At 41.8% G+C, this 72089-nt stretch overlaps 1 protein-coding gene across 1 annotated transcript; it reads left to right on the forward strand.

Annotated features, from left to right (window-relative positions):
* The first annotated feature begins 41490 nt into the window (after nucleotides 1-41490).
* On the forward strand, nucleotides 41491-42822 carry LOC122665597. The gene has a single exon (XM_043861750.1). The coding sequence runs from the start codon at nucleotides 41491-41493 to the stop codon at nucleotides 42820-42822; it is 1332 nt and encodes a 443-aa protein (XP_043717685.1).
* The last annotated feature ends 29267 nt before the right edge of the window (nucleotides 42823-72089 follow it).

The following is a 72089-nucleotide window of genomic DNA, read 5'->3' on the forward strand; positions in this document are numbered from 1 at the left end:
TGCCTCATAAGCGGGTAAGTCAGAAAACTGAGTGTTAAAGCCCTCAAAACCACCTTGACCTATGCCCTGCTCCTCTACATGTATGCCTTGGGTGTCCTCCTGAATGTCTCCCTACTCTCCTATATCCTGGATATCCTCACCCTCCACATCCTGCTGCATCCCCATCTGTCCCTCATCCTCTGGTGGTTCCTCTCTTGGAACTTTCATTTTCAAAATGGAAGTCTTATCTATGGGCCTGGATCTAGCCTTGTTAATAAACTCACCCTCCAATGGCACCCCAAAATACCGAAAGACCGAGGTCAGGAATTTCCTATAGGGAAGGTTACCATCAACTGGGTTTCGTGCGTGACAGAGCATCACATGATGTAACAGCTATGGGAGGTTGATCACTGGACCCCCCTGACCAGCTCCTAAGAGGCAGTAAGTAATGTATGCTCTCATCATGGGAATACTGCCCTTGTTCCCACCCTTAGGGTAAATATTGTAGGTTACACACCTACTGATCACCCTGGCACTAGGTCTATATGAAGTCTCAGACTTAGGTGTGTCCCCTGAACTTGTCAAGCTTCGAAGACCATCCTCCTAGTCTCCAAAGAAAACATATCTGAGTTATCCATGCAGGGCTGATAGTAAACCCTCTCTCCTGTGTCTGGTAAACCCAGGATCTCTGCTAGAAGGGTAGTGGTCAATCTGATATCCACTCCCTTTAGCCTACTCAGAAGTGTGAAGTCTTATGCCCCAGATGGCATCAAGTTACAATAGAAATACCAAACCAAGTTGGGATAACAAGGCTTGGTAGGGGATAGCATCGATGCCCAACCTAGGGCATTAAACCTGGCCAAGAGGTTGTATTGGTGGAAGTCCTCCACTTGCACCACCCGGCCATTCACTATCTTTACGGATGCAAAATTTTTCCACTCCTTAGCGTGCTCATACCTGGAGAAAAGATGGTGGTCAAAATCTGGTTCCTCTGAAGACGAATCATCTCTAAAGGATGATGATGGAACCGAAGAATAGGAAGATTCCTCGGATTTGACTCGTAGCCTCTTTTGGGCTATCAATTTCCATGTAGTACGACGACTAGTAGACATTTGCTACAAGGAATAATAAGATAAACTAGGTTAAGACAAGGAAACCCTGTTCCTGACTGGCTAGAATTTTGGTTCAAGGACAGGAACCCCTGATCAAGCAGCTAGGATCACTGTGGAGCATCACTCTAGTGACATGGATCAATGAGGAAACCCTATGCATGTCCTCCTTTATGCCTGTGAGAAGATGGACAATGGACCCCTGCTGTTGCACAGCTCACAGCCTGAAGTATGGCTTGAACCCCAGGTAATCTCTCTCCTCCCTATAATGGTGGGACCCACCTCTAAAAAATCATGTAAAAGTCCCTAGGTGGCATGTGGGGACCACACCCTGACCAAGGGTCAAACCCCTGTGCAAGCCCCTTTGAGTTTCAGTTGCTGAAACTCTCTGGGCGATGCAGCAAGGCCCTGAGACTTTGCCCAGTGACTAATTTTGATTATTTAATTGGATTTTATTTATGGGGACCACCCAATGTGAACATGGGTACCCTCCACTGATAAAGGGAAGTCTGAGGGACCACCTCATGACCTAAGTTTACTTTGGACCCCAGCGGAGAGCCCAGAATTAGTCAGAACCAGTTCAAAAACTAATTTTTAAAAGGAGCCTTAGAGGCCAAACAGACTTTAGTTGGTCTTGGGCCTATAAATAGGTAGGCTTGAGCTCATTTAGAGCTCTTATGTCCTACTGAAACCGAGAGTAGAGAAAGAGAGGGAAAAGAAGAAAAAGAGAAGAAGAAGGAGAAGGAAGAAGGAAGAAGAAGAGGGGGGGAACCTGCTGCAGCCCTGCACCTAGCCTGGAACCGAGCTCTCCTAGCCTTGTGCAGGTATACTACCATGCTCAGACCTGCTGTCCCTATTTCTTCCTTGTTCTTATTGTGTTTTTGCTCCTTGGGCAGCCCAAAACAGCTAGGGTTTGCCCAGATTTGGTCCAGATCTGCCATGCAGACCATGTGCATGGAAGATCTGGAATATTTGTGCATTTTAAAACATTTAGTTATGCTGTTCCTTGGGCCGAAATCTGTTTGTGCCCACCAGCATTGCCAGATGGCCCTGGTGATCTATGATTTAGAACCCTGGGTATGAGCCAAGGCTGCAGAGACCAAACCCTAGATGGTTGCAGCCTTGAAGCCATATTTTCATGTTTTTCCAGCCATGTATGTGGCTGAAACCAACTCCCAAGCCTGGCCAAAACCCTGTGATACTATTCATCTAGACTGTTTGGGCAGCTCTGGCAACCTGATGATAGATCTGATGGAGGATCTAATTGGACCAATGGGTAGGCCATCTCAGGGGCTACCTGATACCCTAATCATGCAAAGGATCAAGTGTAAGCCTAGTCTGAAAACCCAGCCTAGGAAACTCAGCCCAATGTCGATTTGGGGCGATGCAGACATCCCCCAGAGCCAACGCCCAGTGTGTGGAAATCTGCTATATTGTTGAACAGACTTGGGGGAAACCCACCCTTTGACACCTGGACACTGTGGGAAGGCTGGAAAATTACCAAAATGCCCTTCCTCACATCTATCCTTTGTTAGGAAATGTTTTGGAACCTTAGTGGGCCCCGCAGGTAGAAAAAACCCTGCTGTGCTTGGTCCTACAGCACAGACAAGCTGTGGACAACACTATAATCATATGTTGACCTAGGGGCAGGTACAACCATTAAAATGACCATTTTTCCCTTTGAGCCATTAATGCTGGTTGAGACACCGGGGCATGACCTAAGGCCCAGTGCAAGGCCCAGTGATTCCAAGTGAGAACCAACTGAACCCTGGGTCAACCCAGTAAGTTTTGGTTAACCCTAGGATACCCACTGATAGACTAAAAATTTAACAAAATAGTATTTGATTGTATCTAGGATTTGATCCCATGCTCGAGGCCAACAACCAAACTGCTTTTGAAACTGAGTTTGCCACTAAGGGCTTAGAACCCAACTCAGGTGAGTGAATAATTCTGTCATATGTGTATATGTAATTATGATCTGATGCCGGCTAATAAGAATTGAATATAATTGCTGTGTTATTTATTCCTGTTTAAACTACTCCAATCACAGCATAATGATTGACTGTTGTTCAACACTGTGATTTCTTCTATGGTGATTGTGAATGTTAGACTAGATGCCGTAGTCGGCTTGGAAATGAGGCCAGTGGTAGCTCGTAGTATGGGATGCAGTTGACACCACCTGACTCATAGGATGCCATATAGACATGGGGCTAGAGTTTCATCACCCGTGCTATGCACCCTTGCCAACAGGGGTTAAGGTGTTGGATACCTGTGGGGGCAACCGTCAAAAAATGAGAGAAGAGAAAAAGAAATGAAGAGAACACCGGAATGGTGCATGAATGAAAGAACACCGGAATGGTGCATATGGGCTATAAGCCAGAAAAGAAAAGAAAAGAGAAAAGAAATGGATTGTCCCACGGGTTAATCACAGAGGGCTGGTCGAGCTGACCTTGGTGAACGAATGCGGGAGCTGACTGGTCCTCTCCGACAACTCAATGGGTGTATCGCAGGAAGGGGTTAGAAGCCCGCACCAGGGATACATGTATTGGGGATTGTAGTAGCACAGACCCAACTTTGTTGTATTATTAGGTGGCTAATAATAAAACTTGACTTGCATATCATGTAGGATCATATGAATTGTGAATTGTGATTGCATGTGCATGCATAACTGATGTTATTTGCTCACGAGCTCGGTGTGGCTCACACTCTATTATACAATGTTTTCTTAGATGATTTTGTAGGTGGATGCCGCTGTGGCATGGTGGGCCATCTCTAGGAGGAGAGTCCTGGCTGTTACGATGATGTTGGTATGAACCCGACGGAGGTCATACCGATCCTGCGTACTTTCTCGATGGTCGTGGATGAAGACCGTTGGGAAGTGCTTCTGATGTTTTGCTGTGGGAACTCCTTTTTGTTTTGTTAGGAGTTATCCTGGTCTGACTGCTGACCAGTTGTAGTTTCTTTTTACTTTTCTTTTTGGGGTTGAGTATTCTCACCCTGTATATGTCTATGTATGTAGTACTGTACTTATCAGCTTTGTTTCTTGTTTGTGGATTAGGGAAAAATGTTCAAACTTTCTGATGTATATATTATCACCATTTTCCCCGTATCGCTATGCTTCCTTTATTATTGAATTGTAGTTTTTGCTGCTGCACTCTGATCTTGCCTATGGTATAGAGATGGTTGTGGTTCCATGATCGTAAGCACTGCTTCTAGATCCGTGGGATTTGGGCTGATTGCCGATGCGCAATTCGGGTCACCTACCCAACCCTCCTAGGGAGTGGTTTGGGGTGTGACAGAGCTTGGTATCAGAGCGTGAGGCTTTTCTTACGATTATGGATTGCAGACTAGGACTAATAAGCTTCAAATAGTAAAGCATGTAAAAATTAAAAGTTTATAAGGGGGGTAGCGGTAAATAATCAAAAGTGCATAATTTCCATTAACTAAAAGATAATTGCAACTGAGCCATTACATAAGCTTTAATTACATGGGCTAAAATGCCATAATTATATAGTTGATAAAAAGAAAAGAAAAGTACATAAGCATAATAGAAAACAACAAAGTAACCAGAACCATGTAGCGAGAATATCAGAAACTGCTAGAGCGACTCAGTCGGAGGCAGATCACTAGCAGGAGGATGAGTCTGGCGAGAGTCAACTCTATAGAACCTATCCCAGAAGTCCAGACTCTGCTCCATAGACCCCACTCTCATCTCTAAAGAAGTAAAGCCTTTATCCACCCCAGTCGCCAAGCTAGAGAGCTGAGTGCCAAGACTCTAGAAATGTGACATCATCTGCGCCCACTCTGGAGGTCCCAAAACCTGGGAGCTAGTAGTGCCTATCGCCTCATAAGCGGGTAAGTTAGAAAACTGAGTGTCAAAGCCCTTAAAACCACCCTGACCTGTGCCCTGCTCCCCTATATGTATGCCCTGGGTGTCTTCCTGATTGTCTGCCTGCTCTCCTATATTCTAGATATCCTTACCCTCCACATCCTGCTACATCCCGATCTGTCCCTCATCCTCTGGTGGTTCCTCTCTTGGAACTTTCATTTTCAAAATGGAAGTCTTATCTATGGGCCTAGATCTGGCCTTGCCAATAAACTCACCCTCCAATGGCACCCCAAAATTCCGAAAGACCGAGGTAAGGAATTTCCTATAGGGAAGGTTCCCATCAGTTGGGTTTCGTACATGATAGAGCATCACCTAAAGTAATAGATATGGGAGGTTGATGACTGGACCCCCCTGACCAGCTCCCAAGAGGCAGTAAGTAATGTATGCTCTCATCATAGAAATACTACCCTTATTCCCACCCTTAGGGTAAATATTATAGGTTACACACCTACTGATCACCCTGGCACTAGGTTTGTAGGCAGTCTCAAACTTAGGTGTGTCCCCTGAACCTGTCAAAGCTTCAAAGACCATCCTCTTGGTCTCCAAAGAAAACATATCTGAGATATCCATGCAGGGCTGATAGTAAACCCTCTCTCCTGTGTCTGGTAAACCTAGGATCTCTGCTAGAAGGGTAGTGGTCAATCTGATATCCACTCCCTTTACCCCTACTCAGAAGTGTGAAGTCTTGTGCCCCAAATGGCATCCAGTTACAATAGAAATACCGAACCAAGTTGGGATAACAAGGCTCGGTAGGGCATAGCATCGATGCCCAACCTAGGGCATTAAACTTGGCCAAGAGGTTGTATTGGTGGAAGTCCTCTACTTGCACCACCCGGCCATTCACTATCTTTATGGATGCAAAAAATTTTCCACTCCTTAGCGTACTCATACCTGGAGAAAAGATGGTGGTCGAAATCTGGTTCCTCCGAAGACGAATCATCTCGAGAGGATGATGGTGGAATCGAAAAATAGGAAGATTCCTCGGATTCGACCCGTAGCCTCTTTTGGGCTACCAATTTCCGTGTAATACGACATCTAGTAGACATTTCCTACAAGGAATAACAAGAACAACTAAGTTAAGACAAGGAAAGTAGTAAAAATCCTAACCAAAATAATAAGAAACAAAAGGAAGAGCTAAAATAGGGTAAATATTAGGAAATCTTACCTAGGCACTTGTCGCTTCGCGAAAACCTCAATAAATCACTAGGATTTGGTGTGGAACAAGTCACCCAACCTTCCAAGGACTTCTCCCAAGTGTTTAGAGAAGTTTAGAATGAAATAGGAGTCAAATGGGGCCCTCGTGAACTTAAAAAGCCTGCGCCCGATTCTTTGGGCGATGGCACTAGGCAATGTGGCAACGCCCAGAGACATCGCCCAATGAGGGAATCTTGCCGATTTTTGAGTTTTGACCTATGGAAATTTGGGAATTTCCTAGAGTGACCTTAGACAACACTAAAATACAAGATTTTTTTTAATGTAAAAATAAATAAATAAATAATAATATTTAAAAGACCTAAGAGTTCAACCAACCTAGTCTTCTTAAGGTAAAAAAGGGATGAAATTTCTATATGTGGTTTTAGTAGAACACATAGGGACTAGGAGCATTTTGTGGATATAATTAATCTAAGAAATTAATATACTTATATAAATATGAATGTACATGTATGCATAATTATTGGATTATGGTGAATACTACCTAACTACTACATGCTTGAATATTGTAATGTATGAAATAGCTGGAGTGTTGTAATGCAAACAGAACTTAGATATGTAGGTATGTTGTAATAAGGGATTAGTAAGTTCGAGGAGCGTAGATCTCCTCCTAACCAAGGCCTAGGATAGCTGAGAATAGGACCTAATAGGGTTCATAGTAAATCAAACACCTAGACGCTGAGGTACCTTGAGCCAACCCAAGGATTTGTTACATTGGTTTTTGGTTATTTAAGTTTCAGTAGTCGTGTACTTAATTCTTTTAATTAAGTATGCCCTCATGCCTAGAACCATTTTATGTGACAGGACCTATTACCTTGCCTGAGGCTGGAGACCCCAGCATCATGATCTATCTTAGACATCTACGAGAGAGACTGAGATGGACACGGTTAGTGTTACCTTGAGCTGAGAATAGACTGGACTTTTATTTAGCCATCGCTGCCATTACTGGACCCAAGGATCGAGAGCATTTTATGAGATTAGCTAGAGAGCTAAAAGCTAACATAGAATTTCTTCTGGCAATGGAGTTTGTGACCGGGAAGAAGCTGGAGATGCTTGCCTGCTAGATCAGGTAAATAATTAAAAGTCTTTATTTAAAAATTTGAAAATTTTCATTAGTGCCATGCATAGCATACTGACTCATAAAACACATAAGAAAGAGAAACGTAAAGTATTCAATGAGACACATCACCTAATAAACCAAGATAATGAATCTAACAATCCACCTTACTGGTATGACTCATGATTACTCATTGGAACTGTGGACTGGATTTGTACCTGCTTAGCTAGGAAACAGCTATTGATCCATATAGATGAGAATGAAATATTGAACACACTCCTCTCTCCAGAGAAGCAACAATGGTCAACACTAGAAGTTCTCATGGGGGTCGTAAAGGTAAACAACCTAGAGTTGTACTGGAGGTTGAACTGCCTAATAGAACTGAGGCTAAAAACTCTGAGGCATCGGCTGCTTCATCAGAAGCACCAGTGGTTGCACAAGCTACTGCTGTAGCACCTCAGCCAAGTGTGGCAGCCGGCGACATGACTGCGTTCATGACCACAATGATGTGGACCATGCAACAACAACAAGAGTTGCTTGGTCAGATGTCCACACAGTTTGCAACCATGATGCATAAGCGCACTGCACCACCACCACCACCCCATCGACCAATGCTATTTCCACCACCTATGCCTCAGCATTTAGCGGAAAATTCCACAGCTAAGGTTATAGAGAGATTCAAGAAACTCCAACCGCCTACATTTTCAAAAATAACCTCTGAGGCAATGTAGCCCGAATGATGGATCAGTGCACTAGAAAAGGCATTTGAAGTACTTGAGTGCACGGACGCACAAAAGATTATATGTGCGGGTTATCAATTGTAGAATGAAGCTGAAGCTTGGTGGAAAGCAACTAGGCCTAATTTGGAAGCTGCTTACCCAAATCCCACGTGGGCACAATTCAAAAAGATTTTCTTCAAGAACTACTTCCCTGAGAGTTTTAAGGACAGGAAAGAAGAAGAATTTATTGCCCTGGTTTAAGGAACTAAATTAGTACTAGATTATCAACAGCGATTTAAGGATCTATTCCATTTTGCTCCAGAGCACCTGAAAGGGGAAGTTGGTAAGGCTAAGAAATTTGAGAAGGGACTCAAAACTAAAATAGGATTAGTGTTGTCAATTATGGACATTCGGGATTATGCTCAAATGGTTGATAAGGCGAAGACAATGGAGGATAGGTTCAAGGAAAAGGAGAAAGAAAATACTATGACGTCGTCTGGATTGAACAAAAGGCCAAACAATTTTCAAACCTTTGGATGGCCGAATAAAGTTTATCAAGGAACAAGTTCAAGCCCTACTTCGACTCTGTACCATAGACCGACCATGGGACAGACCCCTTTCCGCCCCACATTCAATCGACCTGCTCAACCTACTTCGAGTCAGGTGACGACAGCAGCCTCGCCAGCTCAACCAGCAACAAGTCAAGCAAGCAAAGCCTCAACACCTGCTGCTCCACCTTTTAAGTGCTATCTATGCAACAAGGGGATATGGCCAGAGATTGTAGATCACGTGGATACGGCAACAACTTGCCAAATCATCCCTACGCTAGGCCATTACAGCCACGGGACAATCGGATGCAAGGGAAGGTGTATGCTTTAACAAATGAAGAAGCTGAGGCAAACCCCGACGTATTGACAGGTAAATTGCTGAACACTACTTAACTATAGGGAATAATTGGTTTACTTCATGTAACCTAAATTACCTACAAACCCTAGGTAACCTGAATGTCTCGACCATACACGCACGAGTATTATTCGACTTGGGCATAACCCACTCTTTCGTATCCTCAACCTCTATGAGTAAGATGAAAGATCAACCAAATGACATTGGGCATGAGCTAGTAGTTAGGATGCCGACAGGGAGTGTCGTGAGTTTGAAGGAGGTCTACGACCCTTGTCAGATTGAAATTTACGGGAGAAAACTAACCGTATGATTGATAAAGATGGATATAAATGATTTTGACGTAATACTAGGCATGGATTGGCTATCCGCCTATGGTGCACACGTCTTATGTGCAGAGAAAAAGATAAAATTTAAACTGAAAGATGGGTCAGACATCACCGATCAAAGTGAACCAAGGAGGAAATCCAGAATGATAACATTATCCGCACTCCAGGCGCGAAAGTTACTAGAAGAAGGATGCCAAGGCTTTTTGGCCACTGTGATAGACATGGAGGCAAAGAAAAAACCCTTGGAGGAACTCCACGTAGTCAGAGAATTTCCTGATGTATTTCCAGAAGATCTGACTCAGCTGCCGCTGGACCGCGACATAGAGTTCGCGATTAATTTGATTCCTGGTTCAACACCTGTATCCAAGACACCATACCGGATGATGCCAATCGAGTTGAAAGAATTACAGGCACAACTTCAAGACCTGCTGAAGAAGGGATTCATTCAACCCAGTGTATCACCCTACGGAGCACCCGTGCTGTTTGTAAAGAAGAAGGATGGTAGTATGCGGCTGTGTATTGACTACCGCGAGTTGAATAAACTGATGATCAAGAATTGATATCCGTTGCCGTGTATCGACGACCTATTTGATCAGCTACAAGGAGTGAGAATTTTCTCCAAGATTGATCTTAGGTCGGGATACCATCAACTCAAGATCAAAAGAGGTGACATTCATAAAGCAGCGTTCCAAACTCGATACAGACATTATGAATTCTTAGTTCTATCGTTCGGGTTAACCAACGCCCTGGCAGCATTCATGGATATGATGAAAAGAGTATTTCATGATGTGCTAGATAAGTTCATCATAGTATTTATTGACGACATCCTGGTGTACTCTAAGAGTGAGGAAGAGCACGCGTGACACCTTACTTTCGTGTTGCAGCGGTTGCGGGAACACCAGCTCTTTGTCAAGTTCAGTAAATGTGAATTTTGGCTTCACCAAATTGGTTTCCTGGGGCATATTGTCACCAAGGATGGCATCAAAGTAGACCCCGGCAAGGTGAAAGCGGTTCTCGAGTGGGAGACTCCGAAGAATACCACTGAGATCCAAAGTTTCTTAGGATTGGCTGATTACTACTGCCGATTCATTGAGAATTTCTAGCACATCTCGGCGCCCATGATAAAATTCACAAAGAAGGGTGCTAAGTTTGAATGGAATGAAGCTTGCGAGAAAAGGTTTTATTAATTGAAAAACCGGTTAGTATCGACTCCAGTTTTGACCATTCCAGACGGAACCGGAGGAATGATGGTGTATACCAACGCATCTAAGATAGGATTAGGTGGCATCCTAATGCAGAGAGGTAAAGTAGTCCCCTATGCCTCTAGGCAGTTAAAGGAACACAAGAAGAATTACCCCACTCATGACCTGGAGTTGGCAGCGGTAGTCTTCGCATTGAAAATTTGGTGACATTACCTATATGATGAAAAGAGTGAAATCTTCAGCGATCACAAAAGCCTGAAGTATTTTTTCACCCAAAAGGAGCTAAACATGAGACAGAGACGGTGGTTGGAATTAGTAAAGGATTATGATTGTGACCAGTACCACCCCAGGAAGGCCAATGTTGTGGCGGATGCATTAAGCCAGAAAATCTCAAATTACGTCTCTCACATCTTTGGTCGTAACTGAGCAATTAATAGAAGAAGCTCAGAAATTTGATTTGGAACTCGTAATCGAGGGAGTGACTATGCAATTAGTAGCATGGACCTACAACCGTCAATATGAGAGGAGATAATTGTGAAGCAACCATTGGATCCCGAGCTGGCCAAGATAATTTAGGAAGTGCAACAAGGAGTCCATAAGGACCTAGATTTTTCCTTGGCCCAAGATGGCGCATTAAAATTTTGAGATAGGTTATGCGTGCCTGACGACTATGATATCCAAGACCGAATTCTTAAAGAGGTGCACAGCTCACCCTATACTATCCACCCTGAAAGTACAAAGATGTATAAAGATTTGAAGAAGTATTACTAGTGGATTGGAATGAAGCAGACCATAGCGATCTACGTGTCCAAGTGCCTTACTTGTCAGCAGATAAAGGCAGAGAGACACCTACCATATGGTTTATTGCAGCCACTTCTTATACCTGAGTGGAAGTGGGAAAGAGTCACTATGGATTTCGTGATAAATCTGCCCAACACTAGGAAGGGCATGAATGCAATTTGGGTGATCGTAGACGGACTGACAAAGGCAGCTCACTTCACACCAATTAAAATAAGTTATCTAATGGAGAAGCTTGCCCAAATATACATTGAAAACATAGTCCGCTTACATGGCATGCCTATCAGTATTTTGTCTGACAGAGATCCTCGATTTACTTCAAGGTTTTGGAGAAGTTTACAACAAGCATTGGAGTCTTAACTAAATCTTAGCACAACTTTCCATCCACAAATGGACAGACAGTCAGAGAGAACCATCCAAACCTTAGAAGATATGCTCCGAGCCTATACTCTGGAAATGAATGACAGTTGGGATGCTCACATAGCATTGGTGGGATTTTCATACAACAATAGTTATCACTCCACCATTGGCATGGCACCGTTCGAAGCACTCTATGGCAGGAAGGGCCGAACTCAAATTTATTGGGATGAAGTTGGTGAACAAAAATATCTCGAACCTGAGATGATATAAGCTACCTGCGACAAGGTCGACGTTATAAGAGAGAAGATCAAGGCAGCCCAGTCAAGACAGAAGAGTTATGTGGATAATCGAAGGAAGGATATTGAGTTTGAGGTCGGAGAAAAAGTGTTCCTTCGAGTATCTCCAACTAAAGGATTGCTACGTTTCAACAAGAAGGGCAAGTTGAGCCCAAGATTCATTAGTCCATACGAAATTCTTAATAAAATGGGACCCAAAGCATACCGGCTAGCTTTACCACCATCTTTGTCAGGCGTCCACGATATTTTTCATGTGTCAATGCTATGAAAGTACTTAAACAATCCGACACATGTATTATCAGCTGAACCTGAACAGTTGGACGTTGATATGACCTACGAAGAACACCCTACAGAGATACTGGACAGAAAGGAGCATAACCTCTGTAACCATACTATTGCTTTTGTGAAAGTTCGATGGGGAAATAACCCAATAGAAGAAGCTTCATAGGAACGTGAGGAAGAAATGAAGGAGAAGTATCCTCAACATCTTGGATTACGAGGTAAGCAAATTTTGAGGATAAAATTTTTGTAAGGTGGGGAGAAATGTCAAACCCTGCTCCTGACTGGCTAGAATTTTGGTTCAAGGACAGGAACCCCTGATCAGGCAACCAGGATCACTGTGGAGCATCACTCTAGTGACATGGATCAATGAGGAAACCCTATGCATGTCCTCCTTTATGCCTGTGAGAAGATGGCCAGTGGACCCCTGCTCTTGCACAGCTCACAGCCTGATGTATGGCTTCAACCCCAGGTAATCTCTCTCCTCCCTATAATGGTGGGACCCGCCTTTGAAAAATCATATAAAAGTCCCTAGGTGGCATGTGGGGACCACACCCTAACCAAGGGTCAAACCCCTATGCAAGCCCCTTTGAGTTTCAGTTGCTGGAATTCTATGGGGGATGGCACTGGGCGATGCAGCAAGGCCCAGAGACATCGCCTAGTGATTGATTTTGATTATTTAATTGGATTTTATTTATGGGGACCACCCAATGTAAACAGGGGTACCCTCCATTGATAAAGGGAAGTCCGAGGGACCAGAATCAGTCAGAATTAGTTCACTGTGGACCCCACCGGAGAGCCCAGAATCAGTCAGAATTAGTTCAAAAACTGATTTTTAAAAGGAGCCTTAGTGGCCAAACAGACCTTAGTTGGTCTTAGGCCTATAAATAGGTAGGCCTGAGCTCATTTAGAGCTCTTATTTCCTGCTGAAACCGAGAGGAAAGAAAGAGAAGAAGAAGGGGAAGGAAGAAGGAAGAAGAAGAGGGGGGAACCTGCTACAGCCCTGCACCCAGCCTGGAACCGAGCTCTCCTAGCCTTGTGCAGGTATATAGCCATGCTTAGACCTATTGTTCCCTATTTCTTCCTTGTTCTTACTATGGTTTTGCTCCTTGGGCTGCCCAAAATAGCTAGGGTTTGCCCAGATTTGGTCCAGATCTGCCATACAGACCTTGTGCATGGAAGATCTAGAATATTTGTGCACTTAAAACATTTAGTTATGCTGTTCCTTGGGCCAAAATCTGTTTGTGCCCACCTACACTGCTAGATGGCCCTGGTGATCTATGATTTGGAACCTTGGGTATGACCCAAGGCTGTAGAGACCAAACCCTAGATGGTTGCAGCCTTGAACCCTTATTTTCATGTTTTTCCAGCCCTGCATGTGGCTGAAACCAACTCCCAAGCCTAGCCAAAACCCTGTGATATTATTCATCTGGACTGCTTGGGCAGCTCTGGCAGCCTGATGATAGATCTGATGGAGGATCCAATTGGACCAATGGATAGGCCATCTCAGGGGCTACCTGATCCCCTAAACATGCAAAGGATCAAGTGTAAGCCTAGTCTAAAAAGCCCAACCTAGGAAACTCAGCCCAATGTTGATTTGGGGCAACTGGGCGATGCAGACATTGCCTAGAGCCAACGCCCAGTGTGTGGAAATCTGCTGTATTGTTGAACAGACTTGGGGGAAACCCACCCTTTGACCCCTGGACATTGTGGGAAGGCTAGAAATTACCAAAATGCCCTTCCTCACATCTGTCCTTTGTTGGGAAATGTTTTGGAACCCTAGTGGGCCCCGCAGGTAAAAGAAACCCTACTGTGCTTGGTCCTACAGCACAGACAAGCCGTGGACAGCACTGTAAGCATATGTTGACCTAGGGTAAGGTACAACCATGGAAATGACCATTTTTCCCTTTGAGCCACTGATACTGGTTGAGGGACCGAGACATGACCTAAGGCCCAGTGATTCCAAGTGAGAACCAACTGAACCCCGGGTCAACTCAGTAAGTTTAGGTTAACCCTAGGATACCCAGAGATAGACTGAAAAGTTAACAAAACATTATTTGATTGTATCTAGGATTTGATCCCGTGCTCAAGGCCAACAACCAAACTGCTTTTGAAACTGAGTTTGCAACTGAGGGCTTAGAACCCAACTCAGGTGAGTGAATAATTCTGTCATATGTGTATATGTAATTATGATCTGATGCCGACTAATAAGAATTGAATATAATTGCTACGTTATTTATTCCTATTTAAACTACTCAAATCACTGCATAATGATTGACTGTTGTTCAACTTTGTGATTTCTTCTATGGTGATTGTGAATGTTAGACTAGATGCCGTAGTCGGCTTGGAAATGAAGCCCATGGTAGCCCGTAGTATGGGATGCGGTTGACACCACCTGACTCATACGATGCCATATAGACATGGGGCTAGAGTTTCATCACCCATGCTATGCACCCTTGCCTATAGGGGTTAAGGTGTTGGATGCCTGTGGGGGCAACCATCAAAAAATGAGAAAAGAGAAAAAGAAATAAATAGAACACCGGAATGGTGCATGAATAAAAGAACACTGGAATGGTGCATATGGGCGATAAGCCAGAAAAGAAACAAAAAGAGAAAAGAAATGGATTGTCCCACGGGTTAATCACAGAGGGCTGGTCAGGCTGACCTTGGTGAAAGAATGCGGGAGCTGACTGGTCCTCTCTGATAAATCAATGGGTGTATCGCTGAAAGGGGTTAGAAGCCCGCACTAGGGATACATGTATTGGGGATTGTAGTAGCACAGACCTGACTTAGTTGTATTGTTAGGTGGCTAATAATAAAACTGGACTTGCACATCATGTAGGATTATATGAATTGTGAATTGTGATTGCATGTGCATGCATGACTGATGTAATTTTCTCACGAGCTCGGTGGGGCTCACACTCTATTATACAATGTTTCCTTAGATGATTTTGCAGGTGGATGCCGCTGTGGCAAGGTGGGCCAACTCGAGGAGGAGAGTCCTGGTTGTTACGATGATGTTGGTATGGACCTAGACAGAGGTCATACCGATCATGCATACTTTCTCGGTGGTCGTGTATGAAGACCGTTGAGAAGTGCTTCTGATGTTTTGCTATGGGAACTCCTTTTTGTTTTGTTAGGAGTTATCCCATTCTGACTGCTGACCAGTTGTAGTTTCTTTTTACTTTTCTTTTTGGGGTTGAGTATGCTCACCCTGTATATGTCTATGTATGTAGTACTATACTTATCAGCTTTGTTTCTTGTTTGTGGGTTGGGATTTGGGTGGATTGCTGATGCGCAATTCGGGTCACCGACCCAATCCTCCTAGGGGTTGGTTTGGGGTGTGACAAATCCAAATAGTGCAAAGGCCCTAAACATGCCATTGCAGAAAGTTAGGGAAGGTTACAAGAGGCCTAAACCACAAACCAACCCAAACAAGGCCAAAAATGATACTCAACAAGGGGCGGATCCTTAAGCCCCAGCCTAGACCCTATTGACCTCCCTTGAAGATCTGGGTCCAGTAATAGAACCCGTTTTTGCAAGTTTTGACTAGTTTGGTCTGCAAACTCAGTGAATTCAGTCCAGGGCTTTGGGGAAGGTGACGCATACCTAATTGTAGGTAACTAGGACCAATTGCATGAATAATCAAGAAATTACACATGCAATAGCAATTCAAAAACAGACTTTACAAGAATTGAAATGGAAAATGGGTAATTGAGTTGAAGAACTAAATATCAGTGGTATGGGGTTTAGATTGGGGTCTAAAATAGAATTTGAAACTATTACAAGGAACTAGAGTTTACCTATGATAAGGATGAACACCAAAGAGAGGAATTGGGTAACATGCATTCAATCAAGAGGTCTCCAAGCAATCTCACCAAGCTTTCTCTTCTTCTTCTAAGACCGATTTTAACACTTAGCCTTTGAGAAATGAATTCTCAAGGCTAAGTATGGTTTATATAGATAGCCCTTAGGGCTTGTTTTGCTAAAGGCATAGGGGTTCAAATGGGTTTTTTATAAGAAATTCTATTCCTAGTGGATTCCAATGTCGTAAATTGGCATATAAGACTCTGGTAATTAATGAGATCATATCGGTATACGGCACGGGGTTTTAATGAAATTGGAAAGTGCAGGACTCACAAGGTAAAACTAGGTATCGATCCAGCATGGCAAGTGCCTAATGGCAGACTCATAAAACATGGCTGGTCGATATGAACCCAAAATAAGAAATCTGAATTAGAGTAAAAGGCGAGTGTTATTACCTATTGTTCGGCACCTGATATGGATAGACATTGCATGTGGTCTATCCAATATTTCTCGCATGCAAAGCCTATGTGTAAGGATCCATCGGGTTCCTCAGATTCCGTCAGGGCTATGTTGGATGGTTCTTCGGCAGTCGGTGCAATGGGAAATGGGTTCGTCTCAATGATGGGCAATGCCCACAATGTAGAGACGGACATACCATTTAAGTCCGAATCTGACATTCCATAAGTTCAAGTTAGGCTTGATTTAGAGGTGGGCTTCATGCTCCCCCCACTATATAAAAATTTCATCCACAAAATTGGCATACCTGGTAGACCGAAAAGTCTAGGATATTTTTCCTGCATGGATTCTTGTCTTTCCCAGGAGGCTTCTTCAGGGGGTGGTTACTCCATTTAACTTTAACATAGGAGATGGTACAATTTTGCATGTTGTGCTCTTTGCGATCTAGAATTTCTTTAGGCATCTCCTCATAAGTTAAGTCAAAAGTGAGCTCATTGGGTTGATGCATTAGATGATGAGCTGAATCATATACATACTGCCTTAACATGGATACATGGAAGACATCATAGATGCTAGCTAGTTATTTTGGCAGTGATAGTTTACAGGCTACTAGTCCCACTTTATTTAAAATTTCAAAGGTAACTATAAATTTTGGGCTCAACTTCCCTTTCTTTCTAAACCAAATCACTCCCTTAGTCGGCGATACTTTAAGGAAAACTTTCTCTCCAACATTAAATTCCATATGTTGTCTTCTTTCATCGGTGTTACTCTTCTATCAGGACTAAGCAGCTTTAATCTTCTCCTTGATGAGATCTACTTTCTCACAAGTACTTTGAATCGATTCCGGTCCTAGTATACGCCGCTCCCCAACTTCATCACAGTACAAGGGAGTGCGATACGTTCTGCCATACAATGCCTTGAAGGGTGTCATTTCGATGGCTGCTTGGTAGCTCTTGTTATAACCAAATTCTATTAAGGATATATGGTCGTTCCAACTACCACCCATTTCCATCACACACGCACTGAGCATGTCTTCTAAGGTTTGTATTGTTCTCTCAGATTGACTGTCAGTCTAAGGGTGATACACTAAACTAAGTTTTAGATCTATACCCATCGTTTTCTTTAAACTCTCCTAGAATCTAGATGTAAATTTGGGATCCTTGTCCGAAACAATACTCACTGGTACTCCATGCAAACAAACAATGTTGATGATATATAGCTTTAATATTTAGTCCATGGAGTAGGTGGGCTTCATTTGAATGAAATGGGCTATTTTAGTTAACCGATAAACAATAACCCAAATAGTATCCATCCCTTTCTTGGTGCAGGGTAAACCCGATGACAAAATCTATAGTTATATGTTCCCACTTCCATTCTGGTATGAGTAGTGGCTGCAATAGTCCTTATGGTCATTGTCTAATAGCTTTGACCTATTGACAAGTCAAACACTTAGACATATAGGTTGCCACGTCAGTTTTCATTCCATTCCACCAAAAGTATTGCTTCGGGCCCCTATACATTTTTGTACTACCTAGGTGTACAGAGAATGGGGATTGGTGTGCTTCTTCCAAGATTAAATCTTTCCAGTTACCCTCTGCAGGTATACGCAACCGGTTTTTGAACATAAGAACCTCCATCAATAGTCAAAGTAAAATGTGCATCCTTTTATGTTCCCTCATGGACTTTATTTATTATCTTTTGGAGTTCTGCATCAAAAGGCTGTGCTGATATGATCTGTGCTCTGAGCGATGGTTACACTGTCAGTACTGAGAGGAATCCATTGGTATCACCAATTAAGAATCCCAAATCAAACTCTTTAATTTCCTTCATCAGTTGCTTCTCAACAAATATTTTGTATTCTGTTAGTGACCAATCTGGTGACTTTCTACTGAGGACATCGGTCACCACATTAGCTTTATCTGGATGGCATTGAATTTTATAGTCATAGTCCTTCACAAGTTTAAGCCATCTTCTCTGCTTCATGTTTAATTCATTCTGAGTGAAGAAGTACTTGAGACTTTATGATCTGTAAATATTTCTATCTTGTCCCCACATAAGTAGTGCCGCCAAATTTTTAATGCAAATACTACACCTACCAATTCTAGGTCATGTGTAGGGTAGTTCTTCTCATATTCTTTTAGTTGTCGAGAAGCATATGCAACTACTTTCCCATGTTGCATTAACACATAGCCCAACCCTATCTTCGAGGCATCAACATACACTACCATTCCTCCTGTGGTATCTGGAGTAGTTAACACTGGGCTGTTACAAGTCTCTATTTGAGTTCCTGGAAGCTTTTCTCACATGCTCCAGACCATTCATATTTAACACCCTTCCGTATGAGTCAGGTCATAGGAGTTGATATTCTGGAGAAATTTTTAATAATTCATCTACAATAACCAGCCAATCCCAGAAAACTTCTTATCTCCGTTATAGTCTTGGGGCTTTCCCAATTCACTACTACTTTTACCTTACTAGGATCAACTTCAATCCCCTTGGCTGAAACTACGTGACAATGGAATACTACCTGAGGTAGCCAGAATTTGCATTTGCTGAATATGGCGAATAGTCATTTTCTTCTCAACCTTTACAACACAAACATCAGGTGCTCCGCATGTTCTTCTTCGCTCAAGGAGCAGATGCGGATATCATTGATAAACAAAATCACGAACTTGTCTAACACATCATGAAAAAACTCTGTTCATGAGATCCATAAATGCTGCTAGAGCATTCATGAGACCGAAGGACATCACCAGAAATTCATAGTGTCTGTATCGAGTTCAAAAGGTTATTTTGCTAATGTCGTATTCTCTAACCCTCAACTGATGATATCCGGACCTCAAATCTATCTTTGAAAATACTTTTACATTTTAAAGTTAATCAAAGAGATCATCAATTCTTGGTAGAGGGTACCATTTCTTGATTGTCAATTTATTCAACTCTAGATAATCGATACACATCCGCATGCTACCATCCTTCTTTTTGACGAATAGTACCGGAGCACCCCAAGGTGAAACACATGGTCTTATGAACTCTTTCTTTAATAAGTCTTACAACTGAATTTGCAACTCTTTCAATTCACTTGGTACCATTCTATAAGGTACCTTCGACACCAGTGCAGTTCGGGGGAGTAAGGCGATTATAAATTCTGTTTCCCTAACTGCTAGTAAACCTGATAAGTCGTCAAGGAAAACATCAAGAAATTCTTTCACAATTGGAATTTCTGACATAGGCCTAACCTCCTTCTCAGTGTCCATTACTGAGACAAGGTATCCCTGGCATCCCTTATCAAGCATCTTTTTCATCTGAAGTGCCGATATATTCGTCCTTCTAGGTTTCTTCTTCTTGTCATCAATACAAGTGAATTCGCTTATACCTCTAGGCTTAAACAAGATCTCTCTCTTATAACAAATTACATTTTCCTTGTGTTGATAACCAATCCATACCCAAGATGACATCAAAATCAATCATATTGAGTTGGATCAAATGTGCAATCATATTCCAGTCAGCAATCTGTACGTGGCACAATTCGCAAACTGTGTCAAGTTTAATCACAACCCCGGTGGATGTACTAATAACCCCTTGGCTAATTTCTTAGGTAAAATGCCCATTTTCATTACAATGGAAGGAGATGCAAATGAATGTGTAACACCCGTTTCAAATAATGTAAATGTTGGTGACGAACAGATAGGAACAATACCTGTTACTACATCTTGATTTGCTTCGGCTTCTCCTGCCATCATAGAATACGCTCGACCTTGAATCTTATTACCTTGGTGTAGTCGTGAATATAAAGGGGGCTTCTGACTGACACAATCTCTTGCAAAATGGCCGATCTGACCACATTCGAAACACTTGTGGCCTTGACCATCTGATGCTGCTGAGGCTCCTACAGCATTAGAGTTTTCATAAGCCAGCTTAGAACCTTATCCAACTGATTCAGTATCTCTATTTCGAAATTGTGAAGACGATGATTTGTAGTATGGGGTTTTTGAGAATTTGTTGTATCTTCGATCAAAGAATGGCATAGACCTTTTCTCGGTACCCCGTTGTCTAATGAAGTTCTCCCTTTGTTTGTCTTCAATTGCCTTGGCCATTTGGACTACTTCAGAGTAACCCTATGCCTTGTGGGCTACCATCACGTGGCCGAGGGAAGGTCTCAACCCGTCCTCGAACTTCCTTGCTTTGGCCTCATCAGTCTTCAAATGCTCAGTAGCGAAAAAAAGTTCCTCGAACTTCTACTGGTAATCTAGGACTGATTTGGGTCCCTAATTCAGTTCTGTGAATTCCACTTCTTTCTTTCTTCTAACACAACTGGGGAAATAATTTCCAAAAAATGCTTCTTTGATTATTTCCCACGTAAACTCAGGGTGGGCAGTAATAAGAATAGGTTTGGTTGTCTGCCAACAAGCTTCGACTTCATGTTGGAGTTCATACCTAGCACACTGTAACTTTTGTGCCTCGATACAACCTAAAAATTCAAAGGCGTTCTCCATCTCCTTCACCCACTTCATTGGTTGGAGCGGATCCTTGGAAATCCCACCAATTAACAAGTTGAATTTTAAGAAACCTCTCCATTAAACGGGATGTAGCATAATTTATGATCGCCAGAGGAGCCATTGCTGCCCTTGGTGGTACATTTGCAGTGGGATTTAGAGGCGGAGGCTGCATGTTCCACGTGGTCACTTGCATTTGAGCTGTAATTGTGCCCATGAATTGTTGCTGTTGTCATTGCATCTCTTGTAGCAATCCACCCATTTACTATTGTTGCTGATCCATCATACCCAGTAACATCTTGGGCAAAGAGAAAAGGTGGTGCATTGGGTGCACCCATTGCTGGTTGACCCTCTCCATTAGGTCCAGACGTAGAGGCCATATTGGAGTGTGATCGAGTTCCCATATGAGGTCGAGGATCACAAGGAGGTAGCACCATAATTTTGAAGAAGTAAGATGGAAATGACCGTAGGAAAACTTATCTATACTTGATCCTTCCTGATGGATTTAGACACAGTATTACCAATTAACATAGGACATTCTAAGATTGATACAACAATTCAAAAAATGGAGAGGCAATTCAGTTTATAGAAAGAGTGATCACAGTTAAACATTGTAATATATGTAAGCCTTTCAGAAGAATGAAAGTAACATCTATTCGAGCCTACACATATATGTAGTAATGAGGAATACCTGATTGTTCTCAAAAGGCTAGAAGTTGTAGGTCGCATTCAAGATTGTACTTCACCCATTCAGTCACAATGGGCATCAATAGGTTCTAAACTTCGGGGACTTTTTTTTTTTTTTTTTTTTTTTTTTGTGAATCTACAGGATTCTAATCATCTTCAAGGCTCTTCTACTTCAAGTTTCAAGGATCATATTTCCATTGGTAAGATCTTACTACTCAATTCCATTTAAAAAAAAATCATACTTGCTCTAAATATCAACTTCATTTCTCTTTTGAAACTTCCATTCTCTTGTTAGCTTGCTTACTGTCTTAGTGCAATGCCCCATGCACTGGCTTGATCTGTTCTCTGTTTTATAGTAGCTCATGTCCTAAACACTACTAAAAGGAAGATATTTTTGTACTTTGAGTTTTTCCATCTCTGTACATGCCCATAAGTTGTTTGACAAAATACCTCATCCAACCTAAGAGACATTTTATCAAACTATTTTCAAAGATTGTGATATGCTAATTGTAGGTCTAGTCCAAGTATCCTCATGTAGCATTTTTTGCCTAGTAGTTCATCTTCCTTCACCCATTAGTTTGCATTACATTAACTTTGGGTTATGTAATTCCAAAATTATTTTTTTAATCAATGTAATGCTCTATATTGGTAATCATTTCATCTCATATTTGGTCAATTTTATATCCCATTTGGATTGGTTTATTGAGATCTACGAACAGTTAGGTTCATAGATGAAATATTAAAATCTTGGGTAATGTACCCAAGATTACTGATCTTGGTTGGGGCTTTTACTTAGAGTTTTATTGCTGAAATTTCTTTCTTGTAACCCTTTACATACGGAATTTGTTCTTCTATCTCTCTTCTTGTAGATCGTACAAGATGAATGCGAATGAGGTGAATATTGATGAACTTTTTCTACCATATGACGGATACTGGTATACTTCTGTTGCAGAAGAAGTTTGGTTTGCAAAATACTATGGAGGTAAACCAATCGAGTTAGAGCGGAAGGTTGTAACCTAAGACTTTGAACAGTTTAGGGTTCGGTAGAGGTTTGAGAAGTTGGGATGGGGTCCCATGTTAGAGCTCTACAAACTATGTTGCCCTAAACTAGTGAGGATCTTTTACAATAATCTGAGCTGTGCAAACAAAGATGGAGAATTTGTTCTCAGAAGTTATATGCAAGGGTCTCACTTTTCCTTCAACACAAGCCAGCTGGTGGCCATATTAGGAGTGTCTAATGGCGGAGATTGGAGGTTTTGTGCATTAATGACTGAAGAGGATGAGTTCTTGGAAGGGGATGTGTACGAATGGACCTTCTTAAATATAACCAATGGAAGATCTTTGACTAAGGTGAAATCAGAGTTAGAGTTGGTACGCTCAGCCTGCATTATCTCCCAAGGATTGTTAGCTATAACGTCCTTCCCAAGGCAGGTCATTTTACTGAGGTCTCTGTCTTCCAAGCCTTTATTACTTCTTATCTTTACTGTAACCATAATATCAATCTTTCATATCTAATTATGAGGAATATGGCCATACACAGGGATGACCCAGATGCTGGTAATCTTCCTTATGGAAGGGTACTCAATAAGGTCTTTAAACACTTCGACATGACCTTCTTGGAACAAGAAGTTCTGAGAAAAAGGATAGTGAACTTTACCAAAACTTCACTATCAAAGATGCGTATTAAAGTGAATGAATTATCTCCTGTAGCATCACCAGACGAGTCAGATAGGGTCCCAGTAGATGTAGAGGAAGAAAGGGAGGAAGGACATGAAACTAGTCAAAGGGTTGATGAACCTCAGGTGGAGACACACAGGGGCTTTCACATAGGAGTTCAGCCCCGCGTATTTACTTCTCACGCAGGTCCATCCTCATCCTCGGTACTTCCTACTGATGAGAACTAGAGATGAAACTGGCTTGTGGACCACTTTGACACCATAGAGGGGCTGATGAAACAGGGATTGGAAGAGAACAAAGGCCTCAATACCCGGATGACAGCCATAGAGAAGCGAATGGAATGTGGAGTTCATACCTTCAACAGCATCCACCACCACCACCACAGTAGAGGCAGCCCAGCATGCCAACTTTTGTTCTTCCTTTTTCTTTTATTTTTTTTCTGAAAGGTTTATGTAATCAACAGTATGTAGTACTCTACTGAATTTTATTTTATATTCTAAACTTTGTTAACTTTCGAGCATTCGTTGCTAAATTTTGCATCTAAATTTATCAGCTTATATACTAATATGCATTTCTCTTTGTTAATTCCTATGATTGTCTAAATTTTATTCTTGCTGTTACAGTTCTCACTGCCACTAAGCAGTTTACTACACAGTTTCTATTACCTATACAAACTTTTAGTTTAGATATTTATCTTAACTTAAATATAGGTTCACATTTGGGTTTGTGAACCAAAAATACCATTACATTGGTATTTCAAATGTTGGTAAGAGCGGAGCATGAACGTTCTAATACCAAGTTGTCACACCCTGCCTTGGATTATCCAGGCATGGCAAGAATAGATGCAGTCATGTACCCAACCTAGCTAGAATCTCAATGCAGCACAATTACCAAGCATATACTACTAAAGAACTAAAACAGCGGAAGATTTTAAGAAGTTAAATATCTACAAAGGAGTCCATTAAGGACCATGTGGTAACCTTATATACATAGTGTTTTAGCATTATCCCGAATAACCTATAATTACAGTTATCCAAAAAGGAATATCTACATATATTAAAGTTCTATACACACAAAAAGAGAAGCAATAAAAGAACAGCCTAAACAATTAGGCCTGCCTAAGAGAATGTACACAGGTTACAGATGCAAGACCTATCATGTTCCTCACGTTCTTGTTATGTGAAGTCCTCATCACCGTCATCATCACAACAACCATACGCAAGTAGCTCGCCACCTACACAATCACCTAAAAGAGGTTGTTCCACGAGTGTGAGCTCCACTGAGCCCAATAAGGGGGAAAACATAGAACATACGAATTATGCATGAAATATATTTTATTAAATATAAATATCAATCACATAATGCATGTACATTTCTTTTTTTATTAATCCACCTAACAAGCAGACTATGTCTTTGGTTTGAACTACAGTGTTGACTTGGGGAGTACTTTGGGTCACTTCTTTATCATTGCCATCACACTCCCTCAGCCAAGACCACAACGAGTCCACCTCCACGCTGGACATCCGGTACCAAACCTTTGGGCAGACCCCGATAACCAAGTACACTTGACCCTGGGTTAATCCCTTTCTCCAACCATCAGGTACCTAAATACCCAGCACCTAAACCCCTGTTGGTAAGGGTTGTAGCTCAGGGTTTCCAACCTAACCATGTGTTTTAAATGATGATATGTTGTGTCCAAGAGTGCACTGTGTTCCATATACACATTCACTCACGGACACTGGGTCACACACACACACACACACACACACACATATATATATATATATATATATATATATATATATATATATATATATATATACACCTATAAACCACACCACAACCAATACTATTTCATATGCATTCATAAGAAGTTATACATAACATGACTTTCATATGAAACCAGTAATTTACATCATTAAGATTTCAGCAACATCATCACATGTATAATGCTATCAATACTACCAAGAACCAAACAAGAACCTTGACTAGCAACTAATTTACAAGATTATTACATTAAAACTAGATTCAACATCATTCAAGATAATAGAAAGATCAGCATATATAATTACAGTATTCAAAACATCAGTTCACAAACATGCACAACACCCCAACTCACCTTAAGCTTGGAAAGAGTCAAGTATGTAGGAGAGTTCTCCAAGCGTCAAGAGAGGAATCCAAATAGTACAAAGGCCCTAAACGTGCTATTACAGAAGGTTAGGGAAGGTTACAAGAGGCCTAAACTACAACCCAGCCCAAACAAAGCCAAAATCTAACTCAACAGGGGGGCGGATCTTTAAGTCCAGCCCAAACCTGGTTGACCTCCCTTGAAGATCTGGGTCTAGTAAAAGAACCTAGATTTTTGCAGGTTTTGACTGGTTGGGTTTCCAAACTCAGTGAATTTAGTCCAGGGCTTAGGGGAAGATGATGTATACCTAATTTTAGTTTAACTAGGACCAATTGCATGAATAATCAAGAAATTATACATGCAATAGCAAATCAAAATAGATTTTACTAGAATTGAAAGGGAAAATGGGTAATTAAGTTGAAGAACTCAAGATCAATGGTATAGGGTTTAGATTGGGGTCTAAAATAGAATTTGAAACCATTACAAGGAACTAGGGCTTACCTATGATAAGGATGAACACCAAGAAGAGGAATTAGGTAACATTCATTCAATCAAGAGGTCTCCAAGCAATCTCACCAAGCTTTCTCTTCTTCTTCTTCTAAGACCAATTCTAACACTTAGCCTTTGAGAAATGAATTCTCAAGGCTAAGTACGGTTTATATAGATAGTCCTTAGGGCTTGTTTGGCTAAAGGCATAGGATACAAATAGGTTTTTGATAAGAAATTCTATTCCTAGTGAATTCTGATCCCGTAAATTGGAATGCAAGACTCCGGTAATTAATGTGATCATATCGGTATATGGCACGGGGTTTTAATGAAATTGGAAAGTGTGGGACCCGCAAGGTAAAGCTGGGTATCGAGCCGGCACGGCTAGTGCCTAGTGGCAGACTAATAAAACACGGTCGATCAATACGGACCCGAAATATTAAATCTTATTTAAAGTATAAGGCGAGTGGTATTACCTATTGTTCGGCACCCGATATGGATAGACACTGCATTTGGTCTATCCAACATTTCTCGCATGCAAAGCCTATATGTAAGGATCCATCGGGTTCCTCAGATTCTATCAAGGTTATATTGGATGGTTCCTCGGCAGTCGATGCAACAGGAAATGGGTTCGTCTCAACAACGGGCAATGCTCACAATGTGGAGACGGACATACCATTTAAATCTGAACCTGACATTCCATAAGTTCAAGTTAGACTCGATTAAGAGGTGGGCTTCACATGTTATGTTCCCAAATTTATGGGGTTCACTTCCTCTTGGATAGGTTGGGCCTTTCTTTTTTTCAATTCCTTTATTAAATGATGATTTTCAATGATATTATCATTATTAGAAGCATCTAAAGAGGAAAAGACATACTCAGAATTGTTAATTTCATTAATTATAAGAGAAGGAGTACAAGCAGACTCAACAGACTGGAAGTTACTAACTTCCTTGATTGAAACAGGCTCTTTGACAGACTTGCTAACAAACACAACCAACTTTGAGCTGACTACTCCCTGAGACTCTACATCTTAAAACCTTTTAGAGACAGTGATCCAGTTTACTATTTGCTCTTAGAGAGGATAAACTAACAAATGGGGGCATCGGTCCCTTCCCATCCTCTGTGGAAATCATGGGTATCTCGAATAATCCTCTGATGTTCAAATCCTCTTTAGCATACATTAGTTTCAATTGTTCTACCTTGAGCGCAACCCAGTCAATATCATCTTCAAAGAAGATCTCGAATCCTGGCTGGAAGCTCTATGTGGCATCGTCGAACCAAGAATCAATTTTTCAACAATAGCAGAAGTCTGTTCCTTCCCTGACAAAGTATTTATTTAGGGTTTTGAAGTAGGGGGAAAGCTTCTCCATCTTCTCTTCTCGATGCTCCTGAACTCCTCCTTTAGGACTACCCTTCTTTTCCAGTAGAACATATCCCAATCCACAATTTTGTCTGTAGGTTGGAATATCCAAAAATTGCAGAATCCCTTGCTGATTTTTCCCCAATCCAAGCCATGAGAAATATTCAATATTATTCATCATCTTGAAGACTGCCTTGTTCCATGTTATTTGATATCCAACTAGGATTATCTCCCCTTCTTCTGAGGATACAACACTAATAGCCCCAATCTCAAACCCTCCTAATTGGACATCTAGAAGCATTTCTCCACCTGCCTCAATGTTTGCTAAGGTGTGAACAATCTTCGGATCACCAAAAATAGTGATCACTTTCCCTTCGTGGATGAATTTCAACTTTTGATGTAAGTTAGATGCCACCACTCCTATAGGATGCAACCATGGTCGTCCCAATAGCATGTTGAAGGGAGGTTGAATATCAATTACTTGAAAATCCATTATGAACTGGGTAGGCCTATTTGGATGATTGTGATCATTATTCCCAGGACTTTTCCTCCTAGTATTGTCATAGATTTTGATTGTTTGAGTCAAAGGCTTCATCTGAGCAAGGTCTAACTCTATGCAATTCCTGGCCTTAAGAGGCATAACATTGATGGATGATCTATTATCAATCAGGACCCAAAAGGACTTGATTACCATTGCATTTGACATTGACATACATGGCTCAGTTATGGTTCTTTCCCTTAGGTGGTAGATCATCATCGAAGAAAAATGGAGATTGCACTGTATAGGTGGCTACTATGATGTGTGAAAGCTCTTCTGGGTCTATCTCTATTAGTAAAACTTTGGTAAGGGACTTAAGAACTACTTCCCAATGTATGGGAGAGGCCATCAATAACCTCCAGATGAAGATATTGGCTTGCACCTTCTTTAGCTGGTTTAGACTTGATTCTCTGGCTCATACTTAACATTGCTCTGAGGCAGTGTTGTTGCAGAGGGTTTCTTCACAATTAGTACCTTTTCTTTGAAATTCCTTCCACTTCAGGTCTTGGACCCCTCAATTTCTTTCCCTTGATTATCAATTCCACTGGACATAGTTCTTCATCTTTCAGATTGCTCTCTATGATCACAAGGGTACCTACCATGGGATTCTTTTGTCTTGGATTGGGATTCGGAGGTCTTATGCAAACATCCTCTGTTTTCCCCTATAGGATACAAGTCATATACTGAGCCCTTTATAGGATTCTTGACAGAGCCTCTTGCTTCTTGTTGAGTTGTCTAAGAAGGTGGTAATGCTCTAGATTCTTTAGATCTGTTGAATCATTACGTGGATCTCATTTGCCAACTTTTACACTTCAATTGCTTCGAATAAGGGTCTAAAATGTTCAGCCTCATGGTCATCCTCTGAATCAGTGCTTTCAGCTGAGTCTTCCTCTTCATCACTGGAAATTATTGGATGGATATTCTCAGTAGGATCCCTGACTTGTTCATCTATGCTGATGTTGTTAAGGATGAATCGGTCATTCGCCTAAGCCCATTCATGATATTCTTCACTTCCTCAGTCTGGAGAGGTCAGAGGCTTCCACACAAATCTCTTGCTAAGGCGAATACCGGTGGCATTGAATGTTCCAATTCACACATTGCTCGTGTGAAAGGCCATGTTTTATTCACTAGGTTCAATTGATGTACTTGTTCTTGATACCTTACATCTGAACGGACTACTTCCAAGAACATTTGTTGGACCTTGTCAACAATCCTGAGGATTTTGCTTACATGATGGGAGATCCTAGGCTCCCGGCCCGCATATTTCCTCATACTTGTTGATAGGAGCCTTTATCTCCATTTTAGAATCATCGTTGGATGCTTCATCACCTGCATCTTCTCTAGACGCTCCATCATTTGGACCTTCTTCGGATGCATCATCATCTAAATATCCATCAGACCCTCCATCACTTGAGTTATCTTCTCCATCCCCACTATTGTCGATGGGGTGGATTCCTTCCGTTGGGTAAAAATATGGGTCTCTGATGTTGATGTTGTTCACCAAGGTTTCCCATTCTTCTACCATATTTGGAGGTCCAGAATATGGCTGGATATCTAAATATAACATTGGGTGTTGGGGAGGTTTCCCAAATAGATCCTTTGTTGGAGCATGAGCTAGCTAGGTTATGTCCCTTAGCTTGTGCAAAGACCTCAAGAGGAAATATTTATCATTTTCCAAATCCATCTTCTCACATTGTTCTGCAAAGTGGCTACACACCATATCTGGAAAGTTGGAGGTACCCTTGTACAAGATATCTTGAGTCATGGAAGCTATCTCGAGGACATCTTGCACTTGATAGAAGATATTCATGTTCCATTCGTCAAAATCTTCCACTTTGACATACTAGATTCCTCTTAGATCTACCGGAGACCCTATTTCTTCATCACTACTTCTTCCTTCATCATCTTCTGGAGGAATAGGTTGAATGAGGCAAGTTGGGTCAATCTAATCTTCATCCATACCGATGTTGTTTACCCACTTGTAGACACTAAATTTTGTCACCCCCCCGACAATAATGACAACTGGATACGAACAGATATTGGAACCTCTCTTAAGAAGGACTCTTGCCCCTACATTTGAGCCAAATCATCCTGACATCCATAAAATTGACTTATTTCCCTTTTACCAAATGTTGAAGGAGGTATTGCTCACCATCCCCAACCACGACGCTCTCACTAGCTGATTAGCAGGCCATGGGGGTCTATGGGGACAGGTAGCCCCCTGCGGGGGTGTAGGGATGCGGAGCCCCCCGACAGAAAATTTTTGGAGAGTTAAAAAGGAGTAAAAAACCCAAAAAATAGCCTAAGGCCAAAACTGGCCCAGAAAAACCCAAAAATGCCTAGTGACGTCGTACCCAGAGCACGGCACCGTGTCAACCCACCAAGGTACCGTGGAAAAGGATAGACATCACCAAAGTGACGTCATCCACAACACCATAGAAAAATCTTCTACGGCGCCGTGGATGACCACCATGATGCTGTGTTCTATGGGTTATCCCTATAAATAGGAGGGTCCCCCTCCTTCATTTTGGAGGCAAGAGGAGAGTGGGGAGAGGGCCTCAGCCCCTTTTTTTGGCCTTTTTGAGCCTCCATTCAATCCCCTTTGAGTGATTTTTGTAAGGTTTCTCTCAAGTCATGGGTAGATCCTTTGATTACCTTATTTGAAGAGGGAGTGCTCCCATCTCAGGTTAAGCCATTATCCTGTCTGCATATGGATAACGAAAACCCCTTATATAGCCGTTGCTCTGCCCGAAGTCTGAGTAACGAAACTCATCTCATATAGCCCTTGTTTGAGTTAAAATAAAACTGCAAGCGTACGGGTCAATCTTAGCTACGGGTCGAACACAAGGAGATATACGCCACTCTATTTAACTAATCTTAAAAGTAATGCAAAATGAACCAAATTAATTAAATAACTAAATTAATGGTAATTAAACTAACGGATCCTAACTCACAAGCATCTAACAAATTACGCATCTACGGGATTAAGTTGGCGTCCTAACACACGAACATCTAACCTATCAAACTAACGCAAATTGAGAGTAATTAAAAATAAAATCCTATACTAACGCAAGTTGGAAGTAATAAAAAATGCAGCCACACATCCACATAAACAAAATAACCACATAAACAAGTAACCACATAAGAAAAATAAAAGAAATAGAGGGAGAAGAAGAAGAAGAGAGAGAGAGAATGAGATAGAGGAGAGGGAGAACGAGATTGAGAGTTTAGGTAGTAATTCCTGGATGTGCTTGCATGAATGTAATTGAAGAGTTTGAATCCTTGCATAAACTTACCATGGCTTCCTCTTCTAAATCTCCAAGTCTTGTCATCAACATAGGAACCTAGACTAGGAAGCTTGAAACTAAACTAGAATTATACTAAACCATATTGAAGACATGAATTGAAATTAAAGCATAAGCTAAACCTATTACAATCATTAAATAAAAATAAAAAAGCAAACTAGAACTTAGAAAAGCCAAAAAATCACAAATTAGAAGGAGAAGAAGAGAAGATATTTCACTAAGTGAATAAGCAATTTTTTACAAGAGAGGTAGGGGGTATTTATAGGGGGAAGGGAGGAGAAGAGAGAAGAGGGAAGTGTAGGAGAAATATTCCCTAAGAAAAGAGAATATTCTCTTCTCCTTCCTCTTTTACAATGCTTGACTCCCAAGAAAAAAAGAAAAAATGGAAAGAGGGAGAGAAGAGAATATTGTTTACATAAACCTTCTATTTCTAGAAAAGCAAATTTCTAATTCTAACTTGTGCTTCCTTTTCTTTGTAGATATCTTCTCCAAGCAATGAGATCAAAGCATCTTTGACTTTTCAACCTTCCATTGGTGAGAGAATATCTTTCAAAATAAATCTATCCCAAGTAGAATTCCAAAAATGCCCTTGAAGAGTTGGAGGAGAGAGAGAGAGGTGACTAGGACTCCACTTAACAATTAAATAAATCCCATGATGTCCTTGAAAAAAAAATGTGGAGAGTTGGTAGAGAGAGGAGAGATATTAAGAGAGAGAGAGAGAGAAGAAAAGAAAAAGAGATAAATATAAAGAAAAAAATAAATAAATAAAATAAGATAGAATAAGATATGGGAGTGAGAGATAATAGGAAAGAGGGATGAGAGAGAGATGACGTGGGAGGGAGGAGAGATGGGAACCGTGGGCTTGAGATGGGATAAGGAAAAAAAAATAAAATAAAAATAAGAAGGAAAAGTGAGATTGGAAATTGGTTATGGAAAGGGAGAATGGGAGGAGAGAGAGAAAAGAAGAAGTTAAGAAAGAGGGAAAAAGAAACGTGAGTGGGAGAGAGTATTTTTTAAATTAATTTTTTTTCTCTTTTCTCCTCTCCTATCTCTCCTATCTCTCCTTTTAAAAAATCGTGGAGGGCATGTGGGTCCCCCATGTGAGTAGCAGTCCTTCTCTCTCTTCAAGAATGAAAAATTATAGTAACGGTCCTGTATTTGTAGTAGATCTCCACCGTTGCTTAGAAATATCTTCTATAATGCCAATAATATCCTTCGGCAGTGATAGAATGACTATGGGCTTGCACTACTGCTCCTTTCTGACCCATTATCCTTTCTGGGCTGAAAAGAATAATCAACTACATGGAGGCCTAAACAAATGCGTACTTACATTTCGTCACGCCCATCTTGCTTCAAATTTAGTCCTCCTTATAGCCATGGGAAGAAAAATGATAACTATACATATAAATACGAACATGCAGCTCCCGATAGTCCAGAATAGCCCAAAATAGCCCAAAACCTGAAAAGCATAAGAAAGCACTAAAGTAACTCTGTCCAATGTGGTAAAATTTATGCTATATGCCCTAAGATTTCTCACATAAATGTGCTCATCAGCCATTACTCTATCCGACAAGAGAAAGGCAAGCCGATCATCCGTCTCCACTTGAGCCGTGGGACATTACATATTTCTCATTTGGTATATTTCTCTTTATTCTTTTTGTTTCTTGACAAGTATTTGTCTCTTTCCTTTTTATTTTGGCATAATGTAGACCATTAAAGTAACTCGCTTTAATGTACATAGTGGGTGATTTTTTCCTTTTCTTTTTCATGTCTAGTGCATCATAATCTAGTCTTGCATGTTGATATACGACATGTTATTAAAGGAGAATTTCGAAACCTTGCATCTAGTAGAAAGACTGGTTTAACCAGGCGAGATAGGGTGCTAATACCTTCCCACACTCATAACCTGACCACTTACCCATAATCTCTTACTAGACCATATGGAATCACGTAACCCTTTCCACTAACCCTAGATGGGGCTACACCCATTGAGTCCTAGGCCCTAATCCTATGTGGCGACTCCATTTCTATGAAGCATGATGCCAATCCTAATGATGTGTCAAAATGATACACGATAATCGATGAAAGGCTAATCCTATCACCATAAGGCCAAGGAAACCCCCCTCACAAGGACTATAGTACTTACACCACTCAATGATTCTCGTTGTAGATTCAATGGAGAACTCATCTTCATAATTTTACTATTTACTATCATCAGTGTCTACCCTATTTGGATAAGGAAAGTCTCTTCTAATAGGGCTTCGCCAATGGCTAGTGTAGATAAGGCTTTGATCAGACTTGGTCTGATTTCTTCAATGATTCTGACATCATTCTCGGGTGGAATCTCCACGACAGGTTGGATGTGAATTGAAGAATCAATATCATCGTCTTCCTCATCCAAGCCTTTGACATAGGTCATGTGACTAATCTCGCAGTCTATGAACCCATACTTGCTTAACGACACATCCGGTCCGAGATGGTCCAGACCATTTTCTAGGAACTTAAGCTTCTCTAGTCACTTATTGGAGCTTATGCCTCTTCCTTGGTCACACCATTATCCTCCATCTCAGACTTTTCCATTACAGTTCACTCTTGCATAGTAAGTGCATACCATCATCCTTTTGGCTCTTCTTTTTTGAGCTTATCGGCTCATACCACCAAAAGGTGTTGATTGGTTCTTCATCATATCTTCTTTGTATATCTCGTTCATGAAATTGCCGATAATTATCCTCACTTCTGTGGAAGATCCATTTGCAACATGAGACGTACTTTTTCTCTCCATATTCTCGAGTTCTCTCAAAGACATCTTTATAGATTAGATTAGAGATGTGGGGTCTAAACCCATTTTCTCATCTTCTAAAGCATTCATAGATCTAGTGGATGATCTTGGGGAATATGGTTCGGCTTCCATAGATGGCTCATGAAAGGTCATTCAACTGTTTACTTCATAATCCACCCATGCAGTACCATACAACCTAGGGTGATAGAAGGGCAAGCCTGGCCTATCCACCTCTTAGGATAATTCTTCTGGAGACATCTTCATCATCAAAGGCTTATTCTTCCTACCTTTTTTCTTCTTATACTCCTCCATTCGAGAAACCAAGGTGGCCCTATAGACTCAAGTGTTCATCAATTTCCTCTTTTGTCCTACAAGTCGGATCGAAGCAGTAGGGTCCCAGTAGACTCGATTGTTCATCAATTTTCTCTTTTGTCCTCATATGCAATCAGGCACACCGACAGATGGAACCTAGACGCCCATCTACCGATTAGAGAGGTTAGTATCTATCATAGTCCCTCAGGAAGACACTGATAGATATAGTAAGAAGCTGCATCTACCGGTCTGGGTAAACCCATGTGCTGGTGTCCTATATTTTTACCTATGGACCTTGATTGGGCTGTAATCTTAGATAGAAATCACTATTTACTTGCTGTTTTTATTGAATATTTATGAAGAATTTGATTCTGCTATGTGATTTCTATGATTGCAGGCCTGGAAGGAGAAACGCATGAATCAGTGATAGAATCAGCCCCCTTAGCTGATTTTGGATGTTCAATAGCAGCCAAGGGTCCGCATGGGTGCAAATCGTCATCTCAAGGGCATTATCATAATTTGACAAAGAGGAGATTTCTCAAGAAAAATTGATATTGGACTCATTGCATCAGAAAAATTAAATGGTTAACATTTAATTCTTGGGTAGAGTCAATTTGGTTCAAGGAAGGAGGGATTATGGCAAAGTTGGAAAGAGAAGAAAGAAAACCTAATTTCTAATTTCTCTCACATCTCTCTCTCTCTCTCTCTCTCTCTCTTTCTAGTTTCCTAAACCAAAACCTATTCTATCTTTTTAAATTGTTGTATTTTTAAAACCCATATGACCTCTTCCTATTAAGGGAAACGGATGGATTCAAAGAGGAGTTGAGAATTTCGGATATGAAACCACCGAGAGCACAAAGGAGAAGTGAGAAGGGAGATTGATATTCCACCTCTCGGTCCCACATATTTCTTCTCCCATATTTGTCACACCCCAAACCACCCCTAGGAGGATTGGGTAGGTGACCCAAATTGCAAGACCGCAATCCGCCAAATCCCACTGATCTAGAAGCAATGCTTACATTCATGAACCAAAATCCACATCTTAATTATAAGTAAGATCAGAGTAAGGCAGGACATCTACAATTTATCAAAAATAAACGAAAGCATAGCGATACGGGAAATGGTGATAATATATACATGTAGAAACTTGTTTGGTACATTTCCCAACACCCACAACCCACAACAAAAGAAAACATAAGCTAATAAGCACGGTACTACATACATGATTATATACAGGGTTAGGGCACCCAACCCCAAAAGAAAGAAAGAAAGAAAACAACAAAAACCGGTCCACGGTCAAAATAGGGAACCTCCTAACAAAACAAAAAGGAGTTCCCAGCACAAAACATCAGAAGCACTCCTCAAAGGTCTTCATCCACGACCACCAAGAAAGTACGCAGAATCGGTATGACCTCCGTTGGGGTCCACACCAACATTGTCATAACCACCAAAACTCTCCTCCTCGAAATAGCCCGCCATGCCACAGCGGCATCCACCTGCAGAATCATCTAAGAAGAGAGCAACATATAACAGAGTGTGAGCCCCACCAAGCTCGTGAGCAAAGAACATCCATCATGCATCCATATGCAACCACAATCCACAGATTCACATGATCTACATGATATGCAAGTCCAGTTTTATTATTAGCCACCTATCATTACAACTAAGTCAGGTATGTGCTACTACAATCCCAATGCATGTATCCTTGGTGTAGGCTTGGTTACCTCTTCCTGCGATACACTCATGGGGTTGTCGAAGAAAACCAGTCGGCTCCAGCATCCCTTCCTAGGTCAGCCCGACCAGCCCTCTGTGATTATCCTGGTAAGCAACTGTTTCTTCCCTCATGCACCATATAGGTGTTCTGAATCTATGCACCTTTTGCTGTTTCGATATATGCACCTTCCGGTGTTCTAATAATTGCACCTTTTGGTGTTCCGATCCTATTTACTCCCTGATAATTGCCTCCTAGGCATCCAGCACCTTAACCCCTACTGGCAAGGGTTTGTAGCACGGGTGATGAAACTCTAGCCCCATGTCTATATGGCATAGTATAAGTCAAGCAGTGTCAACCACATTCATAGTACGGGCTACCGTAGGCCTCATTTCCAAGTCGAGTATGGCATCTATTCTAACAATCACAATCATCATATTCATTTCACAGTGTTGATCGACAACAATCATTATGCAGTGATTTGAGTAACTTTGATTGTAAGTATGTAAATAGCATCATAGACAAGATTCAATTATTAATAGCCGGCATCAGATCATAATTATATTTGCACATACGATAGTATCATTCACTCACCAGTACTTGGCTCTAGGTACTCAATCACAGATTCAATTTCAGCTGTTGTCTGATTGTTATCCTCGAGCACAGGATCAAGTCCTAAACATAAAAATCAAACAATGTTTTATTCAGTTATTGGCCCTACATTGGTGCCCTAGGGTTTCCCTAACTTACTGGGTTGACCCAGGGTTTAGTTGGTCTCATTTGGAACACCGGGCCTTACACTGGGTCTTAGGTAATGTCCAGGTGCATGGGCCAATGCCTAGGGCACAGGGGTAATTTGGTCATTTACAGTGCCCACACCTGCCTCTAAGTCAGATTTAGTCCATAATATATTTTACGTCACAAAATACTGCTATCCAACTCAGGACAGTACAGTAAAACCAATCACAGCAGTGCACAGTCACCCGCAGGGCCCACTTAGGGTTCCAACCAATTTTCACATATGGATAGATGTGGGGGAAGGTCATTTTTGTCATTTCTCACATCCCACAGTGTCCAAGGATCAAATCCCATAGGAAATTACAATTTTGCCCTTTTGTATCAAAAGATTCCTTCACTGGGCGATGGCTCTGGGCCTTGCTGCATCGCCCAGTGCCTGCAATCGACAGTAGGGCTGAGCTTCCTAGGCTGGGCTTTGCAGGGCCAAGGGTCCAATGGATCCTCTGCATGTTTGGGGGATTGGGTAGCCCTAGTGGTGACCTATCCCATGGTACCATTGGTTCCTTCATCAGGGTTCCAGTTAGGCTTGATCTGGCTGCCCAAATAACCCTGATGAATAGTATTCAGATTTTGCAGGTCTGAGATCTTGGAATCCAGCCATATGCAAGGCTGGAAATGAATGCAAAACAAGGTTTCATGGCAGTACCCACCTAGGGTTAGGTCAGTGCAACCCTGGCTTGCAATCTGGGCTTCAATCCAGCAGCCAGAAGAGGGTCTGGGCAGTGCATGCATGCACAGTTGGATTTCGGCCAAGGGAGCAGCATATCAGAATATTGATTTTCAATAAAATGCCCAGATCTACCATGCACAAGGTCTGCATAGCTGATCTGGACCAAGACTAGGCAAACCTAAGCTGTTCTGGGTTGCCCAGGCTGCAAAACACAACAAACACCAAGAAAGAATAGGTACAGCAGGTATGAGGGAGGTTCCTATATCTGAAATTGGCTGTGAGGTGGCTCGGATCAGCCAGAGATGGAGCTGGCAGCAGCCCTCCTCCTCCTCCTTCCTTCTTCCTTCCTCTCCTTATTCTTCTTTCTCTCCTTTCTTTCCTCTCTTCTCTCTTTCGGATTTGATTTCTGCCAAGGGTTCTAAATGAACCCATAAGCCTCCTATTTATAGCCAAAAGCAAACTAAGGCCTATTTGGCAACAGTCCCTTCTTTTAAAAATTGATTTTTAGAACTGATTCTGTCCAGTTTCAGGTACACTGGTGGGGTCCACACTGAACCAAGGGTAAGAGGTGGTCCCTCAGAGTCTCCTCTATCACTGGAGAGTGTCCATGGTCAAGTTGGGTGGTCCCCATAATTATAATAATTAAATATATGCAAAAACAGCCACTGGGCGATGTCACTGGGCCTTGCTGCATCGCCTAGTGCATGGCCCAGTGAATTCCAGCATCATGAATTCAAAGGGGGATTGCACAGGGGTTTGACACTGGGTCAGGGTATTGTCCCCACATGCCCACCATGAGTTTTTACATGATTTTTCAGAGGTGGGTCCCACCACTTTAGGGAGCAGAGAGATTACCTGGGATCCAAGTCATACATCAATCTGTGAGCTGTGCAAGTGCAGGGGTCTGCTATCCATCTTCTAACAGGTATATAGGGAAACCTGTTCAAAGCATTTTCATTGATCTCATTGAGTGGAGTGATGCGCCACAGTGATCCTAGTGGCCTGGCCAGGGGTTCCTGCACTTCAGTCAGATTCCAACCAGTCAGGGGGCAGGGTTTGACAATATTTGCCTCTCCATATTTCTCTCTCCCATATTTAATTCCTAATTTCCTTCCTTCCATATCCCTCCACAGATTTTATCTTTCTCCTCTACGATTGGAAAAAGATTCTTCTCTCATTCTTTATGTGGAAACTATCAATAGGAAAGGAGGAAAAAAGGGGTATTGGAAAGGGAGATAGCAAGTTCTAAGGGATTTTGAGCGAAAAAGAGTTCGTTCTTGGCTTTGGGCTTTGCTAGTTCATGGTTTTGGGAGAAGAAGGCTTGAAGAAGAAGAAGAAGAAGAAGAAGAAGAGGAAGAGCATCTACCATCGCCATCGTCTAGCACCTTCACACACCTGAATTGCCACCGCTACCATTGCTTCTACTTTCTTCTTCCCTCTAATTCTTTGGCTTGTATCCCTAACCCATCTTTATTTAATTCATGTTAAATGAGTAACTAAACTTGCTGCTATTTTCGGGAAGATGATACTTTAAAGATGATTTAATTATTCATTCTCTTTTCTTATTGATTGCTTGGAAAAGACTTAGGCATCTCATTATGATTTTTGTTTAGTCATGTTTATATCTAGTTAGGATAATTTGTTTCTGTGATTCAAGTTAACCTACCAAGAAATGGTATTGAATTGATTCATGTGGTCGTATCGATGATATGGTATACCTGAGTGTATTGTGCACACCCGAGTTCTTTGAATTTTTGATTCATTGTAGCGATCGGACGGCAATTTCGCTAAGATACTTTATACCTAGAAGGGACACTATTTTCTGTGGTTGTCATGGGGCTTGTAGTCGCCATGAGCCGAATATGAGAGAGATTGAATGATGAATCTAAATTAAAGTTGATTCAACCTAAAATTAGTATTTTCTCACAATCTTTTATTCGCTTTAATTAGTTGCTAGTGTTAGCTTCAAATGAATTAATTTGCATTTTTAGTTTCACCTTAGACTTGATTTAATTTCGTGCAACTTAGCCTATGTTCCTTGTAGTTCGATACCTGTACTTTCCATTGTATTAGTGTTTAGTTAGGTTTATTTTTTATTGGTTCAACGACTCGATCAAATTTTGGCGCCGTTGTTGGGGAACTAGAGCACGATTGCTAGAGTTTTATCGAGTCATTTAATTTTCTTTCAATAGTTTGCATTAATCTTTATTTCTGAATTTTATTTTAGGTATTTCATATTTTAGAATCTCTTAGTTAACAGCCTACAGTAGCGTTAATTTTGATTTCTTTTTTGTGTTAACATAGCTTACTTTATTATTCATTCTAAATTTGTCTATTAGTATTAGTGATAGACTCACAGTTTTATTTTCTGCTGTAGGTACTGAATCGTTGGAGGTTGTTTGAGAGGAGATACGGTTCAGCTGGATTTAGTTCTTTCAAAAAGACACCGATGCAATCCGGTTAGCCTCTGTGATATTCTCTAATTTTTCTCTTTATTTTTCTTTTAGTTGCTAATTTCAGCCTTGTATGATTCGGTCCCACGCTGGCCTAGTTACCCTTGTATGCTTCGGTCCCATACCACTTTAGGATTGACCTTGGTACTCTTGGATCTACGCTAGTTTAGGATTTCATTTTATTTAGGCTAATTTAAACTTTTCATTTTTTTTAGGATAGTTTTAATTTTAGTTTTTAATTTACGTTTGCAATTTTCATTTTATTTTATTCTTTAATTTTTCTTTACCACTTTTGTGATTTTCTTTTTTTTAGTATAGGTTACCCTTGTATGTGCGGTCCCGCGAGCTTAGTTGCCCTATTTTGATCGGTCCCACATTAGGACATTCGACCCTACACTTCCTACGTTTGAACCCCGATAGCTAGGTTGATACACTTGTATGCTCGGTCCCAGCCTAGTTTAGTTTGGTTGTTGTATGTTTGGTACGCGCTCAACCCAACCTGACCTATTAGATTTTGACCCCGGAATTGAAAGTACCTGTAGGAGGATTAGACACCGTATCAAGATGGGTGACGAGGCAAACCGACAGGCCAGGCCACTAAGTGATCATTTCACTCCAACTGCATACCAACCCCAAACCGGCATTAGGCTACCTACTATTGATGCTGCTCATTATGAAATCAAATCAAGCGTTATCCAGATGCTGCCATCGTTCTATGGACATCATAATGAAGAGCCATATAAGCACCTGGATGAGTTTTTGGAGATTTGCTCTACAGTAAAAATTGAAACCTCTCAGAGGATGCCCTAAAATTGTTGCTATTTCCTTTTTCCCTCAAGGATAAAGCCAAGCATTGGCTGCATTCCTTGGATTCTGCATAAGTAACCACATGGGTGAAAATGTAATAGCAGTTTCTGAAGAAGTTTTTCCCAATAGGCCAGACCAATACCATTAGAAGGGCCGTCACCACCTTCTCCCAGAATAGTGGTGAAGAATTTCATGAGTATTGGGAAAGACTGAAGGAACTACTTCGAAAATGCCCCCACCATGCTGTACCAAAATGGCAATTGGTACAATGCTTCTATGATGGTCTTAGTGACCAATATCGCCAGATAGTGGATGTGTCTTGTGGAGGAACGTTCATGCACAAGAGCGAGAATGAAGCATGGGATCTTTTTGAGATCATAAGTGAAAACTCCCAACACAAAGCTTCAGCCTCAGGGACTAAAGTCCCCACGCTTGGGCAACCGAAAAAAGGTGGACTCTATGAGATCAACCAGAGTGCTGACATAAAAGTACAAGTTGACTTGCTATAAAAAAAAATGGACTACTTGTTGTCCGGAGAACCTACCCAACCCCCATCAATCTCAAGGGGATTTTCTCCACCTGAGCAAGCTGAAGCTTCTGCCCTTTGTGCTGACCCGAATCACTATGTAACTGATTGTTATTTAGTAGCATAATATTCTGAATTTATCGAGGAAAAGGTATACGCCGCTCAGGGTTTTGCCAACCTGGGTAACGACCCATTTTTCAACACCTACAACCCTGGATGGTGAAATCACCCCAATTTTTCATGGAAAAACCCTCCTAATCCACCCTTTAGGCCACCATTTAATGCCCAACCTAATGCCTATAGGGGTGGACAACAACAACCTTACTCTCAACCTCAACATACTCCATCCTTTAAGAGTGAGGTAATGAAGGTGCTAAAAGGTATTGAGCAAAAAGTGGGAATCAACGACCAATTATTGCACTCCCACACTCAATCTATCAGCAAGCTAGGGACCCAGATTGGTCAACTTGCTGAAGCCTTCAATAGGAGAGAGACTGGCCAACTACCAAGCCAACCTATTGGGAACCCCAATAATGCTCAAATAGGGACGGGTAAGGAACAAGTCCAGTCGGTTAGAGTATTGAGGAATGGTAAGAGGGTGGAAATACATGACACACCACCTACCTATGAGGACTTCCCCTCTAATACCCCTCAACAGACCACACCAGTAGAGTCAACCCCAACCCAGGCAGAAGTTGAATTAGAGGCACTGAGGCCTCTCATTGATGGGAATAGAACCATTACGCCTTCTTTGGTCCATTCCCAAGAAAATATTAAGAAGGAGAATGAGCAACTAGTTGGGGAGGGACCTCAACCGGATAAGTATACACCCCGAGTCCCTTTTCCTGATGCTCTCAAAACTCCATCCTCTCCCCCATTTGGGAAGCAAGGAGAGAAGATGGAGATGTTGGATTTGTTTCAACAAGTCCACATCAACATTCCATTATTGGATGCAATCAAGCAGGTTCCAGCTTACGCTAAGTTTCTGAAAGACCTATGCACTCAGAAGCGTAAGCTAAGGAACCAAACTCCCAAAACCATACACCTCACAGAACAAGTAAGTGCAATTATCACTGACCTACCCCCCAACCTGAAGGATCCTGGTGCACCACTCATCTCTTGTGTCATTAGAGGCCTCTCCATTGATAAAGCATTGTTGGATCTGAGGGCTAGTGTGAATATCTTACCTGGTTTGGTTTTTGAGAAGTTTGGATTAGGAGAGTTGAAGTCCACTGAAGTCATACTTCAGTTAGCTGATCATTCTATGAAAAGACCTCGTGGACTTCTAGAGGATGTTCTTGTGAAGGTAGATGATTTATACTTCCCAGTGGACTTCCTAGTCCTTGACATGGAATCTACCTTAGCTAAGCTTCCCCCTATCATACTAGGGCGTCCATTTTTGGCGATCGCCAATGCTTGCATTAACTGCAGATCAGGTGCCATAGACATATCGTTTGGGAACAAGAAGCTTCGGCCAAACATCTTCAATGCATCCCTAGGACCCTATAGAGAAGACGAGTGCTTTGCTTTAGATATGATTGATGAAGCTGTATCTCAGTACACTCCCCAGATCCTTACTAATGATCCTCTGCAGCTTGTGATGTCCTTTGGGGAAGAAGACTTTGATGAAAAGGCCTATACTAAAGAGGTGAACGCCATGTTAGATCTTAAACCCTCTTCTGGGCAGCCTCCCTGAACCCATAGATATGAGCCTCTGCCACCCTTGGCTACAACCCCTAGGCCCTCTTCTCTGGAGTCCCCTCTACAACTGGAACTCAAGCCTCTTCCCTATACCTTAAAATATGCATTCTTGGGCAAGGAAGAGACTCTGCCAGTCATCATATCCTCTGAACTTACTGAAAGGCAAGAGTCCCTCCTGTTGGAGGTTTTATTAGCTCACAAAGCCGTAATTGGCTGATCTTTAGCTGATCTGAAGGGTATTAACCCTTCTGTTTGTGTGCACCGTATCTATTGTGAAGACAGAGCTAAATCTATGCGAGATTCACAAAGGCGCCTTAACCCTAATATGAGGGAAGTAGTCAAAAATGAAGTAGTAAAGTGGCTTGACGCGGGTATTATATACCCTATTTCAGATAATCAGTGGGTCAGTCCAACTCAAGTTGTCCCCAAGAAATCTGGAATCACGATCGTCCCTAATGACCAAGGTGACCTTGTCCCAACTCGTACCACTACGGGTTGGTGTGTTTGTATCGACTACAAAAAGTTGAACATGGTCACGCATAAAGGTCACTTCCCTCTGCCCTTTATTGATCAGATTTTGGAAAAATTGGCAGGGCAGAGCTACTACTATTTTCTTGACGGTGATTCGGGATACAACCAAGTCCCCATCTTTCCCGGTGACCCAGAGTAAACCATTTTCAATTGCCCATTCGGTACATTTGCCTTTAGGAGGATGCCGTTCGGGTTGTGTAATGCTCCAGCCACCTTTTAAAGGTACATGATGGCCATATTTTCTGACATGGTCAGCCATTCGCTTGAGGTTTTCATGGATGACTTCTCCATCTTTGGGTCATCTTTTAATGAATGTCTTCACCATCTATTTCTTGTTCTTCAGCGGTGTGTGGAGAATAACCTTGTTCTGAGTTGGGAGAAGAGCCACTTTATAGTTTGTAAGGGTAATGTACTTGGTCACGCAGTGTCTTCTCAGGGCATTGAGGTAGACAAGGCCAAAGTGGATCTGATTGCCAAACTACCCCCTCCCACAACTGTTAAGCAGGTCCGTTCCTTTTTGGGCCATGCTGGGTTATACAGGCATTTCATCAAGAACTTTAGTCTCATCTCTAGGCCCTTGTGAAATCTCCTCACCAAGGATGCCCCATTTATCTTTGATGAAAAGTGCCTGACTACTTTCCATACCCTTCGGACCGCATTGTCTGAAACACTTATTATCCGGTCACCAGACTAGTCTCTACCATTTGAGATCATGTGTAATGCCTCTGACTATGCCATGGGTGTTGTACTTGGTCAAAGGGTGGATGGGAAGCCATCTGTTATTTACTACGCTAGTAGATCCTTGTCTGATGCTCAGTTCAACTACACCACTACTGAGAAGGAGCTCCTAGCTATGGTCTTTGCCCTGGATAAATTTTGCTCCTATCTTTTGGGCTCGAAGGTGATAGTCTTCACGGATCATGCAGCGCTTAGGCACCTTCTTTCAAAGCATGACACTAAGCCAACGTTGATCCGATGGATTCTTCTCCTTCAGGAGTTTAACTTGGAGATCAGGGATAAGAAGGGGTCAAAAAACGTTGTAGCAGACCATTTATCCCGGATTCTTCTGGATTCCTCTCCCACACCGAAGTTGGTTCGGGAAACTTTCCTTGATGAGCAATTATTTTCCATTTCACCAAAACCGACTCCATGGTATGCAACTATAGTGAACTATCTCCTTGTTGGACAATTACCTCCTGATTGGGATAAAGCAACTCGAGATAAGTTTCTCTCTACTATGCAATACTACTACTGGGAGGATCCAGGGCTGTTCCGATACTGTTCAGACCAAGCAGTTCCTCGTTGTGTCCCTGACAGTGAGTTTCAGAGTATATTATCGTTTTGCCATACTCTCACCTGTGGGGGATACTATAGTGGCAAGAAAACTTCTGCCAAGGTACTACAGTCTGGTTTCTATTAGGTCACGTTATTTCGGGATGCACACACCTTCTGCAAGGCGTGTTTGAGATGCCAACAAGTTGGCAATTTATCCCGACGTGATGAGATGCCCCTAAGCCCTATCATAGTGGTTGAGATTTTTGACATTTGGGGTATCAATTTTATGGGCCCTTTTCCTGCCTCATTCGGTAATGAGTATATTCTTATGGCAGTTGACTATGTTTCAAAATGGGTAGAAGCCCAGGCTATGAAGACCAATGACCATAAGGTAGTTCACTCTTTTATTCAGGAGTACATTTTTAGCCATTTTGGATTTCCCAGGGCCATCATTAGTGATGGTGGCTCTCATTTTCGACATTGGAGGGTAGGGGCTTTACTGAAGAAGTACTCTATTAACCACAAAGTGGCCACCCCATATCATCCCCAGACATCTGGTCAAGGGGAAGTATCGAACTGAGAGATAAAATGTATATTGGAGAAGACAGTTAGACCGGACCGTAAGGATTGGTCTACTCGGCTGACTGATGCTTTGTGGGCTTACCGAACTACATATAAAACTCATATCGATATGTCTCCATACCGATTAGTTTTTGGTAAGGCCTGTCATCTTCCGATTGAGATGGAACACCGAGCATATTGGGCCATAAAGACATTTAATTTTGATATGACTCAGGCTGGTTCCACTTGTCGTCTCCAGCTATCTGAATTGGAGGAGTTGCGCAATGATGCCTATGAGAGCTCACACATCTATAAGGACCGAACTAAGGCGTTTCATGATAAACATATAGTTCGAAAGTCCTTTGTGCAATCAGCGTGTTTGGCTCTTTAATTCTAAATTGGGTTTATTCCCAAGGAAATTGAGATCTCGGTGGGATGGGCCTTTTGTGGTTGTATCTGTTGCCCCGCATGGTGCTATTGAGATCAGAAATCCACAAAACGGGAAAACTTTCAAGGTTAACAGTCAAAGAATGAAACCCTATGTTGACGGCCTTGCTAATGGCCAATTAATTGAGTTTTTAGACCTAGTGGATGTGGACTATGACCATGCTTCTAATGGACCCTGAGCTTTACTGTCATCTAGCTGAAGACGTAAAACTTAGCTCTCTCGAGAGGCAACACACGTTTCCTTTTTACAGCATTTGTTGTTTTCCTTTTACATTGTTTGGTGTTTTTTGATTTATTTTATAGAACCATCTCCCGTAGCAGAGTTAAATTCTCATGATGTTGTTATCTCCAGTGATCACCCTCATTGCCGTACACCCACACCTCAGGTGGTTTTGCTCCTCATCCTTTGTTTACCATAGTTTTCTCTTTTTGTTATTCCTAGTCGTCATTGGGGACAATGCCGTTTAAGTTGGCGAGGGAGGATTTTGAAATTTTTTTTATACATGACTCTCTGATTCATCTACATTCTTGAAAATTTTTCATGCACTCATTTTTATAATGGGACTTTTACTTTACAGTGCATTTGACTCTAGGTTGTGAGAAAATTAATTCAACACAATGTTAAGTATTGAACCTTTATTTCTCTGACTGTCATTTGTGAGCTTGCTTAATGCTTCTAAACACATAGGTCTACTTGGTTTGTGATATTTTGAATGTTTAGGCAGAGCACTGCTTAATTGTGTTTGCATCCTCATTCTCTTAAAAAAAAATTCATGAGAGTTTAGTTCTGTTGCTTTAAGTTAGTAACCGGGGCTTCTAGGGCACAAGCCCGAAGTCTCGCGTAAAATGGTTGGAGTGACCAATTAGGTTATTATTACTAGTATTCTTGAATCCAGTTTTGGCTTTTAGCCTTTTTGGTTCGAGTCCCGAGGAGTGTTTCACATTCAATCCCCTAAAGTCATCTGGCTTAGGAGTGGTTGGCTTAAAGCTTGTTACATGAGCCTTCTAGAAAGCTTAAAAGACTAGAACATTGCACGGATCTGAGAATCACGTAATTCAAAAAAAAAAAAAAAAAAAAGAAAAAGAAAAAGAGAAAAATGTTTTGAGAGAAAAATAAGTGAGCCATATTGATTATGAGGTGTTACACGAGCTAGCATGTGCATTTGTAAAAGGTTAGATGTCACAATTCATGGTGAACCAGTGGGTTGCAAAAGCAGAAAGTGAGCGCTTGATGGCTTAGGAGAAGTCCTCGTTCATTGCTTAGCTCTTGTGTTTACATGAGCCAAGCATCCTATGAGTTGATGTCCAATAGTGAACTATCATTATCTCTTTGAATGTATCATCTGTGGATAGACTGTTTATGAACCAGAGAGTCAAGTCAGTTATTTTCTTTATTCTCTTTCACTCGAGGACGAGCAAAAGGCTAAGTTGGGGAGTGTGATTGGGCTGTAATCTTAGATAAAAATCACTATTTACTTGTTGTTTTTATTGAATATTTATGAAGAATTTGATTCTACTATGTGATTTCTATGATTGCAGGCCTGGAAGGAGAAAAGCATGAATCAGTGATAGAATCAGCCTCCTTAGCCGATTTTGGATGTTCAATAGCAGCCAAGGGTCCACATAGGTGCAAATCGTCATCTCAAGGGCATTATCATAATTTGACAAAGAGGAGATTTCTCAAGAAAAATTGATATTGGACTCATTGCATCAGAAAAATTAAATGGTTAACATTTAATTCTTGGGTCGAGTAAATTCGGCTCAAGGAAGGAGGGATTATGGCAAAAAAATGGATTATGGCAAAGTTGGAAAGAGAAGAAAGAAAACCTAATTTCTAATTTCTCTCACGTATCTCTCTCTCTCTCTCTCTCTTTCTAGTTTCCTAATCCAAAACCTATTCTATCTTTTTAAATTGTTTTATTTTTAAAACCCATATGACCTCTTCCTATTAAGGGAAACGGATGGATTCAAAGAGGAGTTGAGAATTTCAGATATGAAACCATTGAGAGCACAAAGGAAAAGTGAGAAGGGAGATTGATATTCCACCTCTCGGTCCCACATATTTCTCTCTCCCATATGTAATTCCTAATTTCCTTCCTTCCATATCCCTCCACAGATTTTATCTTTCTCCTCTACGATTGGAAAAAGATTCTTCTCTCATTCTTTATGTGGAAACTATCAATAGGAAAGGAGGAAAAAAGGGGTATTGGAAAGGGAGATAGAAAACTATAAGGGATTTTGAGAGAAAAAGAGTTCGTTCTTGGCTTTGGGCTTTGCTAGTTCACGGTTTTGGGAGAAGAAGGCTTGAAGAAGAAGAAGAAGAAGAAGAAGAAGAAGAGGAAGAGCATCTACGATCGCCACCGTCTAGCAACTTTACACACCTAAATCGCCACCACTGCCATTGCTTCTACTCTCTTCTTCCCTCTAATCCTTTGGCTTGTATCCCTAACCCCTCTTTATTTAATTCATGTTAAATGAGTAACTAAACTTGCTACTGTTTTTGGAAAGATGACACTTTAAAGATGATATAATTATTCATTCTCTTTTCTTATTGATTGCTTGGAAAAGACTTAGGCATCTCATTAGGATTTTTGTGTAATCATGTTTATATCTAGTTAGGATAATTTGTTTCTGTGATTCAAGTCAACCTACCAAGCAATGGTATTGAATTGATTCATGTGGTCATATCAATGATACGGTATACCTGAGAGTATTGTGCGTACCCGAGTTTTTTGAACTTTCGATTCATTGTAGTGATCGGACGGCAATTTCGCCAAGATACTTTATACCTAGAAGGGACTCTATTTTCTGTGGTTGTCATGGAGCTTGTAGTCGTCATGAGCCGAATATGAGAGAGATTGAATGATGAATCTAAATTAAAGTTTATTCAACCTACAAATAGTATTTTCTCACAATCTTTTATTCGCTTTAATCAGTTGCTAGTGTTAGCTTCAAATTAATTAATTTGCATTTTTAGTTTCACCTTAGACTTGATTTAATTTCGTGCAACTTAGCCTCTGTTCCTTGTAGTTCGATACCCTTACTTTCCACTGTATTAGTGTTTAGTTAGGTTTATTTTTTATTGGTTCAACGACTCGATCAGACCTTTGATGGTTCCCTTCCTTTAGGGAGCCTATATATGGGTTAATTATGTGTTTGTATATGTATCTAGGGCACCCAAATACATAGGTGGGTGTACTAGAACCTAGGGTATCGGGCTTTATATCAAACAACCAATTGGAATACTAGATGAGGAAATTAGACACTTGACTTATATGGGAATCTTTTGCACTCTTACTATGTGAATGCCATTCATGCATGTGCTATGATATGTATGTCAATTTTGGTATGCTCATTATGCTTAATTACTTGGGATTCCATAATTTATATGATTGTTAGTTAGGGCTAGCATTGTTGTCAAACCCTGCCCCTGACTGACTGGGATTTTGATTGAAGGACAGGAACCCCTGACATGGCACCTAAGCACACTATGGAGTATCACTCCAGTGATTGAAATTGATGAAGAAACCCTGAGGATGACTTCCTACATGCCTTTCAAAAGATGGATCATTGACCCTTGCAATTGCACAACTCACAACATAATGTACTGCCTGGACTCTAGGTATTCTCTCTCCTCTCCATAAATGTGGTTCCCACCCTTGGAAATGAGTGCAAAAGACCCTGAGTAACATGTGGGTATAAGGCCCTGACCCTGGGTCAAACCCCTGTGCAAGCCCACAAAGATACAACGTTGCTGAAATCTCTGGGCGATGCTCTGGGCGATGCAGACATTACCCAGAGACATCGCCCAGAGTGGAAAAACTCATTATTTTAATGATTTGATTTATGGGGACCACCCATATTGGACATGGACACCCTCCATAGGTTGAGGGGAGTCTAAGGGACCACCTCATACCCTTGGATCACTGTGGACCCCACCTAAGTGCCCAGAATGACTGAGAATGTAGTCAAAAATACATTTTCAAAAGAGGCCTTAACAGCCAAACAGGCCCTAGTCAAGGGCTGGGCTATAAATAGGGGTGCCTTGGGCTCATTTAGAACCCTTGGCACTATTGAAATCATGGAGGAAAGGAGAAGAAAGAAAAGAGAGAAAAGAGAAGGAGAAGGGGGAGGAGACCTCGGCCTTGCATTTGCATCCATTCCCAGCTCGATTTCTGGTATAAACTGAGCTTATACCCTTGATGTGATGCTGCTACTGATTCTCCTTAATATATGCCTATGTTTTTTATGGGTTTCTGGCCATTGGCAGCCCAGAATAGCTACGGGCTTCCATGGACCATCTCAGATCCAACATGCAAACATGATGCATGAAGGATCTGAAATTTTGTGGTCTTTTTATTATTGTTCTTCAGCCTGAGACCGAAACCCAGCCTGTACCTGACTGCACTGCCCTGTTACACCAAGAACAGGCAGTTTGGGGCTTAGATTGTGTGCCCTGGCTATAAGAAACCTAACCCTAGGTGGTAGAAGCCTTGGATTACTGTTTACACATAAATCCAGCCTTGCATGCAGTCAAAACCCTGATTTGCAACTAAAGATATACTGGGTTACTATTCACAAGGTTGTCTGGGCAGCTCCTGGAAGCAGAGTGGTGGGCCCCAATGAAAATCCACAAGGACCAGTGCAAAGTATACCCCTAGGGGTCTAAGATGACCTAACATGCATGGGGAGAAGATCCATGCACTGCCCATGATCCAAAACCTTGGAATCTTAGCCTGATTCCAATTTTGCAATCTCTGGGCGATGCACTGGATGATGCAAACATCGCCCAGTGAATAAAATTTTATTGGATTGATGAACTGACTTGGGGATCCTCACCCTTGGGCCATAAATCAGTGTAGGGAGGTGGTAAATTACCAAAACACTGCTCCCCACATCTGTCCACATGAATGAACACCTTGGGAACCCAAGTGGGCCCCGCAGGGCTTGGAAACCCTGTCTGTGATGGTCCTGCAGCACTGTCAAGTTGGGGACTGTACTGTGAGACTAATATAACCTAGGAACATATAATACTATAGTAAATGACCATTCTGCCCTAGGTCACCATCTCTGGATGATGCACCGGGACATAGGCCTAAGGCCCAGAGAATTCCAAGTGATGACCAATTGTACACCGAGTCAACCCAGTGAACTTAGATCAACCTTAGGACATCCAAAAATAGTTTGGAATATTAAATGACAAATTTCTAATTTATATCTAGGATTTGATCCCACGCTCAAGGCTTACAGCCAGATTGCAGCCGGAACTGAATTTGCAACTGAGTTCATAGAACCAGACCTAGGTGAGTGAAATGTTATCGTGTTTGTACGTGTAACAATATTATTATGTCAGCAATTAAATTCTTTACTTATAATGTTGTGTTATTTAATTTAGTTCAATTACTCAAAACTATTACACATTGTATGTCTGTTGATCAACTCTGTGATTATATCATGACGACTGTGAATGTTAGACTAGATGCCGTAGTCAGCATGGAAATGAGATCGGTGGTAGCCCGTAGTATGGGATACGGTTGACACCGCCAGACTCATACGATGCCATATAGACATGGGTTTAGAGTTTCATCACCCATGGTACACATCCTTGCCAACAGGGGTTAAGATGTTGGATGACTATGAGGACTACCGTAAAAAGATGCCCCGGGGTAAATTTACTGGGAAGCCTCGGGTTATAAGCTTGGGAAGCACCACTAGGTGAATCATGGCTATATGCCCAATTAAAGTTTATCCTCGAATTACATGTCAGGAAGCATCAGAATGTGAGATTATATTGAGTCGGTTATCTCATTAGTTCAATCCAGAGGGCCGATCGGGCTGTCTTGGGTAGGGAGATGCTGGAGCCGGCTGGTTCTCTCCAACAACTCAATGGGTGTATTGCGGGAAGGGGTAACCAAGCCCACACTAGGGATACATGTATTGAGGATTTTAGTAGCACTAACCTGCCTTAGTTGTATTGATAGGTGGCTAATTAATTAATCTGGACTTGCATATCATGTAGGAACATGTGGATTGTGGTTGCATATGCATGCATGATGATATGTTTTACTCACGGGCTCAGTGGGGCTCACACTCTATTATATATGTTTTTCTTTTAGATGATTATGCAGATAGATGCCACTATGGCATGGAGGCTCGTTATGAGGAGGAGAGCCCTCGTGATTATGATGCTATTGTTATGGACTCCAATGGAGGTCGTGCCAATGATGCATGCGTTCTCAATGGTCATTGATGAAGACCAGTAAGGGGCTCACTTGATGCTTTTTGTCTTGGGGACTCCTTTTTGTTTTTGATAGGAGTTTATCCCCGTTCTTGCTTTTGTTTAGTTCCTAGACTTTTCTTTCTTTTTGGGGTTGAGTTATCTCGCCCTATATATATATATATATATATATATAGATATATGTATATATGTATGTATTTCCTTTTGGCTTATATACTTGTCAGCTTTTCCTTTCAGTTTGTGGATGTAATGGGGAATGTAACAGACTCACTTATGTATATATATCAACATCATTCCCGTATCGCTACGCTTTCTTTTTCTTTGTTATAATTGTAGATTATCTGCAGCACTCTGATCTTACTTATAGTAATGTTACGAATGTGGGACCGTGAATGTATTAACTGCTTCTAGATCCGTGGGATTTGGCGGATTGCCATTACGCAATTCGGGTCACCTACCTAATCCTCCCAGGGGATGGTTTGGGGTGTGACAGAGCTTGGTATCAGAGCATGAGGCTCTTCTTACAGGATGCAGAATAGGAATAATAAGCTACCAACATTAAAATATGTATCAAATTAAAAGCTACAGGAGAGGTAGATGTAATTTAAACACAAGATGCATAATTACATTAATAAAAGATAACTGTGGCCGAGCCACTACATGAAGATCAACTAAAAGTATGACTTTCAAATTTACATAAGCTGACAAAAAAAAATATACATACACCACGAACAAAAAAAAAGATACATAAGTTAAAACAAAAAAAAAAGTAAGATGACATGAGTCGGAACCATGTATATATATATATATGTATTTCCTTTCGTTTAGTTCCTAGACTTTTCTTTCTTTTTCGGGTTGACTTATCTCGCCCTATATATATATATAGATTATCTATAGCACTCTTATCTTACTTATAGTAATGTTACGAATGTGGAAACGTGAATGTATTAACTGCTTCTAGATCCGTGGGATTTGGCTGATTGCCATTACGTAATTCGGACCACCTACCTAATCCTCCCAGGGGATGGTTTGGTGTCACACCCAAAACCACCCCTGGGAGGATTAGGTAGGTGACCCGAATTGTGTAACGGCAATCGGCCATATCCCACAGATCTAGAAGCAGTGCTTAAATTCACGGAACCACATTCATGACTTTACCATAAGCAAGACCAGAGTGTCACAGAACATCTACAATTTCAATAATAAACGGAAGCATAGCGATACGGGAAATAATGATAATATATACATAAGAAAGTTGTCTAGTACATTCCCCCGACACACATAAACCCACAACTAAAAACAAAGCTGATATGTACAGAACTACATACATAAATATGTACAGGGTTAGGATACCCAACCCCAAAGGAAGAAAGTAAAAAGAACTACAACTGACCCACGGTCAGCACGGGGATAAACTCCTACCAAAACTCAAAAAGGAGTCCCCAAGCCAAAAGCATCAAAATAGCACGTGCACTCTTCAACGGTCCTCGTCAATGACCACCGAGAATGTACGCAGGATTGGTATGACCTCCATCGGGGTCCACACCAACAACATCATAATAACCCAAGACTCTCCTCCTCGAGATGAGTTGCCATGTCACACTGGCATCGACCTGCAAGATCATCTTTGAAAAATATATATAACAAAGTGTGAGCCCCACTGAGCTCATGAGCAAATATATAATCATGCATACACATGCAATCACAATTCACAATTCACGTGATCTACATGATATGCAAGTCTAGATTCATAGCCACCTAACATTACAGCTAAGTCAGGTCAGTGCTACTACAATCCCCAATACATGTATCCTTGGTGTAGGCTTGGTTACCTCTTCTCGCAATACACCCATTGAGTTGTTAGAGAGGTCCAGTCAGCCCCCGCATTCGTTCACCAAGGTCAGCCTGACTAGCCCTCTGTGATTAACCCGTGGGACAATCCATTTCTTTTCTCTTTTCTTTTTTGGCTTATAGCCCATATGCACCATTCCGGTGTTCTTTCATTCATGCACCATTCCGGTGTTCTATTCATTCATGCACCATTCCGGTGTTCTATTCATTCCTTTTTCTCTTTTCTCATTTTCTGATGGTCGCCCCCACAGGCATCCAACACCCTAACCCCTGCTGGTAAGGGTGCGTAGCACAGGTGATGAAACTCTAACCCCATATCTATATGGCATCGTATGAGTCAAGCAGTTTCAACCGCATCCATATTACGGGCTACCGCAGGCCTCATTTCCAAGCCGACTACGGCATCTAGCCTATTAATCACAATCATCATATAGAGTTCACAGTGTTGATCAACAGACAGTCATTATGCAGTGATTTGAGTAACTTGAATAAAAGTAAGTAACACAGCATTTATAATTTCAATTCATATTAGCCGGCATCAAATCATAATTACACATACATGAATGATAATATTATTCACTCACCAAAGTCTGGTTCTAGGTACTCAGTCGCACAATAAGTTCCCACAGCAGTTTGGTAATGGTCCTTGAGCGCGGGATGAAATCCTAAATGTAGATCAGAAAGTGTTTGATTAAGTTTCCATTTTGTTTTCGGTAGTTCTAGGGTTAACCTAAGCTCACTGGGTCGACCCCGTGTTCAGTTAGGTCTTACTTGGAATCTCTCCGGGACTTGTACTGGGGTTTGGTCCATATCCCGGTGCATTGTCCAGAGTCTATGGCATAGGGGTAAAATGGTCATTAATAATGTCTGCACTTGACCCTAGGTCAAAATATGATTACAGTGTTGTCCACAGCCTATCTGTGCTGTAGGACCAAGCACAACAAGGTTTCTTCCACCTGCGGGGCCCACTTGGGTTCCAAAGTGTTCTCTAATAACGGACAGATGTGGGGAAGGGTTTTTTGGTAATTTTCCAACCTTCCCACAGTGTCCAGGTGTTAGTGGGTGAGATCCCTCAGGTCTGTCCACCAATCTAGCAACTTTCCCTTCACTGGGCGATGTCTCTGGGCGTTGCCACATCGCCCAGTGCATCGCCCAGAGGCTGTAGAATCGATGCTGGCTGAGTTTGCAAGTTGGGGCCCACAGGGCTGAGGTCAGACCTGATCTTATGCATGTTAGGTGGGTCAGGTAGCCCCTGGGATGACTTTCCACTTGATCCTAATGGATCCTCCACTGGGCCCACCATCAGGCTGCCAATGGCTGCCCAGACAACCCAGTGATTAGTATCACAGGGTTTTCTCAATCTTGGGAGTCCGGTTTCAGGCACATGCAGGGCTAGAAATGCTTGAAAAATAAAGGTTCAAGGTTGCAACCACCTAGGGTTTGGTCTCTGCAGCCTTGGCTTACACTCAGGGTTCCATTCAGTCCATCAAGAGCAAGCTGGGTAGTGCAGCTATGCACAGCCAGCTTTGGCTCATAAGAACAGAATAATAGAATGATGAAATTCAATAAAAATCCCAGATCTTGCATGCACAAGGTCTGCATGGTAGATCTGGAGGTGTTCTAGGCAAACCCTAGTTGTTCTGGGCTGCCCAGAGAGCAAAAACACATCATATGCAGAGGAGAGATGGGGGACAGCAGGGGTGTATAGGTATTTTTATACTTGAAATGGCCTGAAGAAACTCAGTTCCAGCTGGGATGGGTGGCAGCCAAGCTTCCCCCTCCTTCCTCCTTCTTCTTTCTATTTCTCCTTCCTCTTCTTTCTCTCCTTTCTCTCCTATAGATTCCCAACAAAGCAAGAGCTCTAACTGAGCTCAGACCTGCCTATTTATAGGCCTAGCCCCAACTAGGGCCTGTTTGGCCACTAAGTCCTCTTTTGAAAATCAGTTTTTGAACTGATTCAGACTGATTCTGGACACACTGGTGGGGTCCACAGTGATCTAAGGGCTTGAGGTGGTCCCTCAGACTTCCCTCTATCAGTGGAGGGTACCCATGTCCATATTGGGTGGTCCTCATAAATAAAATCCATTAAAATATTCAATATCAGTCACTGGGTGATGTCACTGGGCCTTGCTGCATCGCCCAGTGCCATCGACCAGAGAATTCCAGCAAGCTGAAATTCAATGGGGCTTGCACAGGGGTTTGACCCTAGGTCAGGGTATTGTCCCCACAAGCCACCTAGGGGCTTTTGCACAATTTTTTTAGAGGTGGGTCCTATCATTATAGGGAGGAGAGAGATTACCTGGGGTTCAAACCATACATCAGGCTGTGAGCTGTGCAAGTGCAGGGGTCCACTGTCCATCTTCTCACAGGCATAAAGGAGGACATGCATAGGGTTTCTTCATTGATCCATGTCACTGGAGTGATGCTCCACAGTGATCCTGGTTGCCTGATCAGGGGTTTCTGTCCTTGAACCAAAATTCCAGCCAATCAGGAGCAGGGTTTGACATTTCTCCCCACCTTATAAAAATTTCATCCTCGAAATTTGCTTACCTTACAATTTGAAGAGTTGAGGGTACTTCTTCATTTCTTTCTCACATTCCCAGGAAGCTTCTTCCACTGGATTATTTCCCCATCGAACCTTCACATAGGCGACTGTACGGTTTTGGAGGTTATGCTCTTTTCTGTCTAATATCTCTGAAGGTCGTTCTTCATAGGTCATATCCACGTCCAACTATTCAGGTTTAGTTGATAAAACATGTGTTGGATTGTTTATGTACTTCCTCAGCATTGACACATGGAAAGCATCGTGGATGCCTAACAAGGATGGTGGTAGTGCCAGTCTATACGCTGCGGGTCCTACTTTGTTAAGAATTTCGTAGGGACTAATGAATCTTGGGCTCAACTTGCCCTTCTTATTGAAGCGTAGCAATCCCTTAGTTGGAGACACTCGAAGGAATACTTTCTCTCCGATCTCGAATTCAATGTCCTTCCTTCGATTATCCGCATAACTTTTCTGTCTTTACTGGGCTGCCTTGATCTTCTCTCTTATGACATCCACCTTGTCGCAGGTCACTTGTATCATTTTTGGTCAGAGATATCGTCGTTCGCCGACTTCATCCCAATATAGCAGGGTTCGGTAGACCATAAAGTGCTTCTAACGGTGTCATGCCAATGGTGGAGTGATGGCTATTATTGTATGCGAATTCCACCAGAGGTATGTGGGCATCCCAACTGTCACTCATTTCTAGGACACAGGCTCTGAGCATGTCTTCCAGAGTCTAGATAGTCCTTTCTGATTGTCCGTCCATCTGCGGATGGAAGGTTGTACTAAGATTCAGCTGAGTACCCAGTGCCTTTTGCAAACTTCTCCAAAATCTTGAAGTAAAACAAGGATCTCTATCAGACACTATACTGACAGGCACGCCGTATAAGCGGACTATATTTTCAATGTGCACTTGGGCTAGCTTCTCCATAGAGTAACTTATCTTGATTGGTATGAAGTGAGCTGCCTTTGTCAGTCCATCTACAATTACCCATATGGCATTCATCCCTTTCTTGGTGTTGGGTAGGTTCATCACGAAATCCATAGTTATCCTTTCCCACTTCCATTCAGGTATAGGGAGTGGTTGTAAAAGTCCATACGGTCGATGTCTCTCCGCCTTTATCTATTGACAGGTGAGGCACTTGGACACGTATATTGCTATGGTCTCCTTCATTCCTATCCACCAGTAATACTTCTTCAAATCTTTATACAGCTTCATACTCCCTGGATGAATTGAATAGGGTGAGCTGTGCGCCTCTTTATGGATTCGATCTTGAACATCAAAATCATCAGGCACGCACAATCTATCATGAAACTTCAATGCACCATCTTGGGCCAATGAAAAATCCAAGTCCTTATGGACTCCTTGCTGTACTTCCCTAATAATCTTGGCCAGTTCAGGGTCCAATGGTTGCTTTGCAATTACTTCTTCTCATATCGACAGCTGTAGATCCATAGCTGCAGTTGTATAGCCGTTCCTTCGATCATGAGTTCCAGATCAAATTTTTGTGCTTCTTCATATAATTGTTCGCTTACTACTAAGGAAGCAAGGGATGCAGTTTGAGACTTTCTACTTAATGCATCCGCAACAACGTTGGCCTTACCGGGGTGGTATTGGATTTCACTGTCATAGTCTTTCACCAATTCTTACCACCGTCTCTGTCTCATATTCAACTCCTTTTAGGTGAAGAAATACTTCAGGCTTTTGTGATCGCTGAAGATCTCGCTCTTTTCACTGTATAGGTAATGTTGCCAGATTTTCAACGCGAAGACTACCGCTGCCAACTCCAAATCTTGAGTGGGGTAATTCTTCTCGTGTTCCTTCAACTGCCTGGAGGAGTAGGCGACCACCTTTCCTTTTTGCATCAAGATGCCACTCAATCCTATCCTGGATGCATTGGTATACACTACCATTCCTCTGGTTCCATCTGAAATGGTCAAAACTGGAGCTGTTACCAATCGGTTCCTTAATTCTTGGAAGCTTTTCTCACATGCTTCATTCCACTCAAACTTGGCACCCTTCTTCGTAAGATTTGTCATGGGTGCCAAAAAGCGCGAGAAATTTGTCGGTAATATCCGGCCATTCCTAAGAAACTTTGGATCTCAGTGGCACTCTTTGGAGTCTCCCACTCGAGAACTACTTTCACCTTGCCTAGGTCTACTTTGATGCCGTCTTTGGTGACGATGTGCCCCAGGAATCCAATTTGGTGAAGCCAGAATTTGCATTTGCTGAATTTGGCACAGAGCTGGTGTTCCCGCAACCGCTGCAACATGAAGGTAAGGTGTTGAGCGTGCTCTTCCTCACTTTTGGAGTACACCAAGATGTCATCAATGGATACAATGAAAAACTTATCCAATACATCGTGGAATACTCTATTCATCATATCCATGAATGCTGCTGGGGCGTTGGTTAACCCAAACGATAGAACGAGGAATTCATAATGTCTATATCGAGTTCAGAATGCTATTTTATGAATGTCACCACTTTTGATCTTCAGTTGATGGTATCTCGACCTAAGATCAATCTTGGAGAAAACCCTTACCCTTTGTAGCTGATTGAATCGGTCATTAATGCGTGGCAACGGGTATCGATTCTTAATGGTCAGCTTATTTAGCTTGCGATAGTCGATACACAGCCACATGCTACCATCTTTCTTCTTCACAAACAACATGGGCACTCCCCAAGGTGATACACTGGGTCGTATAAATCCCTTCTTCAGCAGGTCTTGAAGTTGGGCCTATAATTCCTTTAGTTCGATAGGTGCTATTCGATATGGTGCCTTGGATACTGGTGCTGCACCAAGGATCAGATCGATCGCGAACTCTGTTTCACGGTCCGACGGCAGTTGAGTCCGTTCTTCTGGAAATACATCAGGAAATTCTCTTACGACATGGAGTTCTTATAAGGTTTTTATCTTTGCCTCCGTGTCTATCACAGTGGCCAAAAAGCCTTGGCATCCTTCTTCTAGCAACTTCCGTACCTGGAGTGCGGATAATGTTATCCTTCTGGATTTCCTCCTTGGTTCACTTTGATAGGTGAAGTCGGACCCATCTTCCAATTTAAACCTTATCTTTATTTCCGCACACATGACATTTGGACCGTAGGCGGATAACCAATCCATGCCTAATATTACGTCAAAATCTTTCATGTCGATCTTTATCAATCTTTCAAACTCATGTTGCTACCTGTCGGCGTGCTGACTACTAACTTGTGCCCGATGTCTCTCGATTGGTCTTTCATCCTACTCGTAAAAATAGTGGAAACGAAGGAGTGGGATGCGCCCGAGTCTAATAATACTCGTGCGGGTATGGTTGAGACAATCAGGGTACCTAGGGTTTGGATGTAATTTTGGTTACTCAAAGTAAGCCAATTATTCCCTATAATTTAGTAGGGGTTCACCTTAGCTTCCTTGTTTATCATTGCGAACACATTTCCTTGCGTCCGATTGTCACATGGCTAGAATGGCCTAGCGTAGGGCTGGTTGGGCAAATTGTTGTTGTACCCACATGATTTGCATTCTCTGGCCATATGCCCTTCCTTATTGCACAAGTAGCACTTAAAGGGTGGAGCGGCAGGTGAGGAGGCTTGGCTTACTGTACTTGTAGCTGGTCGGGCTGCTGTTGTTGTCTGCCTCATAGCAGGTTGAGTAGGTCGACTGGAAGTGGGGCAGAAAGGGTTCTGAACCACGTTCGGCCTACGATATTGAGTCATGTTGGAGTATGAATTGGCTCCATGGTAAACTTTGTTCGGCCATCCATACGTTTGGAAATTACTTGGCAGCTTGCCTACCGACAATGTCGCAACTTTCTCTTTCTCCTTTTCCTTGAATCTGTCTTCCATTGTTTTAGCCTTATTGATCATCTGAGCATAATCTCGAATGTCCATGATTGACAGTACCGATCCAATCTCAGTCTTCAGTCCTTTCTCAAACTTCTTCGCTTTACTGACTTCCCCTCTTAGGTGCTCTGAAGCAAACTGGAATAGGTCTTTGAACCGTTGTTGGTAGTCCAGTACCGACTTGGTCCCTTGCACTAATGCATTAAACTCCGCTTCTTTCCTGTCCCTGAAACTCTCTGGGAAGTAGTTCTTGAAGAAGACTTCTTTAAAATGATCCCACATGGGATTTGGATGAGCAACTTCCAAATTTGGCTTCGTAGCTTTACACCAAGCTTCGGCTTCATTCTACAACTGATAACCCGCACATTTCCGTTTCTGTGCATCCGTGCACTCAAGCACATCAAATGCCTTTTCCAGGGCACTTATCCACCATTCCGATTGCATTGCCTTAGAAGTTATGCTAGAAAACATGGGTGGTTGGAGTTTCTTGAATCTCTCCATAACCTTGGCGGTAGAGTTTTTCGCTAAGTGTTGAGGCACAGGTGGTGGGAATAGTACTGGCCGGTTAGGTGGTGGTGGTGGTGCAGCTCGTTCATGCATCATGGTGGTGAACTGTGTTGACACCTGACCAAGCAACTCTTATTGTTGTTGCATGGTCTGCATCATTGTGGTCATGAATGCAGTCACGTTACCGGTTGCCATAGTTGGCTAAGGTGCAGCAGCAGTGCCTTGTGCAGCCGCTGGTGCCTCTGATGAAGTAGCCGTTGCTTTGGAATGCTGAGCTTCAGTTCCATTTGGTAGTTCAACTTCCAGCTCAACTCGAGGTTGTTTTCCTTTACAACCTCGCCGAGTACTTCCTCTTGTGTTGACCATTTATGCTTCTCTGAAAAGAGGAGCATGTTTAATATTCCAACATCATCCATAGGGTCAACAATTATTTCCTAACTAGAGCAGGTTCAAGCCTAGTCCATAATTCCAATAAATTCCATGAGTCGCACCAGTAAGGCTTTTAAATAAGGGTTTTATTTACTTACCTGATCTAACAGGCAAGTCTCTCCAACTTCTTCCAGGTCACAAAGTCCATGGCATGCAAATATCCTATGTCGGCTCTAACCTCCTCGACTAATGCTAAATAGAAATCCTATTCTCCTTGCTCAGTAACATCAGCAAGGGCTAGATATACTATCCGTAGGTTCTCAGCACGGGCTCGAGTATCGCGTATCCTAATCAGCCTCCTTCTAAGCTACCTAATAAGTCGCATGTCGTCGGGGTGTCCAGGCCGATTGAGGTAATAGGTCTTGTAATAGAAAATGATTCTAAGCATCAGGTCATACTTAATTAGAAGAATTAAGTACATATCTACTGGAATTTAAATGACTAAGGATCAATAGAATAATTCCTTGGGTTGGCTCGAGGTACCTTAGCGTCTAAGTGCTTCGATTGACTAGGAACCCTATTAGGTCCTATTTCAACTATCCTAGGCCTTAGTTAGAGAAAGATCTACGTTTCCCACACGTAATACGTATGTATCACAACATACCTATGTAACTATGTCTGGTTTACATAACAACACTCCAGTCAGTTTGTACATTACAATATTCAAGCATATAGTAGTTAGGTAATACTCACCATAACCTATAATTGGGTATACACATATATTCAGATGTATATAAATATACCAAATACATGTTTTAATTTATAGCCACATAGATTTTCCCTAGTCCCTATGTGTTCTACCAAAGCACTTATAGAAACTTCACCTCTTTGACCTTATGAAACCTACGTTCTTAGGTCAAATGAATATCATATTATTGCATTTTTTTTTTCATTATTTTTTAAATTATTATTACCATAATAAAAAAATTTTACAAAAGTCTTTATTTTCATGTCCTACGGGGTTATTATGGTCAAATCTCAAGCCCTTATATGTAAATAGTGCAAATCAGCAAAATTACATTCACTGGGCGATGTCTCTGGGCGTTGCCACATTGCCCAGTGCCATCGCCCAGAGAATCGGGGAGCAGGTTTTTAAGTCCGAGAGGGGCCCATTTCTTTTCCACTCTCTTCTAAACTCTTCTAAACTCTTGGGAAAGGTCCTTGTAGGGTTGGGTGACTTGTTCCACACCAAATCCTAGTGATTCTCCGAGGTTTTCGCGCATCTACACATGCCTAGGTATGATTTCTTAACATTTCCCCTACTTTAACTCTTCCCTTTGTTTCCCTATTGTTTTGGTTAGGGTTTTTACTATTTTACTTGCCCTAACTTAGTTGTTCTTGCTATTCCTTTTAGGAAATGTCTACTAGTCGTCGTACTACTCAAAAATCAGTAGCCCAAAAGAGGCTATGGGTTGAGTCCAAGGATTCTTCTTGTTCTTCGGTGCCACCGCCCTCTCTGAGGGATGATTCATCTTCAGAGGAGCTCGATTTTGATCAGTCTCTCTTCTCTAGGTATGAACATGCTAAAGAGTGGAAGAATTTCAGAGATCTGAAGATTGTGAATGGCCGGGTGGTACGGGTAGAGGACTTCCACCAGTATAACCTTTATTCTAGATTCAATGCCCTAGGCTGGACATCAATGTTGTCTCCTACCGAGCCTTGTTATCCCAACTTGGTTCGGTACTTCTATTGTAACCTAGTGCCTTCCAGTGCATAGGAGTTCAGAGTAGAGAGCAGGGTGAAGGGGGTGGACATTAGGTTAACCACTACCCTCTTGGCAGAGATTTTGAGTTTACTAGACACAGGTGAGAGGTGTTACTACTAGCCTCACATGGACATCTCAGAGATGTTCTCATTGGAGACCTGGAGGATGCTCTTCAGATCACTGACTGGGTCTCAAACACACCCAAATCCGAGACTTCGTACAAGCCTAATGCCCGGGTCATCAGTAGATGTGTGACTTATAACATCTACCCTAAAGGCGGCAACAAGGGTAGCATATCTATGATGAGGGCATACATCACTTATTGCCTCTTAGGAGCTGGTTAGCGGGGTCCAGTCATCAACCTCCCATACTTATTACTTCAGGTGATGCTCGACCATGCCTAGAACCCAGCTGATGGGAACCTTCCTTATGGGAAGTTCCTTACTCTGGTCTTTCGATATTTTGGGGTTCCGTTGGAGGGAGAGTATGTGGATAAGGACAGGTCTAGGCCCATTGATAAAACTTCTATTCTGAAGATAAAGGTCGCTGGAGAGGATCCACCAGAGGGTGAGGAACAGATGATGCCAAGAGATGTGCAGGGTGAGGAGTAGGGTGGTGATGCTCTTGATGAGGGGTTGCTTGGGGAGGAGCAGGGGGACATTAGGGGAGACACCCAGGGTGTACATGCAGAGGGGCAGGGTATAGGTCCAGGCAATTTTGAGGGTTTCGACACTCAGTACATTGACTTACCTACATATGAGACGACTGGTGCCACTAGCTCTCAGGTTCTAGGGCCTCCAGAGTAGACTCAGATGATGACATACTTCTAGAGTCTCAGTACCCAGCTGTCAGATTTGGGATCCAGGATGAACCAGGGCTTCACTTCTTTGGGTAGTAGAGTAAGTTCTGTGGAGTAGCGTCTGGACTTCTGGGACAGGTTCTACAGGGTTGACTCTCGCCAGTCTCAGCCTCCTTCCGATGATTTACCTCCGACTGAATAGCTCCAATACAACTTCAGACAGTCTCGCTACGTGGTCATGCTTACTTTTTTTTTTTTTTTTTCTATGCTTAGCTTTTGTACTTTTTTTTTCTTGGGATGTACTTAGTCTAGTGTTTTTCTTTTCCCTTATGTACTTGTTGAATTGCAGTTCCTGCAATCAAACTTATGTAATTTGTGTTAAATTAATGAAAATCTTGCATCTTTATTTAATTGCATCTACCTCCCCTATATCTTTTAATTGTTACATGTTTTATTGTTTATATCTTATTAACCCTAGTTTGCACTCCATAAATGTAAGAAGAGCCTCACGCTCTGACACCAAGCTCTGTCACACCCCAAATCACCCCCTGGGAGGATTAGGTAGGTGACCCGAATTGCGTAACGGCAATCCACCATATCCCACGGATCTAGAAGCAGTGCTTACATTCACGGAACCACATTCATGACTTTACCATAAGCAAGATCAGAGTGTCACAGAACATCTACAATTTCAATAATAAATGGAAGCATAGCGATACGAGAAATGATGATAATATATACATAAGAAAGTTGTCTAGTACATTCCCTCGACACACATAAACCCACAACTAAAAACAAAGCTGATAAGTAAAGAACTACATACATAAATATGTACAGGGTTAGGATACCCAACCCCAAAAGAAAGAAATTAAAAAGAACCACAACTGACCCACGGTCAACATGGGGATAAACTCCTAACAAAAATAAAAAAGGAGTCCCCAAGCCAAAAGCATCAAAACAGCACGTGCACTCTTCATCGATCCTTGTCAATGACCACCAAGAATGTATGCAGGATCGGTGTGACCTCCGTCGGGGTCCACACCAACAACATCATAATAACCAGGACTCTCCTCCTCGAGATGAGTCACCATGCCACACTGGCATTGACCTGCAAGATCATCTAAGAAAAACATATATAACAAAGTGTGAGCCCCACTGAGCTCGTGAGCAAATATATCATCATGCATGCACATGCAATCACAATTCACAATTCACATGATCTACATGATATGCAAGTCCAGATTTATTATTAGCCACCTAACATTATAGCTAAGTTAGGTCAGTGTTACTACAATCCCCAATACATGTATCCCTGGTGTAGGCTTGGTTACCTCTTCCACGATACACCCATTGAGTTGTAAGAGAGGACCAGTCAGCCCCCGCATTCGTTCACCAAGGTCGGCCCGACCAGCCCTCTGTGATTAACTCGTGGGACAATCCATTTCTTTTCTCTTTTCTTTTCTATCTTATAGCCCATATGCACCATTCCGGTGTTCTTTCATTCATGCACCATTCCGGTGTTCTATTCATTCCTTTTTCTCTTTTCTCATTTTTCTAATGGTCGCCCCACAGGCATCCAACACCTTTAGCCCTGCTAATAAGGGTGTGTAGCACAAGTGATGAAACTCTAACCCCATGTCTATATGGCATCGTATGAGTCAAGCAGTGTCAACCGCATCCATATTATGGGCTACCGCAGGCCTCATTTCCAAGCCGACTACAGCATCTAGTCTATCAATCACAATCATCATATAGAGTTCACAGTGTTGATCAACAGACAGTCATTATGCAGTGATTTGAGTAACTTGAATAAAAGTAAGTAACACAGCATTTATAATTTCAATTCATATTAGCCGGCATCAAATCATAATTACACATACATGAATGATAATATTATTCACTCACCAGAGTCTGGTTCTAGGTACTCAGTTGCACAGTCAGTTCCCACAACAGTTTGGTAATGGTCCTCGGGCGGGATCAAATCCTCAATGTAGATCCAAAAGTGTTTGATTAAGTTTCCATTTTGTTTCCGATAGTTCTAGGGTTAAGCTAAGCTCACTGGGTTGACCCGGTGTTCAGTTAGGTCTTACTTGGAATCTCTCTGGGACTTGCACTGGGCCTTGGGTCCATGTCCCGATGCATTGTCGAGAGTCTATGGCATAGGGGTAAAATGGTCATTAATAATGTTTGCACCTGACCCTAGGTCAGAATATGATTACAGTGCTGTCCATAGCCTGTCTGTGCTGTAGGACCAAGCATAGCAGGGTTTCTTCCACCTGCAGGGCCCACTTGGGTTCCAAAGTGTTCTCCAATAAAGGACAGATGTGGGGAAGGGCTTTTTGGTAATTTTCTAGCCTTCCCACAGTGTCCAAGGGTCAATGGGTGAGATCCCTCAGGTCTGTCCACCAATCCAGCAATTTTCCCTTCACTGGGCGATGTCTCTAGGCATTGCCACATCGCCCAGTACATCGCCCAGAGGCTGTAGAATCGATGCTGGCTGAGTTTCCAAGGTGGGGCCCACAGGGCTGAGGTCGGACCTGATCCTCTGCATGTTAGGGGGGTCCGGTAGCCCCTAGGATGACCTTCCATTTGATCCTAATGGATGCTCCACTAGGCCCACCACAGTAACCTAGTGAATAGTGTCACAGGGTTTTCTCAATCTTGGGAGTCTAGTTTCAGCCACATGCAGGGCTGGAAATGCTTGAAAAATAAAGGTTCAAGGCTGCAACCACCTAGGGTTTGGTCTCTACAGCCTTGGGTTACACTCAGGGTTCCATTCAGTCCATCAGGAGCAAGGCTGGGCAGTGCAAGTATGCGCAGCCAGCTTCAGCTCACAAGAACAGCATAATAGAATGATGAAATTCAATAAAAATCCCAGATATTCCATGCACAAGGTTTGCATGGCAGATCTGGAGGTGTTCTGGGCAAACCCTAGCTGTTCTGGGCTGCCCAGAGAGGAAAAACACATCATATGCAGAGGAGAGATGGGACAGCACGGGTGTATAGGTATTTTTATACCTAAAATGGCCTGAAGAAACTCGATTCCAGTTGGGATGGGTGGCAGCCAAGCTTCCCCCTCCTTCCTCCTTCTTCTTTCTACTTCTCCTTCCTCTTCTTTCTCTCTTCTTTCTCTCCTTTCTCTCCTACGGATTCCCAACAGAGCAAGAGCTCTAAATGAGCTCAGACCTACCTATTTATAGGCCTAGCCCCAACTAGGCCCTGTTTGGCCACTAAGTCCTCTTTTGAAAATCAGTTTTTGAACTGATTCAGACTGATTCTGGAAACACTAGTGGGGTCCACAGTGAACTGAGGGCATGAGGTGGTCCCTCAGACTTTCCTCTATTAGTGGAGGGTACTCATGTCCTTATTGGGTGGTCCCCATAAATAAAATCCATTAAAATATTCAAAATCAGTCACTGGGTGATGTCATTGGGCCTTGCTGCATCGGCCAGAGAATTCTAGCAAGCTGAAATTCAATGGGGCTTGCACAGGGGTTTGACCCTAGGTCAGGGTATTGTCCCCATATGCCACCATGGGGCTTTTGCACAATTTTTTTAGAGGTGGGTCCCATCATTATAGGGAGGAGAGAGATTACCTGGGGTTCAAACCATACATCAGGCTGTGAGCTGTGCAAGTGCAGGGGTCCACTGTCCATCTTCTCACAAGCATAAAAGAGGACATGCACAAGTTTTCTTCATTGATCCATGTCACTGGAGTGAAGCTCCACAGTGATCCTGGTTGCCTGATCAGGGTTCCTGTCCTTGAACCAAAATTCCAACCAGTCAGGAGTATGGTTTGACATTTGGGGTGTGACAGAGCTTGGTATCAGAGCGTGAGGCTCTTCATATAGGATGCAGAATAGGAATAATAAGCTACCAACATTAAAATATGTATCAAATTAAAAGCTTCAGGAGGGGTAGATGTAATTAAAACAGAAGATGCATAATTACATTAATAAATGATAACTGTGGCCGAGCCACTACATGAAGATCGACTGAAAGTACTGCTTTCAAATTTACATAAGCTGACAAAAAAAAATGTACATACATCACGAACAAAAAAAAAGATACATAAGCTAAAACAAAAAAAAAAGTAAGATAACATGAGTCGGAACCATGTAAAGACAAGTCAGCAGCTGCCTGGAGTACTACTCCGGTGGAGGCAAATCACTTAGTGGAGGCTGAGACTGGCGAGAGTCAACATGATAGAATGTGTCCCAAAAGTCTAGGCGATGCTCTCTAGATCCCACTTTACCCTCAAGAGTAAAGAAGCCCCGATCCAATCTCATAGTCAACTCGGTGAGCTGGGTGATAAGGCCCTGGAACTAAGACATCATCTGTGACCACTCAAAGGGCTCTTGCACATATGAGCTGGTAGCACCTGTCGCCTCATACGGGAGCAAGTCTGTAAACTGAGCACCAAGGTCTCCATGCTCCTCATCCCTGAATGTCTCCCTCAAGGTCTCCTTGCTCCTCATCACCCTGCATCTCCACCTGCTCCCCCTCCTTTGGGTCACTCCTTGGCTCTCCTGGTACCTTCATCTTCAAGATCGAGGTCTTGTTGATGGGTCTAAACCTCTCTCTCTCCATGTACTCACCATCTAGAGAACCTCAAAGTGTCGAAAAACCAAAGTAAGGAACTTCCCATATGGAAGGTTCCCATCAGAAGGGTTTTGGGCATGATACAGCATGGCCTGAAGTAGTAAGTATGGGAGGTTTATAACTGGACCCCCTTACCCGCTACTAGTAGGCAATATGTAATGTAGGCCCTTATCATGGAGATACTGCCTCTATTCCCGCCTTTCGGGTAAATGTTGTATGACACGCACCTACTAATGATACGAGCACTAGGCTTATAGGAAGCCTCAGATCTGGGTGTGCTCTCAGAACCAGTCAATGCTTTGAAGACCCTCCTCCTGGTCTCCAAAGAGAACATATCGAAAATGTCAACCCTGGGCTTGTAATAACACCTCACCCCAGTGTTGGGCAGCCCCAGGATCCCTGTCCAAACTCCTATGCCCCAGATGGCACCAGGTTGCAGTAAAAGTATCGAACCAAGTTAGGATAACATGGTTCTGTTGGTGATAGCATAGAGGCCCAACCCAAAATGTTGAACCTAGTGAACAAATTGTACTGGTGAAAGTCATCCACCTGTACCACCCGGCCATTTACAATCTTTAGGGACCTAAACTTGTCCCAATCCCTAGAATGCTCATACCTAGAGAAAAGGAACCGATCGAACTCCGACTCCTCCGATGATGAATCTTCCCTAGGAGACGTAGGTGGCACAATAGAAGAAGATGAATTCTCACTCTCAGACCGTAGCCTCTTGCGTGCTATGGATTTTCTTGCCATTCTGTGGCTAGTAGACATTAGGCTACAAAAAGAGAAGAAAAGAAGAAGTTAGGGCATGAAAAAGTGAGAAAACCCTAGCCAAAACAAGAAAAACAAAGAAAAAGACCTAATGTAGCGAAAAAGAGTAAAGAATCTTACCTAGGCTTGCATAGAATTGCGGGGGACCCATGAAAGTGGAAGGATTTGGTGTGGAAAATGTCACACTAACCTCCAAAGCTCTGCCCTAGGTGTTTAGAAGGTTTTAGAAAAGAAATGGAATGAAATGGGGCCCTCTCGGACTATCATATCTGAGCCCCGATTTTGTGGGCGATGCATCTAACGCCCAGAGACATCGCCCAGAGATTAAATCTTTGTTGTTTTTGTGTAACAGCTTATGGGAACTTGGATTTTGCCTAAAAAATACATCAATAAACAAAAAAATATAAATTTTTATAAAATAATCATAACATGTAAAAAAAATTCTTTTTTTAAATTAATTAATTAAATAAATTCAAATAACCTATTTAAGAAAATAGGCCAATGCTTGGGGATTTCTAATGAAAAATAAGACGAATGGGAATCTAGGAATTTTCTTTTTATATGAAAATACATAATAATAGATAAATGTGTCTATGCCTATATGTAAATAGTGTGTGCATAAATATTTAATATTATGTGCTCAATCCTATGCATGTATGAACCAAGTGGTGTGATGCTATGCAAATTTGAACATAGATATGTAAGTATGTTGTAATACGTATTTACGAGGTGTAGTGACCGTAGATCTTACCCTACCTACAGCCTAGGTCAGCCAAAAATAGGATCTTATAGGTTGTCCAGTCAAGCTGAACCCCGTAGATGCTAAGATACCTTGAGCCAACCCATTTATATTTTTATTGATTAAACTTAAATTTTTGTAGACATGTACTTAATTCTTTTAATTAAGTATAACCTGATGCTTAGAACTTCTTTATGACAAAACTTACTATCTCAATCAAGCCTGGAGACCCCAACGACATGATCTATATTAAGCAACTAAGGGAAAGACTAAATCGGATACATCTGGTACTACCCCGAGCCAAGAACCGATTGGACTTTTACCTAGCCCTTGCTGCCATTAGTGGATCAGAGGAACGAGACTTCTATCTGTCCTTAGCCAAGGAGGTTAGAGCAAATATAGAGTACACGTAATGGCACTTATTACCGAAAAGAAGCTGGAACGACTTGCCTGTTAGACCAGGTAAGTAATTAAAAGACTTTTGGTTAAAATAATTAAAGTCTATCATATAGTGTCATGCATAGCTTATCATCACATAAAATGATTTAAGAACAGAATACAAATAAAAGAAGCACCTTATAATAAACAAAGAAGACATATCTAACAACATACCTTACTGGTGCGACTACATAAATTCACTGGAACTATGGACTAGGTATGTACATGTATTGACTAGGATTAAATTGTTGACCTTGATAAGGAATGTTGAATTATTGAACACGTTGCTCTTTTCAGAAAAGCAATTATGGTCAACACAAGAAGTTCACGAGGTGGTCGTCGTGGAAAATGCCATCACGTTATACCAGAGGTTGAACTGCCTACTGGAATCGAGGCCCAAAATTCTGAAGCATCGGCTGCTTCATCGGAAGCACCAGCGACTGCTTGAGCCACTACTATGGCACCTCAATCGGGTATGGTAGCCGGTGAAGTAAAAGTTTTCATGACTACTGTTTGAGTTAAAATAAAATCGCAAGCGTACGGGTCAATCGTAGCTACGGGTCGAACACGAGGAGATATACGCCACTCTATTTAACTAATTTAAAAGTAATGCAAAATGAACCAAATTAAAGTGTTAAATTAAACTAATTAAACTAACGAAAATCAATGCATCCTAACTCATAAGCATCTAACAAAGTTAAGGGATTAAATCGACGTCCTAACACATGAGCATCTAACCTATCAAACTAAAGCGAATTGAAAGGAATAAAAATGCAGCCACACATACTAACCACATAAAAAGAAATAAGGGAATAAAAATGCATCCATAAACCACAACCATATAAAATTAAAATAAAAGAAATAGAGGGGTAAGAAGAAGAAGATAGAGAGAGATAGAGGAGATGGAGAATGAGATTGAGAGTTTAGATAGTAAAACCTGGATGTGCTTGCATGAATGTAAATGAAAAGCTTGAATACTTGCATAAACTTACCATGGCCTCCTCTTCTAAATCTTCAAGTCTTGTCATCAACTTAAGAACTTAGACTAGAAGGCTTAAAACCTAAACTAAAATTAAGAAATTACAACCCAATTGAAGACTTAAATTAAAATTAAAGCATAAACTAAACCTATTATAAGCATTAACTAAAAATTATAAAAGCAAACTAGAACTTAGAAAAGCCAAAAATCACAAATTAGAAGGAGAAGAAGAGAAGAAATTTCACTAAGTGAATGAGCTAAAAATTACACTAAAAAACTTAATTAAAATTGAACTAGAAACTAACTAAAAACTGAACTAAAACTACTCACTCCTTACAACCCAGAGGGTAAGGGGTATTTATAAGAGGAAGAGAGAAGAAGAGAGAAGAGGGAAGTGTAGGAGAAATATTCCCTAAGAAAAGAGAATATTCTCTTCTCCTTCCTCTTTTACAATGCCTTGAATCCTAAGAAAAAAGAAAAAAATAGAAAGAAGAAGAAGAGAAAATTGTTTACATAGACCTTCTATTTCTAGAAAAGTAAACTTCCAATTCTAACAAGTGCTTCCTTTTCTTTGTAGATATCTTCTTCAAGCAATAAAATCAAAACATCTTTGATTTTTCAACTTTCCATAGGTGAGAGAATATCTTTCAAAATAAATCTATCCCAAATAGAATTCCAGAAGTGACATTGAGAAGTTGGAGGAGAGAGAGAGTAAGGGTGATGACTAGGATTCCTTCAAGAATAAATAAAATACCCATTCTGTCCTTCAGAAAACGTGGAGCATGGGATGCTTATATAGGCCTCACCACTGTGTTCCTTACGAAAAATCACCCAAAATAGACCCAAATTTCGTCCAATTTGGAGTTCAGGAGCCCAAGATATCTCAAGTTGAAGTTGGACTGTCCAGAGCCCTCCAAATGGAATCTTTCGGGTACAGGAAATATAACTTCTGGTTATTGCGTTAAGGCCCCTAGAATCCGAACTTTCGCTTCACTTTATCTCCAGCCGACT

Source organism: Telopea speciosissima, chromosome 6 (genome assembly GCF_018873765.1).
Source record: "Telopea speciosissima isolate NSW1024214 ecotype Mountain lineage chromosome 6, Tspe_v1, whole genome shotgun sequence".
In the NCBI taxonomy this organism is placed as follows: domain Eukaryota; kingdom Viridiplantae; phylum Streptophyta; class Magnoliopsida; order Proteales; family Proteaceae; genus Telopea; species Telopea speciosissima.

Bases quoted from the DNA above. Each gene is read 5' to 3' on its own strand.
- LOC122665597 (XM_043861750.1), top strand. From the start codon at position 41,491: ATGAAGGTGCTAAAAGGTATTGAGCAAAAAGTGGGAATCAACGACCAA.